General features: G+C 48.2%; 1 protein-coding gene across 1 annotated transcript; it reads right to left on the bottom strand.

Annotated features, from left to right (window-relative positions):
- Positions 1-18,263: 18,263 nt before the first annotated feature.
- SPOCD1 (SPOC domain containing 1) lies at positions 18,264-40,022 on the bottom strand. Its single transcript, XM_054691491.1, has 16 exons — positions 40,015-40,022; positions 38,768-39,025; positions 29,312-29,353; positions 28,115-28,291; positions 27,683-27,724; positions 27,508-27,559; positions 27,112-27,202; positions 26,246-26,405; positions 26,041-26,157; positions 24,216-24,341; positions 21,957-22,071; positions 21,579-21,729; positions 21,125-21,260; positions 20,488-20,577; positions 20,044-20,230; positions 18,264-19,149 (listed from the first exon to the last, which is right to left on the bottom strand). The coding sequence occupies exons 3-16, from the start codon at positions 29,345-29,347 to the stop codon at positions 18,455-18,457; spliced, it is 2,175 nt and encodes a 724-aa protein (XP_054547466.1). The 5' UTR covers positions 29,348-29,353; positions 38,768-39,025; positions 40,015-40,022; the 3' UTR covers positions 18,264-18,454.
- Between the last annotated feature and the right edge of the window lie 31,481 nt (positions 40,023-71,503).

Here is a 71,503-nt window from a genome sequence, read left to right on the forward strand (position 1 = left end):
GTGTGTATATGTCTGTGTAGGGCAAAGTGTTTTCAGGACTTGTATGTGTGTGTGATTGTGTGTGTATCTTTGGGTAGGGTGTGAGTCAGGGTGCATCTGCAGGTCTCTGTGTGGCTGCATCCCTGTGTGCCAGTGTTTGGTGTGTGTCCTTGTGTGTACTTTGGGGTGTTGGTGACCTTCGAGTGGGGCTGGGCTATGTGTGATACTGTCTGGTGTGCCTGTGGGTGGCTGTGAGTCTGGTGCTGTCTCTGCGTGCTTGGATGAGAGAGTGTGGACCAGTGTGTGGTGTGTCTGCAGATCTGCACCTGTGACACTATGTTGCTAGTCTTTGGGGACCTTGTGAACTATTGCTCCTAAGCAAGCCCCACACCACCCCTACTCCTAGGCTGAAACCTTGGCATTCTCAACCAGCTTAGCCAGCTCTGTGGAGGCCTCCAGGGGGAACCCAGAGTTTGCCAGGGTCAAGGTCACATAGCAGGAGGGGCAGGAGTGCCTTTCTCCTAAGGGCACCGCATACCCTTCCCTTCTCACAACGGGCCCTACCACCCAGGCAGCCCACGTGTGGCCCCCTGTGCCCTACCCAGGTCTGCCCTGAAATGAATTTTAATTTCTGCTTCGGGCAGTCTGGCAGTCTGGCGTAATGAGTCCAGAGCCAGCAGCCGGGTGACGGGGGTACCAGGCCGCCGGGCCACTGTGGTAGAAGGGAGCGCGGATTTGAATTTCAAAGGCAGCTGGGGCCCGAGTGCGTCTGCGTTGTGTGATTGTGTGCAGCACTGGCGTGTCTGCTAACGCGCGCCTGCGTGTGTGGCGTGTCTGGGTGAACGCGTTTGTGACCGCCTCAGTGGGCCACGTGCAAGCTCCTGCATGGGTGCGAGCATTGAGCTCAGGGGTCCCTGTCACTGCGTGACGGCCCTCTGTGAGAGCGGGTGGCATGTCTGCGCACCGCGGGCAAGCCTTTCCATCTGCCAGGGTGGGATTTTAGGACGAGTCTGAATGAGTGTCTGTGTCTGCGTGTCATGTCACGGCCCTGCATGTGTCTGCAAGTGTGTCGGTGCACGTGGGTGCTCGCTGTGTGTCACTAGTGGCCGTCGGGGCAGCAGAGGGTGTGTCTGTGTGTCTGCATGCACACGTAGGCGAGCATCTGCATCTGCGAGTCTGTGTGGGTGGATGTTTGTAAGAACGAGTCTGTGTCTTGTGTGTCCGCGCCCCAGTGCCCGCATGCGCCTATGAGTGTGTCCTTGTGTTTGTGTGCTTGAGGTCTGTCCTTGTGTCTCCTCAAGTGTTTGCACCTGTGAGTGTTGGCGTGTCTGTGCCCATGTGCAGCTGTCAGAATGGGTGTGCCCAACCGTGTGGAGGGGGCACAAAGCGCTGGGGTGGGGTGGGGGCTGGAGGAGCAGGCCAGCACCCAGCTGCTCCATGGTGCGATGTGCTGGCGCAGCCCCTGGCCCCCTCTGGGCCCCACAGGGCCCCTGGCCAGGTAGGCTTTGCGGGGCAAGCAAGTCAGCTGCCAGGCCCCAGGAATCTCCCCCAGAGCCAGAGGCCCCGCTCACCTGACCTGCCCACAGGCCCTCAGTGGGCCCTCAATGGGCCCTGGGGAGGCAATGGCCAGAGAGGATGGGCCCTTTGCCAGAGGAGAGGCTCCACTTTCACGCTCCTGCTCTACTGAGGACATGAGGGCAGCCTATCCCTCTTAGACAATGGGCCTGTCCACTCTGAGATCTTTGCTGTCCTTTGGCTGCACCTGAGACTTAAAATGGAGCAGAGGAAGGACCACTGGAGCCCCCGGGGAGCATAACAGGCACATGCTCACACAAGCCCTAATTCAGACCCCCATTCCCAAGCACACCTGCACCAGGAGCCTGGAACAAACCCTGACACCAAGCTCAGGGCAGGCCGCTGTGCACACACAGGAATGCGCACACATGTGAATCCAGAGACACAGGCAAGCTTTTATGCACATGGCATACTCACTGGAACAATTTCTTTCCTCCCAGGGTTTGGGCCCCTGTGGGGTGGAGAGGGTTGCAGTTCAGAAGTCCCAGCAAATAGGGGCGGCTTGAGACCCTCCCTGTCCCCTCTACTCTGTCAGGTGCCAGCCTGGGCCAGGGGTTGCCTCCTTATGGGGGTCTCCCAGCGGCCTGAGTGGCACAGAAAGATGCTATCAGATGGTCAAAGGACAATACAAGAGGAACAGGGATAGGATGATGGTTTCAACTCCCCTTTCCCTGCCAAACTGAGTGCATTTTTCAAGAAAGGACAAGAACTGACTCCTCCCAGGAAGCTTCAGCAAGGGGCCTGGCATCAGGGGCTGCTTTCAAAACACTTACGGACTGAATGAAGAAAAGAAAGAAATGAGTCAGAGAATGCAGAGGACCACCTAAGGGCCGAGGGCACATCATTATACAGAGGCAGAAAGAGTGTGTCCAGGCTCCGTGTATGCCCTGTGCTGTGTCTGTGCACGTGCGTGCTTGAGTGTGTGTGCGTGCATCCGTGCATGTGTGTGTTTGGAGGAGAATGTGTGAAGCCAGAGGTTAGGCTGGAAATACATCACTAAGAGGCTTGTAAGCTAAACCAAAGGTAGATTTTTTTCTAAAAGCAACAGAAATGTTGGAAGGATTTTGGATAGGAAAGACTGACAATCATGTTTAAGGAACAAGGAGCAACAGGAAGGTGGAGCTGAGGAGTCAGGGCTAGAGAAGGGGCTGGATAAAGGCTCATTTGTTATTCATTCATCATATTCACTGAGCACTTACTAAAAGTGTCCGGCCCTGAACGAGTGAAATAGATACAATCCAGGACTTCAAGGAACTTGTAGAGCCTGACTACATAACTGCTGTGCTGGTGTGAATTATCCTTCCAGGCAGATACAGACACATAAATACGTGGAATGTTAAGTGTTGGTATGTCCGAAGAAGGATAGTTGTGTTGGGTAAGGAGGCAAGAGGGATAGAGGAGCCCGGGAGCTAGTTTTGAAAGGTGAACAGGAAAAGTACCTTCCAGAAGGTGACATCTGAGCAGAGACACGGAGGAGGAGAGGGATCTTTAGAGGAGGAGCTGTCCAAATAGGGGAAAATGGTAGTGCAAAGGCCCTGAGGGGGAGCATGCCATTTACTCAGACGGGAAAGACGTGTGAGGAGTCGATGATTTCTATTTTGGACGTGCTGCATTGAGGTGCCTTCGGGACATCCAGGGACAGTGACCAGGAAACAGGATAGATCTGGGTAAAGATAGGGATTAGAGAGAATAGAACTCTGGGAACTGATGCAGTAGGAGAGATTAGGGGTAGACTGCAGGGAGCAGAATGGGGAGCAACTTGAGTTGTGAAAGTCAATTTCAGGGAGACTAGCTGCTGCAGAAGGAGAGTGGGGACTTTGTGACTAAAATGACACCCCCAGAATGGTCCTGGTAGTGCTCCTCCTCCTCCCCATCCTGCCTGCACACAGCCTCCCCTCACCTGCCAAATTATCCTGCTGCCCGGGCAGACCGGGAACTGCTAGGCTGTTGACAGGAGCCCCTTTACACACGACCTCCTATGGTGCCCTAGGTCTGCTCTACTCCCTCCTGGTCATCAGAGCCAATGTGTCCACCGTGCTTCCTTCCTCGAGCCTGAGGCTGAATCCTCAAGCAACCCTGCAGCCTTCAGCTGTTATCACTCCTGGAACTGAGTCTAGAGGACCACAGACTTCCTAGATGACTCTGGGCCTCAGTTTCCCCTTGTGTTGGGATTTGGAGGGACAACATCTAAGCAGAACTTTCCAGCCAAATGTGATCAGAATGTCTGGGGCTCTTTCGTCACATTTCAGGTGGTGTAAGTGGTGTGCTGGGAACCTTCAACAACAGGCTCTGGGCAGGGAGCAGGGAGGCATAGCTTGATTTGCAGCATTTGCCAATTTCCATGTGTAAACCCTCCCATGATGGCTGGTTTAAACTAGCAATGTGAAGTCAGCTGGCTGGCAAAATTCCTAAAAATTTAACCATCGACTCTCCCAGGTTAGTATAAGCTGGTTCCAGCATCTTAGCTAGAGCCTAGTCAGAGATGTGAGAGAGGCAAAAAAGCCTGGGGTGGGCGTTGGGGAATCTGCTGTAGGTAAGGAAAGCCCCTTGTTCTAGTCTCCGCATCTTCCTTCTCAACGCCCAAGTCATTCCCAGGGAGAGGTTGAAAGCCTCTTGTCCATCCCTGTGGCTCCTTCAACTTTAACCACTTGACATCCTTCCTAGACCCTTTACCAACTGCATTTCCTACTCAAAAGTTGATCTGGTACCCACAGCCTCACCCGCTTGCCTGACTGCCCCAGAGGGTTGCCTTGATTTGGAGACAGAGGCCAGGCAGCCATGACTGTGCCATCCTGACCCACAGTCAGACAGCAGCTCTGGTCAGTGTAGACAGGTGACCTGGATATCTGGCCTCAGCTGCCACCAGCTGTCCCGGTATGTCCTCAGCAGCAGGAGGTGCTGTCCCTGTATGTCCTCAGTTTCCCCATCTGTAGGAGAGCAGGCAAGTGCCAGCCTCTCCAAAAGCCCTTTCAAATGTGAGCTTCTGAGATTTCCACAACTCCTTGTCTCAGCCCTGATGGCAGCTCAAGGCCTCCTCTTTCAGACACATTTCCCCAGTCTCCTAGACCCTCCCTGCTCCATTGGCCCCCCACCGCCTCCGGCTCCCCAGGCTCCCCGATAAGGGGCCCAACTAATTACATTAGGATTTCATGCCAATTAGCAAACAATTACACGGGCAAATTGGTGCCTAATTTGGAGCAATAACGACATCTCCATTGGCCGAGGAGGCAAGATAGCTACAGATGAGACTGCTCACCCTGCCGGGCTCTCTCAGAGCCCCTGAGGACTGGAGCCAGCTCTGCGCCGTGACCCAGGGCCCCCAAGTCTGTACTTTTCCTTTAAGGATCTTTAAGCAACTGTTTATGCTGATGACAAGGTCAGCCTGGACCTTTGCTAAGTGAAAGGTAGAGAGGAAAGGGAAGGAAGGAGGAAATCCAGGACAGAGGGGAGCAGAGGCAGGCAGGGCTGGTCTCAAGGAAGAGGTGGGGACAGCTGGGAGGAGCCAGGGAGGAGGAGAGCCATGGAGGGGTACAGTCATTAATGTGAACAAAGTCATGGCTGTCAGAATGGGTCATGTGTGTGCAGGACTAATGGAGAAACCAGTTAAGAGCGTGGGACCTGGACTGTAGGGGAAGCTGAGGCCTCAGAGGTAGGTAGGGTCAGGCTGGGAATTCCAGGGATTATAAACATCCTCCTGGAGACCCAGGAACCTCTAGGGCTCTGGCTGGGAGGAAGAGATGGACTCCTGACCTTGCTCACCAGCAAACACCCATCCCACTACAGCAGCCTTGGGGCCCCATCTGGTCTCCCATCTTACCATCTCTGGAACCCACCTCCCTCAGAAACCATAGCTGTCAGCCCTGCCTCCCATCCCTGGTCCATATTTCCCCTAAATCATCATCCTAAGGAGCAAATCCAGCCCCATTCCTCCTTTTGTCAGACCTTCAATGACTCCCCAGTGCTCTCAGGATAAAGTTCAAACTCCTTGCCTTTCCATTCATTGTCTTTTACCCCCTGACCCCTCCATACCTGCCAACTTTCCCCCTCTCCTGCTTCCATAGCTTCTTTGTGCCTGGGGAATTAGACCCATTTCCTGTGGTGCCAGTGGGCTCTTTCTTGCCTCCCAGCTTTTGCCTATGCTGGTCCCTCTGCCGGGATTGCTCTCCCAATGCGCCCCCTTAGTTACCAAAATGCATTTCAGATTACTCCAAAGTCTTGCCTCTGGGTTCCTTGGGAGCCTCCTCTTGTGAGATTGTTCACTGTGCAGGAAGTTGTTGGTATCAGTGTCTGTCTGTCCTGCTGGACTCAGAGCCACTCATGGCAAGCCCTGGAGGAAGGCATCTGAGTACCCTTCTTCCATCACTGAGTGAGTAGTGGGATGGGCTAGAAGATACAGAGACGGGATGAAAAAAAACAGTGTCCACTGAGGATACTGGGGAAACTGAGGCCAGATGCCCCACCTAGAAAGGAAAACTGGGCCAGCTATCAGCCCTCTGTGCACTGGAGTCAAGCCCTGCCCCCATTCTTCCAGATTGCTTCCAGAACACCCTCACGAAGTTAGGAGTCCTTCACGTGAAGCCAGTGCGCCCCAGGTGTTATCACTTCTGCTTTCAACAAGTGAAATGAAGAAAGCCCCTACTTAGCTCAAGATACTCAAAAAATGAAAGGCAGCTTTCATGAGAGCAACGGCACAGTAACCTGCACTGCAGCATGAAGGACTGTGGGCAGACTCAAGAAGGAACGCCCTGAGCATCAGAGCTCAGCACCTTAAGTGATCCTTAAAGGGATGGCCAATGGGGAAGGGTGGGCGGGACACTCGGCCCATCAAAGAGACGCCAAGCAGAAGCCAAGGATGGAGCACAGACCTTCCTGGAGGCTGGGGGATGACCTAGCTGACTTTCCTGGGAGTTTGGTTCTCAATTGGGGGGCTGCCACTCCATCCTCAAGGCCTATCACTCACGTTAATTACCGAGAAAAAGCCGATTTCTCCTCATTTCCAGACTCCAAATGACAGTATCATTAGGCTGGTAATGTGCAGAGAAATTGTGCATATCTGTCTTGGAACATGTCCTGAGCCAGAGTGGGTTAGGGGCCCGCCAGGGTTTGTCTCCAACATGCTTCCTGTGGCCGCGGGCCGCTCTTGGGAGGAAATGCTGCGCTGCCAGAGCCGGGTGCTCTCCCTCTCTGTTCAGCGATCTGGGTAACAGCACCCAATACACAACCCTGACAGGTGTGAAGAGTCAGCACTTCCCCCTCAGATCTAAACAAGGACACAACACCCCATCTCAGCTAGACTTGAGCTAGCCCTCTGCACTGCCATGGTCCTTCCCAGTCCTACTCAGATCCCTGGCTCTGAGATCCAGCTCTCTGTTCCTCCTCTCTACCAAGGAGGTGCCCAAGTACTTTTCATCTCAGGAACGTGGTGGGGTTTGGGGTGGCGTTGACTCTTCCTGAACATTTCTTCCTCCCTCATCAAACCAACTTCCTGAAGGGTGATCCGATCCGCCCTCAAACAACAGCTACTGCCCACAGCTCTTCACATGACTTCACATTTAATCCCCACTCAGGCACGCTTAACACACGAGGAAACTGAGGCCCGGAAGGGCAAAGCGATTTGCTTCAGTTCAAGTCTCTGAGCTAAGCCTGACTCTGGGGCTGCCCAAGGTAAAAGCTGGGATGGAAGACAGAATGTCAGCTCCATCCAGCCACACTCGGAGCACATGCTCTGTCCCTGCTCTTGATATAGAGAATTGGATCCCAACAGGCTCTGTCCTCAAGAGCTGAGGTTGGCGAGGGATGTAAAAATATAATTATAGCTCAGTGTGATCTGTGTATAACACAAAAGAGGAGACACAAAGGTTTATCCTCACCAGTAATCAAAGACATGCAAATTAAAACAACAATACAATGCAGTTTTACCTACTGAAATTAATACAGGTTTTTTCTTCTTTTTTAAAACAGCACCAGTGTTGGTGAGAATTGAAATCTGGGAGTGCTCTCAGATTCCACTGATGGAAGAGTAAATTTGAACAATTTTTATGGAAGGCCATCGGTCACATGCCAAGAACTTTAAAAGTCGACAGATATGTTGGTCCTATTAACCTATACTTTGAGAAACTCACTTAAAGAAATAAACAAAGATGTTGAAAAAGAACCATGCATGGGATGCTTTATTGCTGCTGTTTAACTGTGAAAAATCACGACCAACACAAATGTCTGGCAATAGAGGGTTGGTTAAATAAAAAATGATATACCCACACATAAGAATATTATATAACCATTGAAAGTCATGTTCTTGAAGAATGTTTAATAACCTGGGCTAATACTCATTACCTAATGACCAGGGAAACAAAATTATATATACTGGATAGTCTTAATTTTATAAAGAAAATAATCAATTCATTTAAAGAAAAGTCAGGGGCCTCCCCTGGTAGCGCCAGCGGTTGAGCGCCATGCCGTGAAGCTGTCCGCAGCCTCTGCAGCACCAGTTCGATCCCGGTCAGCCAGCGAGGGTCCCACATGGCGTGGCAGACCTCTCCTGTCTTGCCCGCTGCTCCCCTCAGCAGTGTATTTCATCAGTCTGCCTGCTCTGTTCCCCGCTCTGTCTCTGGTGAATTCTCTCACCCTCCCTTGCATCTGGCCTACACCCCAGTTCTTGTATAAATAAATAAATAAATCCTTTTTTAAAAAATAAATAAATAAATAAAAGTCAGAAAGGGGACTCCCTGGTGGGGTTAAGACTCAGCGCTACCAGGCAGTCACCGCAATGGTCTGAGTTTAATCCCTGGCCAGGGAGATAACCCATATGGCGGACCTCTCCTGTTTCACCCGCTGCTCCTCTCAGCAGTGTATTTCAGTATATCTGCCCGTTCTGCTCCCTACTCTGTCTCTGGTGAATCCTCTCACACACCCCCCACACCACTGGCCTACACCCCAGTTCTTGTATGCATAAATAAATAAAAAATAAAGTTTAAAAAAAGTCAGAAAGGAAATAAACAGGGGATTAGGTGATTTTTTTTTTTCAATTACTATTTTCCATTTTTTTTCTAAATAGTCCACAAGTTTTGGGGGAAAATGTCATTAAAAATATACCCAATATGGGGTCTCCCTGGTGGCAGCCTACGAAGCTGTCTGCAGCCTCTGCAGCATGAGTTCGATCCCTGGCCAGGGAGATTACCAGGTGGCACAGCAGACCTCTCCTGCCTCGCCTGCTGCTCCCCTCAGCAGTGTATTTTGGTCAGTCTGCCTGTTCTGTTCCCTACTCTGTTCTCGTGAATCCTCTCACCCCCTGCACCTCTGGCCTATACTCCAGTTCTTATACATAAATAAATCAATCTTTAAAAATATATATACCCAATATGTGTGTGGGTGGGGGCAGCTGAGGGTGTCGTGAGAACACAGGTTCCCAACCCAGGCTGGGAAGGCTTCCTGGTGGAATTGATGGTTGTGCTGAATCCAGTAAATTTAATCCAACGGACGGAGGATTGGTTCTAGCCTAGGAAACAATATGTGTGAAGGCACAAAGACAAGAGGGGTCCTAATCTCTTCTGGAAACTCTTAGCAGTTGGTGTGGCTGGGGCAGCTGGTAAACCCAGGCCAGTGAACAAAGTCCAGAAGGGACTTGGAAGACCAGGCTGGCACTTTGCCCTGAGGACAAAGTAAGTGTGGTTGGCCCTAGGCAGGGGCGCAACAGGATCCAGGCTGTGTTTCAGGAGGACAACAGAGGCCTCAAATGGAGCAGGGATGGGATGTGGGAGACACAGAGAGGCAAGATGTGGAACCCAGAGACCAGCAGAGCCAGTAGGAGGCCCTTGCATCCTGAGGGTGAGAGAGAGAGTTGGCTTGGGCTGGGCAGTGAGGCTGAGAGGGAAAGAGGAGGGGTTGGCTAGAGAAGTGATTACCAGGAGATTTGACAGGACTTGGTGATTAAGTGGAGGGGGAGGCCGGGCGGAGCAGGGGAGCTCTGCTCTCACGGTGACTAGAGCACACGTGGGCACACACACATGTGCACGTACACCACTCAGGTTTAGTCTGCTCAGTTTTGGGAGTGGTTTTCAAACCCATTTCCTCCAAAGGGGCAGATTTGGAGCTTATCGAATATTTGGTTGCAGACCCAGGAAGAAGCTGATCCTGGCGCCATCACCACAACTGACTTCTGGCTACTGGGCAGCCCCCTGCCTCTGTACTCCCAGATTATAGCCTGGGTAGGCCGTTGGGAGGGAGGAGACAGAAAGACCGCAATTAAGTCATCTCTGATGACACAGACACACTGTCATGACACGGGCCTGGACCCACAGGGAGGAGCACAGCACCCATGGGATTGAGTCGAGTCACAGGCAGAGACGTACACAGAACAGCCTGATGCAGGCTGTCAGACACAGGCCTGTTGCACACACAGTCACACACCCACAGACAGTCCCTGACACCGTCAGTCCAGGCAGGTCTCACACTCAGGCCATTGTGCTCAGCAGAGGCCCCAAGGTGCTCTGATGGCTCCACCCCCAGTCCCACACCCCCTCCCCCTCCCCAGGCAGACAGGACAGAGGGGCCAGCAGAGGGGACTGGCACAGGGACCGGCAGCCAAATGGGGCAGCCAGGAGGGAGGCCTCTGAGAAGGGGTTGCCAAGGCAACAGGCTCCCGCAGAACCAACCAGGGGCTGAGATTCTCGACTCTTATTTTTAGAAGTTGGACCCAGGCTGCATGGGCCAGCCAGTGGGCCAGGCTCCCCCACCCCCATTCACTGACCCCCCTTACCAGCCCTCCCCCCATGTCCGAGGGCATAGACACCAGCCTCAGTCTCCCTGGGTGGGGCGGGGGGGGCATTCCAGGGGCACTGCCCATGCCAAGGCTTCTTTGCGCTCAGCCTCCTTCCCCAGGGTCCTGTCCTGGGCAGGATCTTCCACTCCCTGTGTGTGTACACAGAGTCCTTCTACCACAGTATCCTCCACCCTCCACTCCAGGCCCCAGGAACAGGGACACGGCCTGCCCTCCCTCTGAAGCCTGTGGTGTGTATGGTTTAATTTATGGTGCATCAGGGGAAGAAGGGGTGGGGGACTTGGGCAGATTTGTATGGTTCTGTGTGCGAGGTTTGTGTCTTAATGAGCATATGGGTACACATCTCAGGGGCTAATCTCACCCTCAGTTCTGTGCCTGTGTGTGAAATTCCTCTTCTACAGGGGTAAAACAGAGGTTCCCCTTCTCCCAGATCCACTCATCACCCCCACACTTGCCTGAATCTCTTAAAAGTGAGGCAGGGCAGAGATCTCAAGCTGAAAGGATGTTAGAGGGTCTCGATGTCACCCCCACTTGTCCAGACCCTCCCTTAGCTGAGCAGATAACTCCTGAGGGAGGCAGAAAACTGGTGGCAGGACAGAGAGGGATTAGACAGACCCAGGTGGACAGACTGGCAGAGGGGGGCTGAGGGGAAGCTTGAGTGAGCTGACTTTATGGTGACTCCTCCAGCTGCTGGGGATTTCTCTGTTAATCTGGGACTGTTCGTTTGCATCTCATTTGCCTACATTTGCATAACAAGGGCCTGGCTGGCACCAGAGATGAAATTCCCGGCCTGGTAATTGTGTGAAAAAGCCTCTGGAGACAAAGCTGGAATCCTGAAGCCTGGGAAAACAGAGTCAGGGGACCGCATGTATTGACATTGCCAGTCCCCATCCAATACCAGGAACCTCCACTTTCCTTAATCCCTGGTGCAGAAGGGGTGGGAATGTAATAGGAATGGGGTGGGAGGGGTGACAAGATTGAGAATCAAGTCATCTTGAGAGCCCCTCCTCCCCCTATCCCCACACTCAAAATGACCTGGACATAGAGCACTTCCATTTATAGGGATGGCCTAAATCAAGTAAGAGCAGAGTGGGGGAGTGAGCGGGACAGGGATGAAGTAAAACTCAGTCCCTCCTGTCAGCCACGTGACTCCTTTAGCCCCCACTGGTCCTCTCCTGGATGTCCCCTGCCCTGGGTCCCCACTTGAAACAACCCCACTTTGACCCTCTTCTGCAAGGAATGAAGAATTTGAAGGTTCATGGACCCACAGGGTTGTGCCCACCTAGATTTCCAATCTCCTTCTAGATCATATCCGAACCCCGGGTCCCAGAATTCCCTGTCCCAACAGCCCTAAACCAGCTGCCAGGGCCTGAGTGGCCTCTTCCCCACATCCTTTCTCCTCTAGCCCAAAGGGTGGCAGAAGGGTGGCCATTTGCCAGGAGTGTGGACCAAGCAGGGCCTCAAGTGTTGAGGCATCTACGGGCTTGCAGACAAGGTCCCTCATGCTGCCAGATGGAGCCCAGGGATCTAGTAGAAGGGAGATGGGTGGAAAGCTAGGGACCTCCTTTTATATTCTTGCCCGAGGCTCTTTAAACATTGGGGTGGCTCTGACAAGCTGTTTGACCCTGGGCAAGTCACTTAACCTCCCTGAGCTCCTAAGTGGGGTTAATAATAGCACCTGCCTCACAGAGTTGTTACAAGGATGAACTGAGTTAATTCATGTAAAGCACTTAGAACAGTGCCTGGCACAGAGTAAGCGCATGTAAGTGTTAGCTATTATTATCTATTATCCTGGGATTTGGCTTTTTTCCTTCCAGCTGCAGAAGCACCTTTTCTTTCACTTTGAAAGATAGAGGAAGAAGGAAGGGATGGGAAAACCCCTTCACCCCCTCCCAGCTCCCTCAGAGCCCAGACTCTCTTTTCTCCCTCTCCAGCTACTATACTCCCAGGTCAGAATGCCCAGATGCCAGGAGGGCAGCCAGGTCACTAGCCTGAATATACTGCTTTGGTTAATGTCCTCATTGGTTATATGAATGAGGAAACAAACAAATGAATGAAAAACAAAGATGGAATAAAGAGAAGGCAAACAGAGCCTGGATTGACTGATTGATAGAGGGACAGACTGACAGCCAGATGCATTGGTTTTGTGGGTCCCTCAGATCTGTTTCCCTGAACCTCATGGCTGTTGTCTGTTTTCATGAGATGGTGGGAGGTGGAGGTGGGTGGGGGGTCTGACCAGGCCCTCTCTGCAAGGCGAGTCCTGGCTTGGGTCAGTGGGTCATGCCTGTGGAGAGGGCACCTGGGCCCACCCATGTCTCGGTCCTTCAGAAGTCTGAGTGTCTGTGGGTGTACCCTGTGAATCTGTCTGTGTGTGTCTGCTCAGAACCTCCTCTCTGCCCGACAAATGGAGGGCCTGGGGCAGGTTTCATCTCAGTCCAGGGTGGAGGGACATTGGTGAGCCTCATTGCCTCCTTATTTACACCCTTGCGCCCTCTGACAAAGCCTGGCCTCACTGCTCCCGCTTGTCAGCTGGCGGGTTAGCGGTGATGGAGAGCTCTCCTGGGGCCTGAAGGCCTCCGCCATCTGGTCCAACTAGTGTTGGGGGAGGTGAGGGGACCTGTCGCAAGGCTCCACTCTGGACCCTCAGGCTTGGCACTTCTTGGTGATGGGTGTGTGGGCCTGTGGGAGTGCAGGGATGTGCACAAGAAATGGTATATACATGATTTTGTGTGTGTGGTGGGGCCATATGTGGGCAGCTAGGTCTGGGTGTGACTATGAGTAGGATTATAATGTCTATATTCATAACCGTCTATGTTTGTGTGTCTGCGTGATTGTATCCTTGTGGCCTGGGGTTTCTCTGCAAGACGGGAATTCCTCAGACTGTGGCTACATGCGTAGGTCTTGAGTCTGGGTGTTTCCATGGGAATTTCAGCGTTGGAGGCAGAAGCAGGAGGGCTCAGGTCCAGGGGAAACTGGAGTTGCAGTCTTGAGAGGAAGGTGCCCTTTCTCAGCAAATTCCTGGCTAGCTTTCCAACAGGAGAAATTAACCTCCAGGTCCATTTCTTAAGAAACTGCTGTTTCTCTCCTACCTGGGTGAGGCCTGGGCAAGCCTGAGTTCTATTAGAGGGAAGACCCTTTGGGGGACACCAAGTCAGTCCTAGAGGGCCCGCCACTGTCCTGGAGCCCTGTTCCCTAGTTTCAGGCATCATCAGAACTTCCAGGCTCTCCAAGAAGCATCCCAGACAGACTCCCTTCATCTGCAGTGGACCAGAGAGAGCACACACATAAAGCCACTCTGAAGTACAGACACACAACCCCAACACTGGCACAGCACCCCACATGAACCAGAAACCCACATGTGGCATCACAGGTCCTCTGGACACAAGTACATGGACCCATACCCAGCAGACATAATGATGTGTGAATGCGTACATGCCTGACATGTGAGAAGGCACACAGATGCATGTAAACATGTGTTTGTACACAGGGACATGCTCACAAATCGGTAAAATACATTCTTGCAAGGACACACATGCTTAGATGCACATGCATGCAGTTTGCAGCGTATGTGTTCATACATTCTGTCCCTTCCCACCCTCACTCCAGTTCCAATCCAACACGCTGCACTGACTCCCGCCCACGATGGACCACCCTTTGCAAGGTAGGCACCAAATGAGGCCGATGCCATAAGCATAAGGGATGCTGTGATGATGTAGCTGTGTGTCTACATGTCCAAATGTGTCCAGTGTGAGTGTCGACGTGGCCCTGGCAGTCTGTGACATAAAACAGGGAAGAGAGCCTTTAATATTGTGTATATTTTTCCATGTGTTTGTGTATTTCTGGCAAGACCTATGTGTAGCTGTGTATACCCATTTGTGTGAATGTGAGATTGGATGATAGTGGGGGATTTGTGTATCTGTGTGACTCCCTTCTGTAGACCGTTGCTCTGAGAATGTCTGTATATGTCTATGTGTATATTTACACATATTTGCATCAGTGGTGTGGCTATGGCTTGGTGGTCCTGAATCCACAGCCTGACTGGGCTGGCTTCCCTCCTGGCAGAGGCTGTGGCCCTGGGTGGGGCCAGGCGGGACTGGACTAAATCTCCAGCCACTGACAGTCGTATTTACAGAGCTCCAAGTAGGATGTAATTGCTTCTATTAATCTTTCTCCGGTTGTTAATTGCTCACTTATCGGGTTGTGTATTATGCCGACTGTTGCTCTTAATTCGCCTCCATAGCTGCAGGTGTTTGCTGCCTTATTAACTGTTAATCGGCATGGCTAGGACTGGAGACTTAATTGGCCCCCAGAGTAGGACATAGGCAGGCCAGCCGGGCGCTGCCAGACTCTCAGCCTGTCCCCGGAACCCTTACCTGTGGAGCACAGGTGGCTAGCAGGAAGGAGTTGGCCAGCCGCCATCCCGGGAAGACAGCAGTCCTGCATACAGCGGTCAGAGTGACAACTGCAGGGTATGGCCCCCACATAATCCTACCTCTCCAGAAAGTCAACCAACCAATCAGAATCTAGCTCCCACACTCCCTTCTCCGTCACCAACAACCTTCCTCTACCCAGGACAGAATCCAACCTCATTTATTTTAATTCTCTGGAGCTAATTGAGACTAAGATACCAACACAGAGTAGAACTGCTTCTCTTCCTTGGGTACCTGCTCTGCCTCCCCTCCAGCCCATGCTCTGAAGATTGTTAAAGTTGCAGACTCACCTAGAGAGAGAAGGGCAAGGAGAAGGTGCTTCTGCCAGAGCAGGAAGATGAAGTGAGGCCCAGGAAGGGCTTTCCAGCTTTTGAAGAGGCTATTTGGAACTGGACAAGAGCAAGAACTCTCAGGAGGAGTCCTGGTGCTCCATCCCTGCCACCTCCAAGGTGTTTCCGTGTCAGCCTCTAATTACACAGCCCTGACAACAGGGCACCCAAGTCCCCCGGGCACTGCTACACGGCAGTGGGAACATACTGAGCTGATTTTGCCTCCCCCTCCCCAAGTCACAGCAGAGGAGCCCTAATTGTCCACGATGGAGACACTGAAGCCTACAAGGGGGTACTACCAGGGTCTCCCAGTCCTCTCTGGCAAAGGTTCAGAAATGTGGCTGTCCAGGGAGTTCCTGCCCTCAGCCTCCTGCTGGACCCTGCTCCATCTAGGCATCTCAGTCCTGGAGGGTAATTTCTTGGTCACCTCCTTCTTAGTTCTGGTCTTTACATGCCCCAGCCTCAGCCAGTGCTGCTGCAGCCACCTCAAGTTCCAGTGCCTCTGAGACAGAAACGCAAGGTTTCTGAAAAGACCTGAGAAAAACCTGGATAAAAGGATGTGCTCGGGGGCTGAAGTGGGGGTGTCCTGGGGGTAGGGTCCATGCTTCACCAACCTGGCCTCCAAGCTCCAACAAAGAAAAACAGGCACAGTTCTGACTCTGTGCCTCCCATCCATGTGCCCCAAGACCTGAAGTTATAGCTGGTGTTTAGTTGTCATGTCATGCTGCAAAATAAGTGAATTTGCTTTGGTTAATTCTTGAGAGAAACTGATCTGGGGAGTGGGGAGGGCTGCGTCCATTGAGTGTGAACTGTGAGCCAGAAGCAGCAATAAATATATGTAAAGTGGCATCTCACTGAACCCTCCCATAACCTGAAGAATTAGGGGTGACTATCCCTATTCACAGAGAAGGTAACCGAGCCATAGAGAGGGGAACTAAATGTACCCAAGGCCACACAGCCAAGGGAAGGTGTCTTTGGTCAGAGATACCTGGAGGAGTCATGCTCTGATCCAACAAGCCCACTAGGGAACCAATGGTCCCTATTACAGTTCACCCACCCACCCCCGAGCTGGGACTATCGATCAGCAGAACCTCACGCATGCGCAGCCCACGTGCCCAGCAGCGGGAGGAGCAGCTCCGGGAACTGTCCAGGGAGAGTTGCCCAAACAAGTTCCGGCCCAGCCTCTATGTTAATGACATGTAGATATATGTAAATTTCTACAAGCAAGCACTCAAACCTTTGGGAGCAAAGGGGTGACACGGGACGGTTGCCATGGAAACCCCAGGGCGACCCCCTCCCCTCCCACCGCGGAAGCTCACAGACACGTGTACAAAGGCCCAGGGTTCCTGGCTCCGGAACCCACAGGATCTCCGGGTCGCCCCGGCTGCCAACCTAGAGGCCCCCCGAGACTGCGTCCAGCCCGGGGGCAGCTGAGACCCGGAGAAAGTCGCGGGGAGACCAACGTCGTGGGGCGCAATCCACTAAAACCGAGGGGAGCTCCGAAGCCTTCGGGTTCCTGGAGACTCCGCCTCCGGCGATGCGAGCCCCGCCCAGCGTTGCTTAGCAACGTCCCTCCAGACTAGCAACCGCCAGTCACGCCCCCTAGCAACAGCTCGGCTAATCCACGCCGCTCGCCGCCTCTGCCAAAGAGGCCAAAAGGGGCGGTGGAGAACCGCCAGAGGTGGGTGGAGGTGGTGTCCAGCCTCGAACCTGAAAGCAGGCTGCATGATTTCGGGGTCCCTCCCTACCCTCAGAGACAAGATGACCGAAGGCCGCACACAGAGGGGAGGTTTACCGAGGAGAAAAGTGGAGCTCTGAAAGGAAGTCGCAGCCCAGAGCAGAGCGCCTGCTCTTGCCTGCGTTCCCCGGGAGGCAGCAAGCGCGCTCTGGTTTCCCAGGGAGGGAGCTTGGGCCTGGAGGCAGGGGTGCTCAGCCATGCCCCCACATCCACCCCAACTGCGTTAGGAAAACCAGCGAAGTCGCCGGGTCAAGAATGCAGCTGTAGGCTTGCAGGGTAATTTGCGTTATTTACATATAGCACGGAGCCCGTGGCACTCACAAGCCCCTTGCGGCCAGAAACATTCCCAAAAGGAGTCTCCCCTCCCCTGGTTCATCTGTCCAGTCCTCTGTCCACCTCTGCTCGGCTAAATTCCCACACCTCGTCCGGCTCCCAGCTCAGCCTCCAGCCCCGACCTCCATCCCAAGGCCGAGGGCCCCCTCTGCTGTCGGCAGCGGGTAGGGCAGCAGCAGCGCTTATGGGAGAAGACGGACTCCCCCAAACCACCAGCGGCCCACCCTTCCCAGTGCAGTAGAATCCAGGGTGCCTTCGGTCAAAGTAGACTTTGAGAAGGGGGACACAGGATACACGCAAAGGAGGGGACCTGGCTAGAAGTTCCCTCCTCCAAGCCAGGCCCTGCTTCCCTGTGCTGGGTTATTGCCACAGAGCAGCTAATTCCTGGGTCAGTCCCCTACTCAGTTCTCCTGAAGTACACCCTAAGCTGAGATGCACTTAGGAGCTCATCCTGACGTCAGGAAAAGCTGCACCATCTGCCCTAACACCAGCCTCCAACCCCACCCTGAATGCCTACCCCCAAGGTGAGGATCCTTGGCTTTCTCCAGCTCCAGTCTCTGAATGCTGGCAAGAGGCACATAAAGAAGTTCTATTATATGACACGCCCAACTTCCTCAACAGTGTTGCACACACAGACATGCAATCAGACACACACATGCTCATAGATACATGACATAGAGACCCTCACAGATGTGTGCACACGCGCACACACACAGAGAGAATTTGGAGTATACCCCACTGTCCAAAGGAATAAATCTTGGTAATTGAAAAATGTATTGCAACTTGTTCTCCTCTTTCTCCCCAACAATCTCTAGGTGTCTATAAATAAATCTCTCCCCACTTCGCCGCAAGCCCAGTACTGCCTTCTCTCCCATCACCCCCTCCTCTTAGTTTAGAATACTTGCAAAACGCTCCCAGAAGCCATCATGGCAATGGCCCTGGGCACAGGGATGGCTCAGGACCTCAGGCAAGCAACTGACAAGGTTGCTCCCTCCATCTCTTTAGCTCTGCCACCTCTGTGCCCAGAAACTCAGACACACCCACCCCAACCCACACCTGATAGGTTCAGGGTCTCTCCAGACTAGCCAGAAGCAGTCTCCAACTTCACCAAATTCTTTATTAAACCAAAATCAACACCAAGCAGACCACAGAACAGGAAACTCAAACAGCACAAACAGCACTCAACAGGTGGGGTGAGGTAATCTTTCTCTTCCTCTGCCCCTCTGTCCCTGGAACAGCTCAGGGTTCAGGACTTGTGAGGGCACTGAAACCCTCTCTTGTTGGGTAAAGAGAGTCAGGTATCTCTAGGAAGAGGACAGTCGGAGCCAGCTCCATCTGTAGGGCCCAAGAAAGAGTAAAGGTCTTGGCTGGAGGGCTCTGGAGCTGTACGGGGCTGGGAGAGGAAGCCAAGAATTCCAGGGTCTATAGGGGTCTGGGGTTGAACAGATGCTGCAGATGGTAGAGGAATGAGCTCTTGGCCTGGGGACCTCAGTGAGGCTTGGAGCTGGTGACTCAGGGCCACCAGGGACTCAAGATGCTGGAGGAGGGCTTGGTGGGGACAGAAAGCCCTGTGGAGGTGCTGGCCATGGCTTTGGGGATGGCCAGGTGATGCTCCTGAATAGGGATGCCAGGACTGACACCCGCCTTGTTTGTGGGACCACTGCCCTCTCCCAGGACCCTGCCATGTCTGAGGCTCTCCCCACAGACTCCCCCTGCCTCTGGGGGGCCTCTGCCATGTACAAATTCCCCTTGGAGCCAGGCTGCCTTTGTCCTGACCCTGCTGCAGGGCACCCTCTGGGGGAAGGGCACCCTTCAGGGTCACAGCTGGCCTCCTGGCCTCCGGCTGGTAGCATCTCATCTCCACTTTCTTGTTGAAGGAAACCGTCTTGCGAACCTTCCCCTGCAAGGAGCTGAACTCTGCTGTGCCTGGAAGCCCCGCCTTGGGGAGCAGCACAGCCAGCAACAAGCTCGAGTGAGTGACATCCAGACCTGGGGAAAAGGGGGGAGAGACCGAAGGCCTGGCAGGAGAGAACAGAGAGCCCCCCAGAAGCCACATTCTGCCTGCAGCAGGAGATTAGACTGCAAGAGCTTTCTAGCAGTAAGATGGGGGCCCATGTGATGCTGGGAAAGGCAAAGGAAGCTGAACCTGCTTGAAATAGTTGCTCTCAGTGCAGGAAAGAGTTCACAGGCATAGATGGCTTAACCTCAGGACTACAGATTCAGAGTCTAGTCCCCAGAACATAGAGGCATGGAAGGTCCAGAGCTCTGCTTGAGAATGGGTACCGACCACCACCAGAATCCCCCCAAACCCAGCCCACTCCCAGGTGCTTTCCTGGAGCCATGCACCAAGGGCGTGACCATGTGCAAAGGCCAAGCCTGGCCCGGCAGAACTGTGCTGGAAACACTCCTTCCTCTCCTCAGAGATGCTGCCAGTCAAGTGTTTGTGGGTCCTTCTCTCCTGCTACGTCTGGGTCAAATATGGCTGTCCCTAGAGTTTCCCTCAGTGTGCCTAATTGGAGAGCGAGCACAGTGTGATGGTGAGGAGGCCAGTGTCTGGGGCCTTGTGGCCTGGGTATGAAACCTGGCTCTGCAACTGTCTGGCTGTGTGACTTTGGACAAGCCACTACCTTCTTCCTGCCTCAGTTTCCTTATCGATGAAAGGAAAAAACTTACAGTACCATTCTGCGGGGTTATTTCAAGGACTACATGAATGGACACCACAAAGTAATGTATGAGTATGAGCTATGACTGTCACATTTGCCCACCTCAAGTGTTCGCTTCTGAGACAGCCTGCCTACACTGAGACACAGGTCAACTGTGTCAACAATGCCCAGTCTGGTCACTGACCGAGGGCAGGGTCAGGGGTGGGCACTGGACACTCACCTGGACCTCCAAGAGGGCGCAGTCTGCTGGGCAGGGGCTGAAAGGCAGGCAGGGGCAGCAGCACCACCCCAACCTGCTGCACAGCTGCCAGGCCATGGCACTGCTTGTTGTTGAGGTAGGAGTAGAGCAGGCGGCAGTTCTGGGTATCCCGAGGTCCCTGTGGGCACAGCCTGAGCACACACACATCCTGCAGGTACAAGAAGGGGGAAGCTTTAGAAGCTGCCATGCTTTGCTCCTGCCAACACTTGCTGGTCACATCTAAATTGCGGAGAATCATGTGAGGAAGTATCTCCCCATTTTCAAAGGAGGAAACAGTGACTTCACAGTGGGAACCAGACCCTGATATCCCACACCAGGCCTCTGCTCCAAAGGTGGAGCGAGGGGGAGCAAAGAACTGAGAGTCAGTGCTGGGAGAAAAGGTGGAGCCCAAACACAGCTGGTTACCTTGACCTGGGCTGGGCAGATGCTGGCCAGAAGCTCCCAGACAGTGTTGGAGGGGATGCAGCCTGCTGAGCGGATCACCTCCGGCAGGGCCTGCGGGCAGGGAGGATACCAGTCAGCCCCAGAGCTGTCCACCCACCTAGGGGAGACTCAGCACCAGACCCCTAGAAAGCCCTGGGATAGGCTACAGCCAAAAGGATGGGCAGACAGGACCTCAGAAATGTCAATGGCTCCTCAGGAGCCCGCACTGCCCCTGGAGGCCTATAGTATCTCCCACCCAATCTCCTATAACTCCTCAGAAGCCCATGCCCCCTCCTCTAACCTTCCACCTATATCCAACACTTTAGCTGATCATTCAGTCACTCAACAATCACTCCTAAACCCCTCCTCTGGGCTATGTAGGCACAAGCTCCTCTCTTAGGTCCTTCCTGTTTTATGTCTTGGATTATAAGAGTCCTTTACCCATGTGTGTCTCTGCAGGAGTGGGGTTGGCATTTCATTTGCCCATATGCCCCCACAGGGCCAGGCACAGAGGGGGTGCCAATGACTTGTTTTAGAACGAGTAAAAGAATAATGAGGGTTGAGTAGCTGCCTGGACTGGTCAGTGCGTGAGGGAGCCCCTGCAACAGATCAGGGATACCATTATGAGCTGACAGCTGTGTCCTGAGACCAGCTGGGCCTTGGCCCGGAACCTCTTGATGGAGAACATGTCCACAGCCCCTTCCCAGGGTGGCTGGCTAGGGAGGGCCTTGGTACGTCCAGTGAGCATCTGGAGCCTAGAGGGAGGGGCAGGGAAACAGGTAGATCGGGTCATTAGGGTGGCCCGCAGCATCTTCTCACTCCTCAGAGAAGGTTCTGTGACCCCACTTTGGTGGCTGGACCCCTGGCCCAAGCATGGTCTTGTGCAGCAGAGGTGACCAGCAGGCTGGGATCATTAGATCCACTGCACATATGGGGAAACAGAGGCACAAAGAAGTGGCAGAATTTGTGCAAAGCCACATTTAAAAAGTCTACATCACATCCACTGCCCCAGTGGGTAACCTCCCCCACCACCCTGCTGGGCTGCCCACCTCCCTGGCCCACATCCCCCACACCTGTCTGGGGGCTCTGTGGGAGGTTTCTCACTGATTTGGGGCCCTTCTGGAGTTGACACAGGGGTTGGGCTTGGGACTCTCTGGAAGATGTTGTCCCCCATCCTGCTGGTGGCTTTGAAGGCGCCTGACTGTTTACGCACCGGCTTCCAGTCTGCAAAGAGCAGGAACAGGAGCTGAAACAGGTGCGGGCGGGTAGGCTGGGGCCAGCCTGGGGCTTTGGAGCCACAGTTTGAACCTGGTTCTTTTCAAGGTGACCTGGGGCACAGGAACCCCCACCCTACCACCTTCTTCCCAGGCCATGAATCTCCATTAAAGCTGAACCCCCACGCTCAGCCCCAGCCTGCCCACCACCAGCCCCCTCCCGTGTCTCCCTCCCACCCATGCAGATGTGACAGTTGGGGTCATGCTGCTCCGTGGTTTCCTCGTGCTCCGTGGTGGGCTTTGATGGGGCAGGCAGGGCCGGCGGGCTGCAGTCCATGGACACCATGAGTCCCTGAGGCACAGGAGAGAGGGGTGCAGTAGGAGGGCAGCTGGGAACGTCAGCAGCCTTCCATGAGAAGGAAGCCTCAGGGATGCAGGGATGTGGTTATATTTGCCCAAATAATCTATTCTTTTATTACAAAACTACAATGAACTCATTAAAGAAAATTTGTAAAATATAGAAAATTTGGAAATTAAAACATACCACCCCTCGCCCCACCACTGCTGATCTTCTGGGTGTTCTTTGAGGTAGTTTTTCTGCACACAGGGCTTGGGGAGGGGGGGTTCTTTACTAAAACAGCTGGGACCGAAAGGCCACCCTTCTAGCCTCATTTCACACACGAAGCATACGCAGCAGAGGCATCTGCCATGTTTCTAACACGGTCCCTGCAGACATTCCAGTCACGTGTCCCCTCATCGTGGGGATACCCTCCGAGGAATGTGGCATCAGGCAATTTTGTTGTTGTGAGTGCGTCACAGAATGAAATCACACGAACGTGGATGGGAGGGCCTACCGACACCCAGGCTGCACATGAGGACCGCCGCGGGCGGGCCGCCCCCTGGCCCAGCTGTCGCTACGGCGCGTGACTGCACGGAAGCAGCAGGCCTATCCCCTCTGCAGCGAGAGGCCGACTGTCCTGGGCTTCCACTAGTAACCAAGACCAAGGGCATCCTCCTGGTGCTCAACCATTCTCCTAAGCTTTCAGTTATTTCCCTCTGACAAGTTCTCAGAAGCAGAATCATGGAGAATGAACATCTTTAAGATTCCTGAGGTCCACTGTCGAATCACCTTCCCCCCTTAAAATAGAAATAGCTTCAGACACAAAACAAACATTGCCTCGGGAAGATTTAAGATTTGGGCACTCCTTTCTTGCCTCCAAAGCCCGACCAGGGCAGTGGCAAGGCACAGCTTCCATCAGACAGCTGGTTCAAATCCCAGCCCCCCTCGGCCAACTGAGCCACTGTGGCCTCAGATTCCTGCCAGGAAATGGGCCTCATGTTGTGGGGTCTGAAGGAGGCAGGGTTGGCACAGGGGCACACAGTAGGTGATCAGCACAGAGTGAAGGTTTGTCGTGTGCTAAACCCCCTCCTACTCTGCCTGCCACCCCTTCTCTCGTCCTCTTTTGGGCCAGGGCTTCCTCTAGGTCTTTACAGTTCTACCTGCTGCACTCACATTCAACTCTTCCAGGGAATACAGAGGCGTGCGGGATGAGAGGATTCACTAGAGTGGGGAGCAGAATAGGCAGATCTACTGAAATACACTGCTGAGGGGAGCAGCGGGTGAGACAGGAGAGGTCTGCTGCGCCATGTGGGTTGCTCCTTGGCTGCCTGGATATCAAACTCATGCTGAAAAAACTCATGCAGATTGCTTCATAGTGCTTAACCCTTTAGGCGCCACCAGGGAGGCCTAAGAGCAGCCATTCTCCTGTTTGTTGGCCTGGACATTGGTTGTGGGGGCAGCAAGGATTTTCTCAGGGAACATGGCTCCAGGGCCCGCCCCTGCTCTCCTGGACATACAGCTGATACCCAACGTGAGCGTAGCTGAGGGGGTTCCGAGGGGTGCAGGAGACAGCCAACCTGCCCCATGTGAGCCACATGCACAGTGGAGAAACCAACTGGGAGGAAAAGGTCAGAAGGACGTGATATCCCCGGCCTCTTGGCAGATCCCCTAGTGACAAGAGGAGACCTAGACTCTGGTCAGTCCTTCCAGGTCCCAGACAATTTCCAGAAGGCCTCTGCATGCTGCCCTAGGCTCCCCCAAGCCTTTCCAGGGAATAGAACAGATCTCTGCTTCTCACATCCAAAAAAGTCACCACCTGCAATGAGGTGACTTCCCAGCCAGAGACCTGGTCAGAAAGTCCGAGGTTGGGGGAAACTGAGGTGGCAGGACTCACTGCCACTCGCACGGGGCAGCTTGGGGCAGGCTAAGAGCAGGGGAGCAGCATGGAGATGGGCCTACAGGGGGGCTGTCGTCCCAGTCGTCAACCATGCCCTGTGCCCACCCCAACCCCGTGTGGTAACCATCATGACCCACTTTACAGTGAAGAGCATGGGACTCAGCATCATCATGCAACTCGCCCACAGCCACACAGCCAGTGAGGGGAGGAGCAGGACCCTGGCAGGGGCCTGTCGGCTCAGGGTCAGGCGCCCACTTACCACCAGGTTCTCCAGCGTCAGCGTCTGGTCCGTGTCCCGCAGGATCTCCACTTCACCCTTGTGGGTCAGTTTGGAAGCCGGGAGCTTGCATGCCTCCTTCTGTTGCTGCTCAATTATCTCCAGGCCCTGGCAGGGTGGAGCAGCCCCAATTCATCCAGGTCTGGGGCGCCCTGGACACCATGACCCCAAGAGCTCTTTCCTCTCATGAGGCTGCCCCATGCCCACAGGCCTCCACACTTCTGCTTTTGTCATTCCTCTCACCTGGAAAACCCTCAACCCCCAGCCCTACCTCCTCACATTCCACTCATTCCTCCAACGCAAGCTCTGCCTCCTCCAGGAAGCTGCCCTGAACTTCATTCACAAGTCAAACTTGCCTCTGACTGCATCCCAGCCTCTGTCCTGGAAAGAGCAAGGTGTAGTGGGAAGAGGGAAGGCTCTGGAGCGCTGGGCTGGCTGTTCCTAAAGACCCACGAAGCAGTGTGGTCTGGAGCAGCATGACCCTGCATGGAGGCTCGGTTTGTCTCTCCTCTCAGAATTAAGAGCCTCCATCAAACAGTCTGCCTGCAGCCTGGCTCATGGCAAATGCTATTTGTGACTCTTACGTCGATCAATATCATCCTATCCTAAATGTTTCCTGAAAACCCACCTCTCCCTTTCTAACGGACCCCGAGACCGCACTCCTATCCTTCCTGCAGGCCCAGCTGCATGGGCGGGGCTCTGTGTGCTGCAGAGGAGGGCTTGGAAGGCCCTGCTCACTGCTGTCTTATCTTGAAATTCTTAATAGTTGCTGAAAATTTTCATGCTGCACTGGCCCCACAAATGATGTAGCTGGTCCTGCTTCCTGGCCTGCACAAGTACTTGGCCAGTAGTGGATGGAGCCACCTAAGGAACTCTGAATTAAGTTATTAACACCAGCTGTTCTTCTAATCACCCCAGTATCTTCCAGAACAAGGGCCTTGGTGCCCCACCCCCTCCCATGGGCCCTACTCCCTCCCTCTCTGGGTCATCACCAACTACTAGGAAAATACCCCCAAAGCCCGCTCAGTGCCCACCTCCCCTGCCCCTGAGCAGTTGCCAGAAAGCAATTCCCAGGGAGAGGCCCACAGGCACAGGGATTCCTCACTCAGTCTTTTCCTGGGCTTCTGAAGTTGCGATGGGAACAGAGGCACCTCAGGGGTCTATCCCCCTTGGGTGGTGGATGGCACTCCTGGACTCTGGACTCTGGCCCAGCCTCCCTGCCCACTCCCCCTACACAGCCCAGTTCCATAGGAAAAAAAGCAGGTGGGGCCCTCCCTGGTGGCCTAGGGGTTAATTAAGTCTCAGCGCTATCACTGCTATGGCCTGAGTTCTCGAGTTCGATCCTTGGCCAGGCAGCTAGCCCACAGGTGCAGCAGACCTCTCCTGTCTCGCCCGCTGCTCCGCTCAGAGTGTATTTCAGTAGATCCACCTGTTCTGCTCCACACTCACTGCCCCCTCCCTGCATCTCTGGCCTAGACCCCAGTTCTTGCATGCATAAATGCATAAAATAAATGTTTTTTAAAAAAAGAAAAGCAGGTGGAAGACCAGTACCCCTCAGGGCTGCCTCCTCTCTGCCCAGCCTCCTCCCCATTGCCTTTCATTCTGCCTCTTTTCTTAGTTCTCTCTGGCGCTCCCTATTTGCCTGCTCTTTCTGTCTTGGTTTCTCTATCATCTGCTCCAGTGTACCTTCCCCACACTTTGCTCTCTGCTTGTGTGTGTGTCCCTGCTCTCTCCTCGGGCCACCCCCTCCACACTCCCTCTCCTGCACAGCCTGTCCCCTCTCCTGATTTTGCTGAGGAAAGCTCACCCTTTTCTCCTCCTGGTCCCGCCAGCGGGCCAGCTCCTGAGGGGCTAGCTGGATGGAGTTCATCCGCACCAGGCAGTAGGGGGTGACAGCTCCATGAACCACTTTGAGAAACAGGTCCTGCAGGGACAGGGCAGGGGCTGCACAACCAGAGCCCCCCACCCCAACAAGTGGGGGGGTGTCTGGCCCAGCCCAGAGCTCTACTCACTGGGTTTCTGGGGTCACGCAGGTTGAACAGCAGGCTGCGGTACTTGGTTTTGTAGCGGCCATTGGTAGTCTGTGTCAGGTCGAAGAGGGCTGCCTCGATGCCAGCAGCGATGCCCTCCACTGCCTCCTGGCTCAGCACCACGTCTGGGAGCTCCCGGAGGCTGCGGGCACAGAGGCAGAGCCAGGACCCAGCCTGTGAGGTCATCCAGGCAGTCAGCCTGAGCGGGAGAGATATGAATGGGGAGCAGAATCCAGGCCAACTCCAGTGTCTCTTTGGGTTATTTTTCTACATGGGCCTATTTCTTCTCACCCCAGCTCTGTGAGGAAGAAATGTTACTGCTCTCCATCTGCAGACGGAGAGGCTAGGGTTCAGAGGAGATAAGGGGCTTGCCCAAGGCCACACGACTGGTGACTAACTGTCCAGCCCATGCGCTGCCTGTAGCCAGTGGACAGGGGACGTGTGGAGTGGAGAAAGCCTGGCCTCAGAGTAGGGGATGGGCCCTCACCCTAGTGGTAACCCTGAATCTGTCACTGCCTTGTGCTGTGCGGCCTCTGCCAAGTCCTGCCCTCTCTGGGCTCAGATCTGAGATGGATCCAGCAGTCTCACTGTGTCCGGAAGCATTTGCTGTGGGAGAACCTGAGCAGAGGCCGAGGGCTGCAGCAGCTCAGTGGGCAAGCACAGCCTTGGAGCCGGAGACCTGAGTTCACGCTTCAGCGCTCCACTCTCTCCTGTGTGGGTGCGTGGCCGCCTCGCTAAGGAGTCAGTCATACACCCAGAGGCCCTCAGTACCGGCAGGGCCCTGGAGGTGGCGATCGGCGAGGACAGCCCATCAAGGTGTCCGAGAAGTTAGGGGAGCAAGGCCTTACCGACTCCACAGCACCTCCTGCATGGCACGGACCACAGTGCCCCGTACCCTGACATCCCAGGGTAGCTTCTCATGCTGGGGCCAAAGCTGAGCTGTGGGGAAAGAGAGTCCGGGTTTCCAGGGATGCCCAGAGGCAAGGGGAGGGGGCAAATCAATGCTGATGGGCTTAGGCAGACAGGGAGGGGTCCCGCCCTCAGGGCCTAGGCTGTCTGGACGTTGGTCTTTGAGCTGAGGCACAGTCAGCAGCCCCACCCCTTTGGGAAGGGGTTATAGGAAATTGGGGTGGGGGAGAAGAGTCCTAGTAGGCAGTGGGCCAGGAGCTGAACATGAACCCCTCTAGTCTCCAGCAGTCCCTGGAGCACGCAGCTGCTGAGAGGTCCCCCTCTATGGCCCTCACCTGTATCCTGGTCTTGTTCACCAGCCTCATCTTCAACCTCCTCTGGGTTGCACTGTGGGGGTTGGGGGGAGAACTGAAGCGGTGCATCTGGGTTCAGGACACTGCCTGCCCCTCACCTCCCCACCTCCACATTCCCCTTCACCCGGGCTCCAGCCAAGAAGGCCAAGGCTCTCACCCCTGGACACTCAGCGCCGGCCTCCTGAACAGACACCCCCTCCTGGAAGAGAAAGAGGATGTGGAGAAGATGGGGTCCTCCAGGGCAAGGAACAATTCAGATGGTAGAAAGGGTCAAGCGGCCCCCAGGGCCCCATGTTAGCCCTTCAGAAGGGAGCCCCTAGAGGACCTGGGGCAGGTGTCCTGCCCCTTTAAGAACAAAGGCTGAGGCTGCTTTTTCTCCAGATCCCCTGGGGGCCCAGCTGCACCCTCCTTCAGCCCAGCTCCAAAACTCAGGAGCTGGGAGAAAGAGCACACACAGAACCTGGCCAGCCACCCAGGCAGGGCTGTGACTTTTATATCACTCCACCTTTCTGGGTGCAGTGACATCTCTGAACGGGGTGTGAAGGCACCTCTCTCTGCAGGATTAGGCAAAACCATCTGTGTTCCGCACCTGGCACCCAGTGGGGCCCTGAGCCCTGGACCTTTTCTTCCTTCTGGGCCTCTTGGCAGGTGAGGTTGAGCTAACCTCCATCATGTCCTCCAGAGCCTCCAGTTTTGGAGGCTGGGGCCCGTTGGCCTGGCCGTGCAGGAGAGCCCCCAGGAGGTGGATCACTGGCCCAGAACCAAGCTGCAGGGAGAGAAGAACACTTCAGAACCAAGCGGGGTGGGGCCTCCAGAGTGCTCACCTCACTGCTTAATGTGTTTTTCCCCACTGGACTGTAAGCGCCATGAAGACAGGGAACAAGTATGTTTTGGTGCCCACTAGTTCCCCATTACCTAGAAAAGGCCTGCACATAGTAGGGGTCAATGAATGTTTGCTGACTGCCTGGGTTATGTCCCAGGAGAGGGGCTTATATTCATCTGCATCCTCACATCTATCCATTTCATTCCCGGTCATGTTCAGAATTTACTGGACCTTGTATTGAGAACTTTCTCCTTCATCCTCTTCACTATATATATATATTTCAACAGAGTGAACATATCCTGTTCTGAATTTACTTCCTCCACCCTGTCATGCCCCTTTTCTGGGCCCTTTACCCCTCTGCTGAAGTAGCTACATGGACAACATGTCTATTATGCCTTCTTAAAGGTTGCCCACCAACCCTCTATATTGCCAACTATATTGCCCCTGAAACCCTCTATATTGCCCCTGAAAGAAAGCCCTTCCTGCGGTTTTTGATTTTCTAATGAGATATAGTACAGATCTATCCTCCCCTTATTGCTATGGCTGCTAGGAAGCTCAATGTTAACTTAGAGCTTAACAGTCTTATCTTTCCAGGACTGGCAAAAGGGTGAGGGGGTATTATAAGACTTCCCTTTCTCCTTCTCTTTTGCTCATTTTCCTTAGGCTTTTATCTCCTATTAAGCATATTTTGATCCTTTTAATTAACTGTAAACCATGAGGAATGGTTTTGAAGAAGGTGGATATGAAAAGTAATTCTGGAACAAATTATCATGAAATGGTCAGGTACTAAGGTTTTAAGGAAACTGGGAGCCAGAGGTTCCATCTCATAGAGGAGGGAGTACTAGGTTGCTCTGAAGGAGGGCCATTGGGGGTGGGGCGGGATGGCCTCTGCTGTGGACCCCTCTCACCCCACCAGACCTGAAGGAAGGGAAGAAGAATGAAGAAATAAAAAGAAAAACCTACATAACACACATGCTTCACCCCAACGGGCATTTTCATTTTCTCCTTGGAAAGAAAGAGGATTAGAGATTAGAATCTAGAGGGCCCAGGAAGCCCACTGCAGGGACTTCACAGGGAGACACTCATACTAAGGTGAAAGACGCATGTTCAGTGTTCCCAAGGTTGGCATTTATAACAACAAACAAGAGAACAATCCCGTGTCCATCAAAGGGGGAGGGTTAATAAGCACTGGCACTGGTATACGGTCATTAAAAAGGGAGAGTCACAATAGAAACTGCCTCTCATCAGGGGCTTATAAAGTAGCTGGCCCTGGAGGAGACACATCACACGTGATTCACTATGGACAACACCATGAGGTACATACTATTTCTATCCCCACTTGTCAGATGGAGAAACTGAGGCTCAGAGAGGCTCATACTAAACATCAGAGTTAGGATTAGAACCTAAACATGCAGGCATTTAACTGCTGGGCCACGTGGAGAGCACTGACTGATGTGAAAAGATCCACGGAGAGATGTCAAGGCATACTATTTGGAGAAAAAGAAAAAAACAGGCTACACACGGCATCTCTGTTGCATAAGCTCGTTCATGTAAATACATATTTATAGACTTGAAACAGAGATTCTCTCTAGGGAATAAAATTCCAGGGGGACTTTCACTTTCTACTTGTAGACACAGATATTTATGTTATTCAAAAAGAGTGTATTTCTTTCATAATCAGAAATGATTTTTTAAATTAAAAAACAAGTTCAAGACAATGTAGTCTGCTACTGTTTGCATTAAAAAAAGAATTTTTAAATTTGTATTTGCTTGAATCTGCATAAAATATCTCTGGAAATATCCACAAGAATCTAAAGCTAAAATTGCCAGCAGGAAAGACACTGGGAGCTGGACTGGAGTGTGTTCACTCTTTTTATTTTTTTAAACCATGGGAATGAATTGGCCTTTTGGAAAAGTAAACTGAGAAAGAAGGTGGGGGGCACAGGGAACATCGGGGAAGGAGAGAGAGGAGGTATTAAGAATAACACTTTGCAGTTTAAAACCTCTGGGCTGGGCCCTGCCTCAGGGGTCCATACACCAGCATCATAAGGTTGTAAGACAACAAGCAGCAGAATCAGACAAGCAAAGACAGACGCTGGACTCCTCAGACCAGAATACAGGATATGTGCATATAATGTGTTTTAAGAAATTTAAAAAGCCTAACATGTGAAAACTCCCCCCACACACACACACACAGCAGGTGGATGGGAATCAAATACAACTTATGGAAATGAAAAATATAAAAAATTAGTAACTTAATGTATTGGTTTAATAACATATTAGACACAGCTGAAATAAGTTAATGACCTGAAAGACAGAGTTAAAGAAATTATCTAGAATGTTCACAGCACAGACTAGAATACAAAGAGACAGAACAGATAGAGTGAAGAGAACTCATCCATCTAACTGAAGTTCCAGAAGGAGAGGAAAGGGATTGGGGCATGGCAGTATTTGAAGATATATTGAGGATATATGGTTGAGAATTTTCCAGAATTGATAAAAGACAACAATTCACAGATTCAAAATGCTCAGTGAATTTCAAGCAGGATGAATAACACCCTGATACTTCATAGTGAAACTGTTCAACACCTATGATAAGGAGACTCTAAAAGCATCAAGAGAAAAAATAAGTTGAGCACTGAAACTGTGCATCCACTGTTCTGAATGCTTTACATGTTAGTTCATTTAATCCAAAGATATTTTATGCCAATTCAAGCAAATACAAATTTAAAAATTCTTTTGAGCCCTATAAGCTAGGTACTGCTATTATTACTGCCCCCATTTTACAAAAGAGGAAATGGAGTCACACAAACACAGAGAAGTGAATCATCTTATCCAGTGTCATACAAACAATACACCAAAAATCTGGGATTTAAATCCAGGTGGCCTAATTCCAGAGGACACACCTTTAATCACCACCCTCTACTGCCTCTCACCAAAAGGCACTTTACCCACAAAGGAATGGCAATTAGACTAACAGCTAATTCACAATAGTAACAGTGGAAAGCAAAACAGAGTAGAATAATATTTTCAGTGTGTTTAGAGAAAATAACTAGACCCAGACAAAAATAATTTTTGAGAATAAGAATAAAATAAAGATATAGAGAATGCCAAAAGAGTTATTACTCTTCCTGGTCGCTTAATTTTTCTCCATAAACAAAATATTAAAGGATCATCATGAGGAAGAAAGGAAAAAAATACCTCAGACAAAAAAGTTGAGAAGCAAGGGGGAATTTTAAGCAAAGAAAATGATAAGTATGTTGACAAAACTAAAAATGTACTGATGGTATGAAACTATAATAACAGTGTAAAATTTGTGGAATTAAAAAATAAGAGGACCAGGCCTCCCTGGTGGCACAAGGGGTTAAGCACCACACTATGAAGCAGTCTGCAGCCTCTGCAGCACGAGTTCGATCCGCGACCTTCAAGGAAGCAACCCACATGGCGCAGGAGAACTCTCCTGTCTTGCCTGCTGCTCCCCTCAGCAGTGCCTTTCAGTCAGTCTGCCTGTTCTGTTTCCCACTCTGTCTCTGGCGAATCCTGTCAACCCTCCCACACACACATCTTAGGCCTGTACCCCAGCTCTTGTATGCATAAATAAATAAATCTCTGAAAAAAAAAAAGAGGACCGATTTGCTGGATAATAATGACACATAAGTCGAGAAGGTACATGCTTGGGATTAAAGTATTCCAAGATCCTTACATCCTTTCAGAGAAAGATTAAAATAGTAACTGCCTTTATACTTTGACATGTTAGGTATTCATGTTACAATTTACAAGGTAGTCACCAAAAGAATATACACAGGGCACAGAAAACTTCCAAACTACAGAGGAATAAAGAGGAAAAAGAAAAAAGAATCAATCTAAAACAAAGTAATAAAAGGGAGACAAGCATAGAAAATGCAGAATATATACAAAACACAAAATTAGACAGCAGGAACAGATTCAAATAAATCAGTAAGTACAACAAACATAAATGGGTTAATTCTTCAGGTAAATACAAAAATTATCTGGTCTTAATAAAATCCAGTTTATAAGCTATTTATGAGACCCATTTCTAAAATACAAGACTACAACTAGGTTAAGATAAAACAATGGAATAATATGTGAAGGGCAAATATTAACCAAATAAAGCTTTGCATTATATTAACATCAGATAAAACAAACTTTAAGGCAAAAAACAGACAACCACTTTACAACATAATGATAAACAGTTTTACCAGGAAGCTATAGCAACTAAATGTATAAGTATCTAACAAGAATCTCAAAAAAATATCAAGCATCAACTGACAAAGCTACAAAAAAAAAGACAAATCCACCATTACAAGTAATTTTAATGTATCTATTGATAAATCTAGCTGACAAAATAATTTTTAAAAATCTAATGATAACAACAAGCTTCATCTACATACATGGAGAGACCACTATTCCTAACAAATGGAGAATACATATCTCTTTCAAGCACAGGTATCCCGTTTTTACAAAGTTCCCATTACACCACTTCATTTTTTAAGAAAGGCCTACATTAGCACCTGTTTTTACTGACGGAAAGAATCAGAAGAGGATTTTTGCTTTACCACTGAAGGCAAAAATGTAAAAATAGCCTCTGTGTTTGTTTTGCAGCAGCTGTTCGAGAGGCGGCATGGACCCCCAGCAGCAAGAGTGCCCCCCCAAGCTCCTTCCAGGGGAACCCTTTATACCGGCTGTTCATTTATCACATAATTCCTGCTTTTAGCACAGTTTAGGGTTTAAGTGTTATTTATTTGACATGATTTGGTAGGCTATTCTTTTGGATCACAAACAGTTCAAAATTTTTCCATATAAATTAGTAGTAATTGTTTCTTTATACCATTGTGACTGATGAAAGGTTTCAAAGAAACCTGCTACTTTCAGATGGGGCAGGGGGAACTGTACTCATAAAACAAATATGAAAATTAAGCATAGCCTGGGTCACAAACAAACCAAAACAAATCTCAAGAGACATTTTTTAGTATTTTTTAGACCAGCATTGCCTAACAGAAATATAAATGTGAGTCATAAGTACACTTTTAAGGTTTCAAACAGCCACATTCAAAAAGGTAAAAAAGAAACAGGTAAAATTTACTATATCTAAATTATGTATAAAAAGATATTATCGGGCCTCCCCTGGTGGCGCAGCAGTTGAGCACTGGGCTGCAGCGAAGCTGCCCGCAGCTTCTGCAGCGCTGGTTCGATCCCCAGCTGCCAGCAAGGGTCCCACATGGCACAGCACACCTCTCCTGCCGCGCCCACTACTCCCCTCAGCAGTGTATTTCGTCAGTCCACCTGTTCTGTTCCCTGCTCTGGCTCTGATGAATTCTCTCACCCTCCCGTGCTTCTGACTGTACCCAGTGCTTGTATAAATAAATAAATCTTTAAAAAATAATAATAATAAAAATAAAAAGATATTATCATAAAGTTGGGTTTATTCCAGCAATGCAAGACTGACTTAATATTTAAAAATACCCAACTCATTAAATTTACTACATTAATGCATAAGAAGATTAAAAATCATATTATTATCTGAAACAATGCAATAAATGTATTTGATAAAATGCACTGTCCATTTAGGATAATGAGCAAAACAGGAATGGAAGGGAGCTTCCTTAACACGACAAAGAGCATCTATATATAGACACAGCAAAAATCATACTCAAGGTGAAATGATGACCACATTTCCTTTAAAATCCAGAACAAGACAAGGGTCCCTGCTATCACCATTTCTTTCAACATTATGCTAAAGGTCTTAACTAGCTCAATAAGGAAAGGGGGCGGAGGGGATGTAAGAACCGGAAAGGAAATAACAAAACTGTCATTATTTGCAGGCAATATGATTATATATCAGCAACAGTTAGAAACTGCAATTTTTTAAGCTCCCATTTTATAATGGCATCAAAAAATATAAAGCAGTACAACCCGATATTAGATGCTTTTAGATAGAAAGAACACATCACCACCCATCAAGTAGTTTGGGTCAAAATCTTTAATTTTGAATCTAATCATAGCTCTAGATTCAACTACCAGTTCACAAGAACTACAGAAGACAGGGGAACATGTTTAACCATATCATGGGATGCAGTAAGCTACAGGACAAACAGGTTACAAGAAAAAACAATTTATGGAGAGGAATCTATAGACTAAAAGAGATTTAAAAGGCATGTCAACCAATTTCAGTGTGTTTAGATACTAACTTTAAAAGACAAGCCATAAAAATAAACCATCATCTTTATGAGACTACTGGAAATTTAGATATTGAATAAATGTTTGATGATTGAATGTTTGATGATCTTAAGGAATTATTATCAAACTTTTGAGGAATAATAACATGAACTATAAGACCCCCAGGGGAGCTACCCTGCTTACTGAACAAATTATAATAATAATAAAGTTCAATGAAAGTGAACTGGCTTCACTTTCAGCTGGCTCAGAACATGGACTCTGCAATCTAGGCCTGGGTTTCAAATTCTGTTTCCACCATTTCTTTGCTGTGTGACCTTGAGTGAATCACTTAATTTCTCTGTATCCCAGTTCAGTATAAGGGCAAATTAACACTGACTTTTAACATTACTGTAGGAATTAAATATGAGATGATGACACATGTGAAGTTCCTGGTATACAGAAAGCACTCAATAAAAAAAGCTACGCTTAGGGCCTCCCCGGTGGCGCAGCGGTTGAGCGCTGGGTTGCAAAGCTGCCCGCAGCCTCTGCAGCGTCGTTTCGATCCCCGGCGGCTCCCCGGCCACCAGAGGAGGGTCCCACATGGAGCGCAGACCTCTCCTGCCGCCCGCTGCTCCCCTCAGCAGTGTACTTGGGTCCTTCTGCCTGCTCTGCTCCCTGCTCTGGCTCTGGTGAATTCTCTCACCCTCCCGCGCTTCTGACTGTACCCAGTGCTTGTATAAATAAATAAATAAATAAATAAAATCTTTAAAAAAAAAAAAACAAGAGCTACGCTTAGACTGCCATTCTGTCGGAAAGACATCCTCCTCCCTCACATACTTTGCAGCTGCAAATGGGCACTTGAGCCTGGGTGGGGCCAGAGGAGCTGTGTGCCTCCCCATTTGTGATGGGCAGATCGGAGGGCACTGGCCTAAGTGCCTCCTTACATCACTGCTATCCCATCCACTGCTCACCATGGGACTTAGGACAGAAAAGAAAATGGTGTTCCAACCCACCTTCCCACACCTTTCCCTTCCAACAGTCTATTTCACATCTGAAGAATCCAACACAACCAATCTCTCCTCTCAGATTCTGGGGCCCAGCTAATTCCACCATTTCACAGAGTAGGCAACTAATATTCAAAGAAGAGACGTCTCTCATTTAAAGTCACTCTGCAGCAAAATGCAGAGCCTGACCTTGAACCCGTCTATCCATCCCTGGCCCAACCCAGGCTCCCTAGAGAAGAAGGAGGGCCCTGAAAGGGCTCTAGACCAGTTGGGTACCTAAGCTTCCCCACACCCCGCTCAGCCCTGGCCTCAACCACCCACCCGTCCCTGTCATAACCCAGCCTCAATTCTTCTCCTGCAGCTGGCACAAGTTGCCATGGCAACAGGTTGTTTGGGAAGTTGAGGGGTGATGGGCTGTGCCGCAGAGTCAAGGAGGGGACCTGGGGGACAGAGCAGCCATGGGCTGCTTTCAGTCCAGGCAAGCAGGCGCTTGGCTCAGCTACAGAGCTCAAACAAGCCCCTCAATATGCAGCAGACTGGGGGACCCCAATGCTGGGCATCAGGCCCGAATACATAATCGGAAATGGGGAGAAGCCGAGTGCATGGAACTGTTCACCCCCAGCATGATTTAGAGCAGGACAAAACTATGTATGTCAATAACAGGTAGCACTTTTGAATGCGTGTCCTGTTCCCAGTACTATGCTAAATGCGTAACATGCGTCATCTCCTTCATGCCTGGTCACCACCCTATGAGGTAAGTACTTTTAATACTCCCATTTTGCAGATGAGGAAATTACGCTCGAAAGGTGAAAACGCTTGCCCAGATCATTTAGATAGTGATAGAGCCTGGACTGAATGCCGCCCTGTTGGCCTCCAGACCTGGTGCTCTTAACTACACATGGTCGGAAATGAGAAAAGGAAGTCCCAGCCCATCCTCTCCTGCTGGCAGAGCTGATGGCTGCGACAAATACAAATACGGCTGTAGACAGCTGGGTTGCAGGGTTGGGGGAAGCGCAGATGGGCAGAACAGTATGTACCAACTTGGAAAGAGCTTCAAATACTACAGTGTTTAAAAAATAAACAAAGTGTACATCCCAGACAATGATGCATAGTATCATATGATGATATAATATAAATAAAAAGGTTCAATGCGTAGAAATCCATATAGCATACAAGAATGGACTTCTATAAAGAATCATAAAGATTCTTGTAGAAAGAACCATAAAAAGAACAGCGGACGCTTACTGTTAACAGCGGTTATCCCCAGATAAAGGTCTATGGGGCGAGCAGACATCACAAGGGATTTCCTTATTTTGTCTTAACAAATTATTTGTAAATTTTTTAAAATGTCAAAAACATCAAGTTATAAAAGTTGACACATGATTGATCCCATCTCTAGGCAAAGAAAAGATATATATATATGCGTAGGACAAAAATGGAAGGAAGAATATATACCAAAATGTCAGCAGGAAATAGCTCTGAATGTTGGCATTATGGAGATTTTGTCTTTATTTCCTATGATAGACACATATCCATTTTTTTTGTTAAAATAATATTTTTCAAACCAAAACAAACCCTTGAAATCTGACTATAGATTATTGTGGGTGCCAGCGGGGAGGCGAGGGGGTAGGAAGGAAAGCGAAAGAGAGCCCGGCAGGCTATGGGGGGGGATTAGTGTGACTTTGGGGGTGAGCATGGTGTGGGAACAAACATTTGTGGAGGTGTGAAGCTACCTACAACCCTAAAACAAATACAGTGTTGTAAACTGACATTACCTTGATAAACATTAATAAAAATGAATGTCTTGGAGTGATGTTTATGAAAACAATGCAATGGCATTCAAAGGTAGCTATGGTGCCAAATAGTGATGAAATTACAGAGGCAGGGCCTCCCTGGTGGCGCAAGGGGTTGAGCACAGCACTGTAAAGCTATCAGCAGCCTCTGCAACATGAGTTCGATCCCCGGCGGGCCAGGAAGCTACCCACATGACGCAGCAGACCTCTCCTGTCTTGCCCGCTGCTCCCCTCAGCAGTGTGTTTCAGTCAATCTGCCTGTTCTGTTCCCCACTCTGTCTCTGGTGAATCCTCTCACCGCCCCCCCCCCACACACCTCTGGCCTGCACCTCAGTTCTTTTTATGCATAAAAAAAAATCTTTAAGAAAAAAAATGAAATTACACAGGCAGCTCAACATCTCAGTTCCACTGGTTTGCTGTTTGGCCTTGAGCTGTGTGGCCCCTTACTGTTTGGTATTTTAGCTCTCCGAGCCTCCGTGTGCCCATCAGTAAAATGGGTCTGAACCAACAGTGTCCAGCTGACAGGGTGGTTAGAGAGACCCAAGCTCTGTCTCAGCACACAGAAGGCAGGTTACATGCCAGACGGGAAGACCAGTGAGCACGCAATGCAGCAAAGACAGGCTGCGGGGCCAGAGTCGTAGGTCTGACATTTACTGGCTGTGTGGATCTTGGGCCTATACCTGACCTCTCCAGGCTTCATGTGAAAGTGAAATCAAAAGCAGCTAGCACATAATACATAGTCAATAAATGTGACCAAAATTCAACTCTGTAAGAAATGTACACCATTTCTTCATTCAAAAAATATGACTTCTTCTGCCTTTGTATATAAACGCAGTAGCTATGATTCTTAATAAAATGATAATTGCTATTACTGTAAGTAAAAGAACAATGGAAAAGAAAGTGTGGCTGGGCACTGCTTCTCTTGCTGTGTGAGCTTGGAGAGCTTTCCTGAGCCTCAGTTTCCCCATATAGATCTATAAGGCTAAAGTCTGTATCATATAGGGCTATTGTTAACACTCAAATTTAAAATAACATAAGCAATGTTCCTTGTGCCTTACACTGTGAGAGGCACAGTATTTACATCTTCTCATTTAATCTTCAAAATGATCTCAATAAATTGGAATTAACATTCATTCCTTTTTCCAGATGAAGAAATAAAGTTAAAAAATGTCCCCAGGTTGCTCAGTCAGGAGTGGGCACAGGTAAGATTTGAACCCAGAACCCATCGACTTGAAAAGGTAGAGACACTCACAAGAAGTCAGTAATTGTAATGTATTTTCTTCTTCCTGACTTGGTGGGCCTCAGTTTACTCATACATAAAATGGGTTGAGGGATGATGTTTGCAAAGAGCCCGTCAAACTGAGCTGTATTAAATTCCTCCACCAAGTATGGTGTTGAGAGCGCAGCCTGGCCCTTCCCTATCCCGACCTTCAGACTCAACTTACCAGTTTGGGGTAGACGCGTGGGCCCAATTCCTCTGGCTGGCCCTGGGATTTGTCGTCCTGGCTTCTGTCTGTGCCCTGGTCCCGGGGGTGGGATACCAGGCCCCTTCTCAACTTCTTAGCACCTGGGGATTTTCTCTGCCCCCTGCTTGGGGCTGAGGGAGCCTTGCTGGCTACAGGTTCCAGGGAGCTGATGGGAGCAACAAGCCCTTGCCCCAGACTCCCTGAGGACACTGGCTGAGCCTTCACCTTCAGCTTGTCCTGGTTTTGTGAGGGGACAGGGCCGTCGTCACTGCCAGCCCCTATGCTGCGCCCAGCTTCTTGCTGCTCTGTGGAAGCCTCTCCAGACACTTCAAGGCACAGTGTCTGGCTGTGAGGAGAAGCCTGGGCAGCTGGCATGATGAACTCTCCTCCTTCAAGCAATGGGAGCTCAACAGGCTCACAGGGGCTGCCTGGTTGAGCCCTGTTGCCTGCACTGGGCAAATATTCCAACTTCTCAGCCTCAGAGGCACATCCCACACAACTTCCACTTGGCTCTCCAGGCCCAAACCCAGGGCCCTTAGGGGAGGGAGGCCTGCACAGGCCTCCCAAGAACTCCAGGTCAGGCCCCAGTGGGGGGCCTGCAAACAAGGGGCTGTCCCCCCCAGGGTTCTGACCAAGCCACAAGAGGCTGCCAGCCCCCTCCTCACTCTCTGAACAGGCCACACACTTCCTTTTTTTCTTTATTGTCCCCACAGGGGCTGGGCTCCGTGAGGATGGCAGACCCCTTTGTGAGACCTCTTTGCTGAGGCTTCTTCCATCACACCCTGGAGAACTCCTCCCACCTTCTCTGGCCTGTCTGGGCCTCAGGCAGTACACCTTCCTGTCCCTTGCCAGACCCTCCCTGCCCATCGAAGCTCTCTCTGGGAGACTCACAGGCATGCCACACTCATTCGTGGGCCAACCTTCAGCTAGAATGTCGTGCATGGCAATGTGGAGCCTTCTGAAAGCTGGAGCCCTCCCCTGGGTGACCTCTTTGGGCAGCTGGATGTGGCCCTTGGGGTCAGGCGCTGAATCCTGGCTCTGTCCCAGAGTTTGCACCTCCTGCAATACCAAGTGGGCCTGGGGCTTGGGCTCCATTTTGGCTGCAGCCGTGCCTTGATGGACCTCTTCCCTAAGGACCCTCTTCCTGTTGCCAGGCCAAACTGGGACCCCAGGCCCTGTGCCCGGAAGAGCCAGGCCTGACCCCAAGCTGATTTTCCCCACGTCACCCTGGAAAAGTTCACAGCTCTGTCGGGACATGAGAACAGGGTCCTCTGTGCTGGCGTCCTCTGCAGTCCCCTCCTGAGACATGCCTGTCCACCTACGGGGGCCTGTGAGTAAGCAGAGAGGCAATGTCACCACAGGGTGTCCCACGGGCCAGTCCACGCCACAAACCAGGCCAGTGAGGACCTGGACAGCAGCATCCGTCCCAGGTAGCACCCTTAGGCCCTGCCCATTCCTCAGACTAGGGGCCCCAGAGAGACAGCAACCAGTGATGTAAGCACCCCAGCAGGCCCCGGCACCTCCTGGCCAGGTAAAGGAGCTACAAACAAGACTGAGCTACAACTATTCTTAAGGTCATGCCATGTCGGAGAATTCACACTTCCCTTGGATGGGGTATAATAACAATGACCATGACTTGTGTGTGTTATTTCATTTCATCCTGGCAGCCGCAGGTGAAGAACCTGAGAGTCAGAGGTGTGAGAGACTCGCCCAGGACACCACACATGCGCGGAAGAGCCGGGATGCTCTCCCCAAACTAAAGCAGCGCTCTGGAACACGCCACACGCCCACCAAACACCGAAGGGGGTAATTCCCACACCCTACGCGCCCCCTCACATAGGTCCCATTCTAACAGACACCCCAATCATATTCCCGGACCAGACAAGAGAGTACCTCACTGCTCAGGGAGCTCGGCCTCTGCCGCCCGCCGGTCCACCGGCCGCCCCTGGGGTCCCGGGTCTGGAGAGGGGCTGGGTTCGCTTCACGCTCAGCAGCCTGAGAGGGGTGGGCGGAGGTGGGCGGAGGTGGGCGGAGGTGGGCGGAGGTGGGCGGAGTCTCGACGGCGTGCAGAGGGCCGCAGGCGTCCTGGCGCGCAGCCCCTGGCAGAGGGCGCCCTCTCGCTCCCGAGGGCTTCCTGGAGGAGGTGCCTGTAGCTCCTGCTCCTAAGCAGGAGTTGGTGGGTGCCTGGGGCTAGTTATCCAAGCGCCTTGAAAGCCTACCTGAGAATTCAAACTTTTGATTGGAGTGTAATGAAGAGTTATTAAAAGTGCCCGAAAACCAAAAGGGATTCTCATTCTCAGCATTAGGTCTAGATTTTTGCCTGATTACTTATTATTTATTATCGCAAATATAAAATTGTAACTCATCTAGATCAAAATACACATCCAAGTCCAAAAGAAAGGTTTAAAATGAAGTTTAAAACATCTGTTACTTTCCAACTCTTAAAAGCAACCTTTTCTTTTTTTAACCATGTCTTTGTGGTTTGCTACTTTTTTTTTTAAGATTTATTTATATATATATACAAGAGCTGGGGTGCAGACCAGAGGTGTGGGGAGTAAGAGGATTCACCAGAGACAGAGTCGGGAGCAGAACAGGCAGATCCACTGAAATACACTGCTGAGGGGAGAAGCTGGCGAGACAGGAGAGGTCTGCTGCACAGTGTGGGTAGTTCCCTGGCTGGGGCTGGAACTCCTGCTGCAGTGACTGTGGATAGCTCCATCGTGCTGTGACTTAACCCCTTGTGCCACCAAGAGGCCTGAATTTATGTTACATTCATAAGGGTGACTAACACACTCATACTCTACTTGATTTCTTAATTTTATGTTATCTCTTGATTCCCTGCTGTGTAATTTCATTAACTATCTGTCCCCCCTCCTCCCAATTTTTCTTTTTTATATTTATATTTGTTGTTTTTCTATTCCTTACCGTAGCACTTTGTTTTTTTTTTTTTTTTTTTTTTAAAGAGTAGAGACATTTTTTTTTTTTTTTTTTTTTTTTTTTTTTTTATTTATTTATTTATTTGTTTGTTTTGTTTTTGTTTTATACATGCACTGGGTACAGTCAGAAGCGTGGGAGGGTGAGAGAATCCACCAGAGCCAGAGCGGGGAGCAGAGCAGGCAGGAGGACCGAAGTACACTGCTGAGGGGAGCAGTGGGCGGCAGGAGAGGTCTGCACGCCATGTGGGACCCTCCTCTGGTGGCTGGGGAGCAGCCCGGGATCGAACCGGCGCCGCAGAGGCCGCGGGCAGCTTCGCAACCCAGCGCTCAACCACTGCGCCACCGGGGAGGCCCTCCTTACCGTAGCACTTTGAATGTTAGTCTTAACTGTCTGTTTTTTCTTTGAATTGAAATGTTTGACTCTTCTCTGTGTGAAACAAATAGTTTCCCTTGATCTCCCCTCCCACTGTTGCCTTCTTGCATCAGCTAAACTTTTGCTTTTGCTTTGTCAAGGTTTGTGGCATGTACAATCTTTCCTGTAAAGATAATTCAGTTTGCCATCCTTTGCTTGTAGATTGATTCTTAGCACTGAAATCTGGATGACATTTACAACATTACCACTATGTAAATACTTGCTCTGCAGAACCAGGGATTTGTAGAACACACTGGGAGGAGAGGGAATTCCTTGCCACTGAGCCTGGGCCCGGTGAGGCCATAGGGAGCTTCCGGGCCAGTGGAATATTATAGTTAAAGTGGATCTACATCTCAGCGTGGATGTACCCTAAAAACACCATGTTGAGTTTATTTTTTTTTAATTAGTTATTTATTCATACAAGAAGTGGGTGCAGGCCAGAGGTGCAGGGGGTGAGCAGATTCACCAGAGATAGATTGGGGAACAGAACAGGCAGATGTACTGAAATACACTGCTGAGGGGAGTAGCAGGTGCGTAAGGAGAGGTCTGCTGCGCCATATGGGTAGCTCCCTGGCGGGGGATCGAACTCGTGATACAGAGGCTGTGGATCACTTCACAGTGCTGTGCTTAACTCCAGGGAGGCCCACACCATGTTGAATTTAAAAAGCAAGATAATGGGCCTCCCCAGTGGCACAGCTGTTGAGCACTGGGTTGCAAAGCTGCTAGCAGCCTCTGTAGCACCGGTTCGATCCCCCGGTGCTACCCCTCAGCAGTGTATTTCAGTCCTTCTGCCTGTTCTGCTCCCTGCTCTGGCTCTGGTGAATTCTCTCACCCTCCTGTGCTTCTGACTGTACCCAGTGCTTGTATAAATAAATAAATAAATAAATCTTTAAAAAAAAAAAAAAAAGGCAAGATAATGTTAATAAAATTGGACCCAGTACAGGGCATATGAGAACCCTCTCTCCCAATCTTCTCTATTTTTTCTATAAAGTTTTTCTCAAAGATAAACTTTACCATTAAAAAAAAACAAACAATAAAAGAATGTGACCCACATGTGACCCACACTGAAGCTGTCATGGTCTGGCTGTTAGGGTCAAAAAGGAGGTACGAGTTGATATTGGATGTCACCAAGGACCACAATTACTCCTCTAAGGAAATAATATTTTAAAAGAAGAAGAATACCTCCCACTAGGGAATGCTCTGATCATGGTGGCAGAGACTTGACCACGTCCCCTAAGACCAAGTGGGCTGTTGTTCTGGTTCATTTTGGGTAATGGAAGTTTCCCACCCTTGGGCAGGGAAAGGGGGAGCAGAGATGCTAGCAGTACCACATAGCATCAGGGATAAACTGACATTATAAATTAACACTTCTATACTGCTACTTTGAGCCAGCAACTGGTCTAAATACTTTACCTATGTTCATTCTATATTTATCTGCTCTCCTTTTCCTATACTAATCCTTACACCAAGACTATGAGTAAGCACTATTATTTTACAGATGAAATAGGCACAGAGAGGTTAAGTAACATAATCAAAGCCAGTAATTGGGTAGAGTTGGTTTAGGGTCCCAAACAGTCTCTATCTCTTGATATTCTAAACTGTCTCATTGTCATAGAAAAATAATTGAAGTAAGGTTTTCTCGGGTTTTGGTCCAGTGCCCAAACTGAATTCAGTTTCCTTCAGGGATTCATTAACAGCACCTCTGATGCACACCTGCTTCTCCTTTCAGCTTCTGCGCTCTCTCTTCTGTTCCACTGATCAATTTGTCTATTCCTGGCCAAAATATCATTGCTTTAATTCTATGTTTTTGTGATAACATCTTGATATCAGGTAAGGAAGCCTGACTCACCCAACTTGGTTCCCATCTTTATGGTTGTCTTAGCTATCTGCTTTCGGTCTTCCATATGAACTGTAGAATTATTCTTTTCAAGTCCCCTGAACAATTCTGTTGGGGTTTAAAAATCTCATTGAACTTACAGATTAGAGTTATTAAATATTTATAGTAATAGTTTTCTTATCCATAAATGTGATATATTTCTCTTGTTCTTTCAGGTCTTCATTTTTGTGATTTTTTCCAGGTCTTCATTTTTGTGATTTTTTCCCCCCATCAAAATCACATTTTGGGCCTCCCCGGTGGCGCAGCGGGTGAGTGCTGGGTTGCAAAGCTGCCCGCCGCAGCCTCTGCAGCGCTGGTTCAATCCCGGCTGCTCCCCGGCCACCTGAGGAGGGTCCCACATGGCGCGCAGACCTCTCCTGCCGCCCGCTGCTCCCCTCAGCAGTGTACTTAGGTCCTTCTGCCTGCTCTGCTCCCTGCTCTGGCTCTGGTGAATTCTCTCACCCTCCCGCGCTTCTGACTGTACCCAGTGCTTGTATAAATAAATAAATAAATAAATCTTTTAAAAAAATCACATTTTGATGTACATTTTAATTAAATGATTCTGTAATTTATAATTTTGTTGCTTTTTTACTTATTATCTTTCCACTTGTTTTTTGCCAATGAAAAAGAATACTGTGTATTTAGACATTTTGCTGAACTTTCTAATAACTTTTATATTGATTACTTTGTAAGTATGCGTAAGTTTATGATGATATGGTTTGAAAATAAAGGCAATTCCACCTTGTATCATAGTTCTATTTCTCTCATTTATGTCTTTCTCATAGGTTGAATCATCGATAGATTATACCCCACTACTTATATGTCATATTTCTTTTTCTTATCTTAGTGCATTGTTTGGGCCTTCTATAACAACATTGAATAGATGCATAGGAATCCTGTTTTGCTTTTTATCTAAGCAAAAATTTCTAAAATTTCACAATTTTTGCTAGTATACATTAAATTAAGGGAGCTCCCTATTACTAAGTTACTAAATTTTTTTCATTAATGGGTCTTGAATTTTATAATATGCTTTCCCCATATCTTTTGATAGTTTCCTACTTAAAACAGTTAACGTGATGAAATACATTGATAGAATTGTCTAATATTGAGTCTTTTTTGCATTTTTAATACAATCCCTGCTTAGTTGTGATGTATTGTATTAAAACACTGCTATATCTGATCTGATGTATTTTAGTCAGAATTTAGCATCAATGTCTGTAGGAAGATCGGCTAGTAATTTTATTATTTAGGCCTTTTCTAGTTTTAACGTCAAGGTTATGCTATTCTTATACTATGAATTAGATAGATATCATCTGTTTCTGTTCTCTGGAATAGTATATGTGTGTTTTCTATTGCTTGAATGTTTGATTAAATTCTTTGGAAAACTCTCAGGTGCTTTTTGATGAGTAACTTTTCTTACTACTACCTCATTAAAAGTCTATTGTCCCACCTTGCAGAGGCCACCACCGCCCGACATCCCTCCTGGTACAGTCGTGGTCAACCCTACCATGTTCTTCGACAATGCAACCAGTGGGGAGCCCTTGGGTGGCATCTCCTTCCAGCTGTTGACAGACAAAACTCCCAAAACAGCAGAAGACTTTCATGCCCTGAGCACTGGGGAGAAAGGATGTGTTTATAGAGCTTCTTGTTCTCACTTCTCACTTATTCCAGGATTTACGTGCCAGAGTGGTGACTTCACACACCATGATGACATCGGTGACACGTCCATCCATGGGGAGATTTTGATGATGAGACTTTCATCCTGAAGCGTACAGGGCCTGGAATCTTGTCCATGGCAAATACTGAGCCATGGTGGTTAGATGGCAAGCGTGTGGCCACTGGCCAGGAAGAGAAGAGCATGGATACTGTGGAAGCCATGGGGCACTTTGGTCCCGGAATGGCAAGACCAGCAAGAAGATCACCATTGCTGAGTGTGGACAAATGTAATCAATTCGACTTGTGTTTTGTCTTAACCACCAGACCATCTGCTACTCGAAATCTCCCATAATTACTATGCTCTCCCTACAGTTCTTTGGGTTCCATGTTTACCTCATCTTCTTCCAAGTCTAACTAGATTGCAGAGTTAAGTCTATGGTCATAAACAATCAACAATAACAAGAGATTTCTGTTCTGTTCTATTTTTTTAAAGCAATTTTTAATAATTTTATTTTTCTAGAATGTGTTCATTTCATCTAAGTTTTTAAAATTTGATAGCATAAAGTTGTTCATAGTTTTCTCATAATTCAAACTATCCCTACTGTATCAAAGTTATACTCCCCATTTCATTCCTATTAATTTCATTTTCTTCATTCCTAATGCTATTTATTTGCGCCTGCTCTCGCTCTCAATCCATCAATCTTTCTAGTTTTTTTCAAAGAATTAGATTTTTTTATTTTTTGTTAGCTCTACTTATTAGGTTGTCCTATTTCCTATCTTCTGCTCTTTAATTATCTAATTTCTTCAACATTCTTTGGTTTACACTTGTTTTTCTAATTCCTTATAACCTGAACCCTCAGCTAATTTATAAAAAATCTTTTTCACTGATAATTAATTCATTGAGTGTTATACATTTTTCTCCAAGTACCTCTTTAGCTGTGATCTACAAGCCCTGATAGGTTATGGTGATGTTTTTGTTGCCATCAACTATAAATATACTGCAATTCCCTTTATAATTTACACTCTAATTCATGGATAATTTAGAGGTGTATTGCACACTTAGCTTTCAAATAAATGAAGAAATTTAAAGCTACTTATTATTAAAAATAAATAGAATTTTGCTTCTTGTGCTGAGATAAAATGGTCAATATAATGTTGATTTTTTTTTTTTTTTTGAAAGACCTTTAAGGCTCCCTTTGTAATCTGGTAATTTGTCAGTCATTGTTAAAGTTTCTTGTGTGCTTAAAAAAATGGAAATTCTCAGTTTAATGGTGTAAGATTTTTCTTCTAAAATGCAAGCTTTTTAATCAGGTGGTTCAAGTCCAGAGTAACCTAGAGTAACTTGACTCTACAGAAAGCAGTGTCCAAAGCAAAAGCAGATGCCACTCCGGGTCTTTTAAGCAGAATGAGGCCTTGTTTACAAAGTCCTGGGGAGGCTTGTGGGGGTGCTCTCCAGCTAAGTCTCTGAGATGCTGCACTAGAACCCAGTTTACAAATGCACCACTGCGGTAACAAGGCAGAAACCCAGACACAAGCACCCCATCATTGCCACTACATCCAAAAATGGAGGCCAGGCTAGGAAGCTCCATCACTCCACAGATGTGCTTGTAATGCCCCAGGGAAAGGACCGTTGGGACCCCCTCTCATCCACTTTCCAGACCTTACACGTACAGTCCCATGTGGCACCTAACCCACATCTGGAGCAACAGCTCCACGTGGCACCTAACCCACATCTGGTACACCATCATAGGGAATCCAGAAAGTGCTTTTAGCTTTCCATCCTCTGAGGTATAGGAGGTGGGAACAGATGCTGAGTGAGTCAGTTCATTATCCTCTGGGATATTTTTACTTATGTTTCACCCACTTGATCTATCAATGTCTGAGAGGTGTGCTTTAAAATCTCACACTATTATTGTGGACTTGTCAAAGTTTTCCTTTATTTCAGTAAGTTCCTGCTTAATACACCCCAAGCATTTTTTAAAGTGCATACAAATGCATAGATTTCTGCGTCATCGGAGCCAGATGGTCCTCTCTTCCTGTTAGTATCCGTCAGCTTTAAAAAAAAAAAAAAAAGATTTATTTTTATTTATTTATGCAGACAAGAACAGGAGTGTAGGACAGAGGTGTGGGGGATGAGAGGATTCACCAGAGACAGAGTGGGGAGCAGAACAGGTGAACTGACCGAAATACATTGCTGAGGGGAGCAGCGGGCGAGGCAGGAGAGGTCTGCTGCGCCATGTGGGTTGCTCCCTGGCCCAGGACTGAACTCGTGCTGCAGTGGCTGGAGACAGCTCGATAGTGCTGAGACTTCAACCCCTGCACCACCAGGGAAGCCCTGTCCTTCAGCTTTAATTCCACTTTTCTGGTGTTAATATTAGCACACCGCTTCCTTTTGGTCAGTATTTACCTGGAATAATTTTTATGTCCTTTTCTTTTCAACCTTTTTGTGTAGTTTTGCTTTTCACTAGGCTTCTTGTAAATGGCATATAGTTCGATTTTAGAAATCCAATCAGCATTTCCGTCTCTCTCAGTGTGTTTAACCTATTTGTATGTGGTAACTACTGACGCTTTTGGTCTGATTTCTATCTTTGCCTTCTACACGTCTCTTCAGATGGCATGAGGAGCACCTGGGCCAGCAGGTGGTCAACACTGTCATTCTCTCCTTCCCTCCCTCCCCCAGTCTGAGCACCAAGGCCTTCGGTGACTGGGAATGATACGAGGATGAGTGGGCTGTGGTACCCCCAAAATTCTGTGAGTCTGTGGGAGGGAAAGCGGAGTTGGGATCCAGATGGAGAGAACCAAAGGGCATCCTGAGGCTCAGGGAGAGACCAGGGTATTGAAGTAGGAGACCCAGTGCCTGCGCGCATGGCAGGGAAACTGCTACTGACTAGGGGGTTGGGGCCGGGCCTTCCTGGCTGGGGGCCAGCCCAGTGAGTAGGTGTAGAGCCCCTGGCTGCCATGCCCCAGAGGAGTCAACTGCATTCTCATGCCCAGGGCCTGCTCCACCTGCACGCCTACCCCAATGTGCCCCCCCTGCCCCCTGGTTCATCCACTGAATCCTCACAGCCAGAAACCTGGGAGCCAGCCTACCTCCTCTCTCAAAGAACTTCAAGTCTGTGGGTGCCACCCCTGTCTGTGTGGTCCCTGGGGCTGGGGGTCTGTGTGGGGCACCAGGCATCTGTCATCTTCAGGAATCCTTTCAGTCCTTACCCAGGAGACTGGGCCTTAGTGTGCTAGTCCTCTGGCTACCACACTGGATTCCATCAAGAATTCAGCGAGGGCCTCCCTGGTGGTGCAAGGGGTTAAGCACCGCACTATGAAACAATCAGCAGCCTCTGCAGCAAGAGTTCAATCCCTGGCTGACCAGGGAGAAACCACATGGCGAAGCAGACCTCTCCTGACTCGCCTGCTGCTCCCCTCAGCAGTGTATTTCAATCAGTCTGCCTGTTCTGTTCCCTGCTCTGTCTCTGGTGAATCCTCTCACCCCCCACATCTCTAGACTGTACCCCAGTTCTTGTATGCATAAAGAAATAAATCTTGAAAAAAAAAAGAATTCAGTGAGGGGGAAGCTCTCGGTCTTGGATTGATTTTTGTTAGCTGGTTTCCCCAGCTGCTGGGGAGGGCTAGGGAGGACAAAAGTTTGTTGTTCATGGAGGGTTTTGTGTACAGTCTTCAACCTAGTTTTACTTGCCATGGAATCAAGGGAAAGAGGGGGCTGATAGGGACCACACTGAGCAGCAGGAGGCAAGCACAGGAGGGAGAACAGAAAGTCATGGGAACCACACTGCCCCAGAGGCACCCCTATGCTGCCAGCCCCATGCCCAGCTCAGCCTCTGCCAGTCAGCAATAGGCATCCCAGCCACACATTATGCACCCAAACCCTGCGCCCTTCTGCAGAAGGCAACAGGCTGCCAGGCCAGAGGTCACCACCTCTGCTCATGGCCCCTCCTGGACGTGCCCCTGTTCAGCGTCACTCTGTCTCCCAGGCCCCCTGATTTGCTAAAGGGCATGTTCCAGGTTATCAGCCTTCCCGCCCAGCCAGCGTAGCACCAAGGTCACTGGAGATCTGCCATCTCCCCATGAACTGGAAAGCCAGGAGCAGACCCTCCCAAACGGGAGGCTCCAGAACACAGATATAGGCCTGGCCCCTGTAAACGATGGACGCGGCTGCATCACAGCGCCACCGCCATCCGTGCTGAGGCTGCCAGCGCCACCCTCCCGCCTGCCCCAGGCCCTGAATCCTCCTTGAGGGCCTGTTGACCGTTTGAGCCCACATTCATACCTGCTATTCTGGACATGTGAAGCCTGTAACGGCAAACCCAGTCAAGTTTGCTGGGAACTGCGGGTCCTCCGGCAGAGCCCTCCAGACGCACTGGGCCTGTGCCTCTACACCGTGGGCTGCAGCTGAAGTAACCGGAGTGCCTCTGAGCTCCTAGCAACTGCGGTGACAGCCAGGAACTCCAGAGCTCCTGAATCCCATCCCAAGATGCAGGGACAGACACCTCCAGGGGCAAACCAGAGCTTTGGCTGCCACAGGTGGATCTGCTCACACTCATGATATAGAGAAGATTCTCCAAACCCACCAGGGGCTGATGTGCTCTGCCGGAGGCTGCTGATGGACAGGCATCGGGTCAACACCACGTAGCACTGTCGGGGTTGACCCGGCTCTCTAACTCAGGCAGTATTATCAGGTTTCTCCACAGAAAAGTTCACTCTTCCCCCTACACACACAAACACTCACACACACACACACCACTCTTAGAAAGTGGTCACTATGAGCAGCCCCCGCTTAAGCAGTGGGGAGTCATAGTTAGGCACTGCTTCCTTGAAGGCAGCATAGATATCTACATAAATTATTCAGAATTCCACACTGGAGATTTGTCTCAATCATTTATTTGTATCATTTATTCATATCTGTAAGAGCTCATGGATATTTATTTCATTACAACTTTGGGTTGTAATCGAATGCTACTTTATTTTGTTGCTCACACTGTTCCATCTCAGGCCATTAAAATGAGCTCTTTTAGTTGACTCCTGTGTCTGTTTGACATTTTGACATACTCTCACTGTGTGTGTGTGTGTGTGTGTGTGTGTGTGTGCAGGGGTTGTATTTCCTAATGCCTGGGAGACTTTTGACCTGACTGCTGTCATATGTCAGATACAGTCCCTCTTCCTCAACCCTACCATTACTACTAGGCCTCTGAACCCCGCGCCTCTAATCATGGGAGAATCTCAGAGCTGCTGGACACGCTGAACTTTAAACCCTGCCCTCTCCTCCTCCTGCCTGTCCCCTTGCCCTGCGGAAATGATGCCCTTGCCGCTGACTGAGTCTGTCTGCCAGTTCCAGCCCCAGAAAGGCTTTGTAAGCCATAATGACATAACCACTACTGTCCATTTGAGCATAAACATATTTTAAATAAAAAAAAAAAAACAGGACAAAAACGCTGCCTTACTATTGTCTCTGAAACCTATGTGACCTCTTCCATTCCTAGACTTCAGATAAATGTCCTCTTGCCTGAGAATTATTACATGTCTTCCCACCTGGCCAGCGTAGCGCCTAGGTCACTGGACACAGTAGGACTTGGGTTCTCATCCTAGTGGCTCTGGGCAACCATCTGATCCCTCAAAGTCCAATTTCCTTGTCAGTGAGAGAGGGATAATGATAGCCTCCAATTAGCTGCCACTGATTGAGCACCTGCTACATGTATTCAGTGGTAACTTAGGAAAAGCACCTAACATTTTCCCCAGCGCACATAGTAGATGCTCAAAAATTGGAAGTGATTCCCATTATTTACTGCAGAAATAAACATTTGTCCTCCTCTACCTTGTCTTGGGCTCAAACCCATCTTCTACACTAAAGCTCAGACATGAAAATTTCACTCTCCTACACAATCCTTCCAGAATCCAGAATTCAGAAAACCCCCTGGAATTCAAGATCCTTTGGAATCTTCCTTTACTCTATGCCCTGGGCCTCACCTTCCTTCTCAATCCAAATCCCAGACTATCCACTGTTCCCCAGACAGACCTCGTACACTACACCTCTTTGCCTTTGATTGTGCTGTTCCTCTACCCGCAGTGCTCTTCCAGCCTTTCTCCATCTGGCAACTCTCAGGTCCAAGTTTCTGTTCTCATGACAGAGACTGACCAGCCAGCCAAGCATGCAACTCCTTCCCACCTCATAGCGCCTCCCTAGCACTGGCTTTTTTCTTCCTGCTGACGTGTTAGCCTGGTCCCCACCCTCTTCACTGACCTGGCTGCCCAATAGTCAGGGTCATGTTTTATTAGACAGAGCGCTAATGAGGAAAGGGCATGGACTCAGAGTCCCACAACCTGGGCGTGACTTGTATTTGAATCCTGGCTCTGCAACTTATCAACTGTGTGGCCTCCAGCAAGTTCCCTAACCTCTTTTAGTCTCATTTTCCTTATTTATAAAATGATGATCATAATAGTAGTCATTTCATAGGAATGTTGTAAAGATTTAAGTAGATAATCCATGTGAAGCACTTTGCATAATGCCCAGCACACAGAAAGTGCTTAATAAATGGTTTCTTTCTCTCTTCTTATTAATATCAGGCAGCCAGAAGTTGCCTGCTCTGCCAGGCTCCATTTATTGATGGATTCAAGGCTAAAAATAGAGCTGCAGCCTTGGGGAGTAGGTCCTTCCAGGGCTGGGAATTGATGCCCTTGGTACTGTGGATGGGGAAGGAGCCTGCCTCTCCCTCCAGGGGCCTCTCAGAGAAACACAAATCTTGGTGCCTCTGGCCTTTCTCCAATCGATTTCCAGGGCAGGACTGCAGAGGCCAACTGGCCCAGGGGGATTAGCAACAAGCTCTGCAGACAAGCTGCTTTCTAACTCCAGCCCTGCCATTCCCGGTTATGTGACCTTGGGCAAGCAACTTTCCCTCTCTGAGGATCATTATTCCTCTCCAGCCCAGGGATACTGACACTGTAATCACATGATTTGCCATAACAAACAGCATACATGCACGGGAAATTGAAGCCAATAACAAGTTCTGGGTCTCTGGGTAATGACATCCTCTCTCTATGCCTCAGTTTCCGGATCTCTGAAATAGGCACAGTAGCCCTGACCTTACAAGACTGTTGCAAGGATCTAGAGAGGTCACGGACAGCAGTCATGGACAACGGTAACACCTGGTGGAAACCTGAAAGTGTGGGGAGCAAAGACAGAAATTTATTTTAGTTGTTTGTAGCTATTGATCCACCAACCTTGGAAAATGCAAAGAAATGCATCAAACAGAAAAACACCTTTTTTCTTGAGTTGGTAACAGGTTGATCCTGCCAGTGGATAAGCCGCTTCTGTGCGATCAACTTCCCCTGCCATCAGTTCAGCGCTCGTGGCAAGTTGTTTTGTCTCCCAGGACAAGACACTGATTTAATTAAAGCAGATCCTGAATGGGTAGGAGACCCCTTTTTCGCTTCTGCAACTAGTGTTAACAGAGAAGTCAAAGGGCATAAATGCAGCTTCTGGGGTAGCGAGCCAGCCTCCTTCACATAGACAGGCAAGGTCCAGATGGCCACAACCTCAAGGCCACACACCTGGATTGCTCCTCCCCATCCTCACCTCCTGGGCTAGATCCAGTCAGACTCCAGCCCCTTGGTTATTTCTGACCATGAGATAAATAAAGATTTGCATGCACAATACCATTAATAAAAATATACAGTACGGGCCTCCCTGGTGGCCTAGGGGTTAAGTCTCAGTGCTATCACCACGATGGCCTAAGTTCGATCTCCAGCCAGGGAGCTGACCCACATGGCGCAGCAGACCTCTCCAGTCTCGCCCACTGCTCCCCTTAGCAGTGTATTTCAGTCAGTCTGCCTGTTCTGCTCCCCACTCTGTCTCTGGTGAATCCTCTCACACCCCACACCCTGGCCTATACCCCAGCTCTTGTATGCATAAATAAAAAAATAAATCTTTTTTAAAAAAAGTATGTTTTAAAAAATTTTTTTAAATACACAATCCCATCACAGCGTGGTTCTCAACGAAGAAAGCTAGTATGGTGATCCCTCCAAGAGGTCAAGACCTTAGGAGTGGGGCAACAGCCTTGGGCTTGAGGCCTTTATCCTTCTGTTCTCAGCTTTGACTCTCCTCCTCCCGGAGGCCTTCCATGATGTACAACTCCATTGCTACCACCACCATTATCACTGGCTTAGTATGATGTTTAGAAGCAGGTTCTAAGGTCTAAGTGTCTTCAAATGCTGAATTTAGCTCTTACTAGCTGCTGGAGTTTGGGTAAATCATATAATCATTCTGAGGACCATTCTTGTTTATAAAATGGGGATGATAATAATATCTGACTCAAAGTTGTTGTGATATCTAAATGAGGTACTGTTTATAAGGTCTTAGAGCAGGGTCTGGCATGTAGGCAGACTGCTTGGTCTGCCTGCCCTGGCTGCAGTTGCAATCCCCATGGTTTAGTACTAATGGGATGACCTTGTGGTTGTTTTCATGTCTGTGTCCCCAATGTAACTGAGACTTTTTGGAAATTAGAAACTGGGTTGTCCATTATGTCCCTCCAAACCTCCCCACACACCTGTCATACAGACCAGGTGCATCGTACTCTGTTGGATAAATGATTACCTCAATCAAAGAAATCACAAATGCAACTTTAAAGTTTGTACATTATAAAAATAATGAAAATTAAATTAATCTCCCCACTGCAGGGAGTGGGAAAGTCACAAATGATTAATGTCTATATTATATAAATATTTCATACCCACCAATAAATATATCTAAGTTGCTAAGAGATATCTGGATGGAGGTTATGAGCAGGTAATTCACATGAGGAAACAAGAGTGATAAGTAAACACAGAATAATATTCAACCTGCAATAGAAGTAAAAATGACATAAAAAGGAAAGCAACAATAATATAGACTACAGAACTCAATACAGAATTATTTATAACACTAAAAAATGTCCAGTAGCAGAAGAATGGCTACATAAATAATGATACACTGATTAAATGGGGTGCTTTTCCACCATTTAATAATTATGAAAATGTTGAAACAAGCACTTATGATACGTAAGTTTAAAAGAGGGCTGCAAAATTAAATTTAAAGCATGATCACAGTGTGCAAAATGTTCATCTGGACCTGATAAAAACTTGGCAGAAAATATAAGAAAATGAAAACAGTTGCCTTGATTAAAAAAAAAAAACCAAACAGAAAAACTTTACAGAGTGCCCACCGTCCACCAGACCCACCAAGTGCTTGCGCATACACATCTCACTTAACTCCTCAATTATCCCCAATCCCCTAGACGTAGAAGTTGTCCCCCTTTACAGGTAAGGCAACTGAAGCATACAGAGGGGCAATAAACTGCTCGAGGTGGCACAGTCAGTAATTGGCAGAGACAGATGCCAACCCTGGACTCCACGTCTAGTCTGCTTTCCAACACATCAGCTGTGGAAGATGGATGGGGTCCAGTGGCTTTTCTTTCTTTTAAAATATTGCTTTTAGTGCTGTTTAAATGTCATTTGTGCAATCAAAACACAATTAAAAGAACAACCAAAGCTGTCTCTCCAGAGAGCTTCATGGACCAGAGCGCCACCCTGCTATTGACCCACACCCATGGCTTTATCCAAACAATACCAGGAAACAACCCTGCTGAATCTTCTGTCCCTTTCCTTGCATTAAAAAATGCCTGGGGAGGCACCTGATATTTCTTCCAACCTCCTCACTAAGCCCCTCGGGGCATTTCAGGGTACCCCAGAAACTCTGGGTACCTCTGCAATGGGAATCCTGATACTGTTGTCGAAAAGCCAAATGGAAAGTGTGCTTTCACCCTGAATCAGGCTCCGTGGGCTGATGAAGACCCCAGTGCCATTCCCTGGATGGACTTAGTGCAACAAGGGTGCAAAGATCACAAGATGTCCCGACAAGAGGAAAGGTGCAGAATCCTGGAGCATTTGTCAGAGCAATCAGGGAGGTCTTCTTGGGGAGGTGACTTTTTCAGCTGCAATCTGGAGTAAGCATAAGTTAGGCACAGAGCAGAAGGCTAAGGGAGAGGCAGGAGTACAAGCCCTGAGGCAGGACAGAACTGGAGTTTTCAAAGAAAAGGAATGGAAGAGGTCACTGTGGCCAGAGCGGAATGCATTGAAATTGAGGGTAGAGAGGTTGCCAGAGGCAGATCACACAGAGCTATTGCGCAAACATTAAAGCTCTTGTTCTTTAATTTATGTCCAATGGGAAGTCACAGAAGAAGAGAGAAGTAGATGCATTCATGACAGAGGTAGAACTTCCTGTTTGAGAATAATGGACATAGCAGAACTTCTTTCTCACTTCTCAGAAAGCAACAAGAAGGTGTGAGGGAAGATTAGATATAAAGTCCATCTTACAGGAGTCCAGGAGAAATCTGAAAGGGATGGGAGGACAAATAAAGGCAGAGAATTTCCAAGAGGAGTTTAGAAGGAAGTAGAAAATTCCTATCTTATAATGAAATGCTAAGGAGCACCCCACGAGGGAAATAGAAGACATGGGGAAGAGGCCAGTGGCAGGAACTTCCCTGGGCATTTTTCAATTTCATGAAACAAAGAAGTTGAAGTTAAGGCCTCCCTGGTGGCGCAAGGGGCTAAGCACAGCACTGTGAAGCTATCCACAGCCTCCGCAGCACGAGTTTGATCCCTGGCTGGCCAGGGAGCAGCCCACAAGGCGCAGCAGACCTCTCCTGACTCTCCTGCTGCTCCCCTCAGCAGTGTATTTCATTCACTCTGCCTGTTCCATTCCCCACTCTGTCTCTGGTGAATCCTCTCACCCCTGCACCTCTGGCCTGTACCCCAGCTCTTGTATGCATAAATAAATAAATATTTAGGGGAAAAAAAAGTTGAAGCTAAATCAATAATCACACATAGGCAAATGATGTTGGGGGACTGACCTGTGAAAAGCCCTATCACCATTAGCTATAGGAAAGTAAAGGCTCAAAGAATTCATGTACATCCTATTCATAAGAAATAACTTTGGGGCCTCGCGGGTGGCGCGGCGGTTGAGCGCTGGATTGCGAGGCTGCCCGCGGCCTCTGCAGCGCCGGTTCGATCCCCGGCTGCTCCCCGGCCACGAGAGGAGGGTTCCGCATGGCGCGCAGACCTCTCCTGCCGCCCGCTGCTCCCCTCAGCAGTGTACTTCGGTCCTTCTGCCTGCTCTGCTCCCAGCTCTGGCTCTGGTGAATTCTCTCACCCTCCCATGCTTCTGACTGTACCCAGTGCTTGTATAAACAAACAAACAAACAAATAAATAAAAATACATGCCTCTAAAAAAAAAGAAATAACTTTGGACACTGCACTGGCCCCTCCCCAACATGAACTTCTTACAGTGGATCCAGGGAAATTTGCATCAACAGTGAATGATCTCAAGAGCTGCACACAGACACAAGAAACAAACAAAAAAGATAAGAATTTAAAAATAAAAAGAAGAAGCAAATAAACACAGCAGACCCTCCTGTCTCGCCTGCTGCTTCTCTTAGCAGTGTGGTTCAATAAATCCGCCTTGTTCTGTTCTCAAAAAAATAAAAGCAAATGAACAAAATTCAAAGAACATTAACAAGAATAAAAATCTTCAATAAAGCATTTATTCCAACAAAACAAGAGTACAGAGAAGAGATGTAAGAGCTCGCGGAAATAATAGCAAGATGATGAAAGGAAATAAAATGAACTGTCAGGGTTCAGGAAAGAGCAGAAGGAAAACTAGAAAACCACATAAATAAAAGTAAAAGTGAAAGTAGCACAAAATGCAACAGACTCTGTGGAAACATAGCAGGGGTCAGAGAGGGCTGAAAATAAAAAAACCAAATGGAGAGTTTTTTTTTTAAGCGTAAATGATGAGGAGAAATGACCCAGAGAACCCACCATTTAAATAACAGAAGTAACCAAAATAAAGATACCAAACAAATGGTTTGAGATACAATTCTAGAAAATGTTTTAAAAAAAAATAAGACTTTGAAAATTTAATGAGGTTCAGGAAATTTGACCTAGAATGATCAATACCAAATACATTTCAATCAAGTTATTCAATTTCAAAATTAAGAAAGAATCCTTCTGACAACTCAACAAAAGGGAACTAGTGGCTCAGAAGGGGTGAGGTCTGCCACGCTGACCTCTGCCTTTTTTTTTTTTTAAGATTTATCTTATTTATTTATGCATACAAGGGCTGGGGTGTAGGCCAGAGATTGGGGGGGGGGAGTTGTGTGAGAGGATTCAACATAAACACAGTGGGGAGAAGAAAAGGCAGACTGACGGAAATACACTGCCGAGGGGAGCAGTGGGTGAGTCAGGACAGGTCTGCTGCGCCATGTGGGTCAACTCCCTGGCCAGGATAGAACTTGTGCTGCAGTGGCTGGCAATAGCTTCATAGTCATAGTACTGAGACTTAACCCCTTGTGCCACCAGGGAGGTCTGACCTCTGACTTCTCTTTTTTTTTTTTTAAAGATTTGTTTTTTTATACAAGAACCAGGGTACAGGACAGATGTGCGGGAGGGTGAGAGGATTCACCAGAGACAGAGCGTGGAACAGAACAGGCAGATTGACAGAAATACACTGCTGAGGGGAGCAGAGGGAGAGACAGGAGAGGTCTGCTGTGCCATGTGGGTTTCTCCTCAGCCAGCTTCTCAGTGCGGCGCTCAACCGCCTGCGCCACCAGGGAGGCCCTGACCTCTGGCTTCTTGATGGCAGTACCCAGAGTTAGAATTCAACAGAGTACCACCTAAAAGTCAACAAGAGAAAGAAAGTGTGAGTTGACTTGATTTTTGGTCAAAGTATAAAGGCAACAGACAACGCTCCAACACATGGGAGTTTAGAGGCAGAGGCAACACACAGTCTGAATATGTCAGAAGAACAGAATTTATTTCCAAACACTCATGGTGAGAGGCACACTTAACAGACACTTCAGACCCCAGTAGGTGCCGGACTGTAAATGAGTCTTATATCAAGTGCTAGACAGGGTGGCAGGAATGAGGATATGAGTTGGCCTTTGAAAAATGAGTAGGAGTTCATGAGACGAAGCATATTCCAGTCAAAGAGAAGAACCTATGCAAAGGCAGGTAGGCTTGAGGGTATGGAACCAATATTCCAAGATAGAATTCACGATAGCATCAGGGTATGTTCTAAAATGGCCGGACATTTGGAATGGGATAAATGGATGAATCCTGAAGACTTGGAATTAGAAAAAAATGAGAGGCCTTGAACACTGGGCTTTTAAAAGGCGTGCACTTTATTCCATAGGCAATGTGGCATCCTGGAATGGCTAAAGCATGAAAACAACTGCTAAGTTGCAAGAAAAAAGGATCAGGAGTTCTGTGTAGATTTCAGACTTCACCATTCCCACAGTTGCTTAAATTAGCATTCATCCTTAATGGTACATGTTTGAACCATTCCTTTTAAAGTCAGTAATAAGACAGGATTACTCATTATTCCTATTTTTACTCAACATTGTATTGGAAATTTCAGCCAGCATAGAATTGTTATAGGACAGGGAGTGGGGCAGCCCAAACCCCGCAAACCTGCCTATTCTAAATGGGTTCTGCCATCCGCCGCATCAACACAAAACATAGGAGACTTTAATGGGAAGGAACTTTAATTAAACTAGGAAACAATACAGGTAAGGCAAAGAGTCTAGTTTCTAAATGAAGCACCCAAAGTTACCCATCCCCTCGTGGGTAAAAGTCCATCCATATGGGATCGGCCCAGAACAAGGCCCCAAAGCCTGCTACAAGTATAAAGCATCTTCCAGTGGGGACCCACAGCAAAGGGTCACAAACAACCGGACAAGCCCGGAAGGAAAAGAGCAAAATCAACATCAAGATAAAAGCTGCCATTGTCACCTCCCCACGGGTCTCACCCACATCTGTGTCACCCAGTCCACGACCAAAAGACAAGCGCAGTTTCTTTACGTGTCTCTAGGCTCCATGCGCCTCCTCCAGGTCTCCTTGCTCCATCCTGCTTCCTTCCTCAGTCTCTTCTGCAGCTTCTCCTCTTCCTGCTCAGCTCCACCCTCCCTTGGGTGGGGCAGGGAACCTGGAACTTCCCCCTTTCCTGGGGACCACCCTGTTACAGAATGACAAGAAAAAGAAATTGAAAACTTAGGGATTACTGTACCCATCTAGAATTATTCATTGCTGAGTCAAGGACTATACTTTTATAGTTACTTCCTTTTGTCTTTATGTTTTTTCCTGGAGTTTTTTAATTGTCTTTCCTTTGTTCTTATACTATTTGTCTTTATTATTGAAGGAGAATCTCCTCAACAGCTTGGTAAGATAGGCATTCTTATCCCCCTCTTACAGATAGAGAAAGAGGCTATGAGGGCCGTAGTGGGTGACAAAGTCTACAGCCAATATACAGTGGAGCTGGGATTCTTATCTATCTGCATGGGATAGATGTCTGTCAACCTAGACTGGCCCTAAACAAAGAGATGAAGTATATGCTGGGAGATGGTGGTGTAGTGAGGCTCTGTTTTCTGGATTTCACAAAGATCACAAGGAGGAAGACAGTTGCAGTAGTTACTGCAAAGGGTACCTAATTAGTGAAGAGTCTATGAAATGATACATAGAAGGCCAGCGATTTTGTCTAATATCCCACAACCCGAAGGAGCCACGCAACCTCTCTCCAGCCTGGGGATGTTTGCACATTCTATCCCGTTGCCTAGAAAGCTCTGCTCGTCCATGTCTAGCTCCTCCCCATCCTTCAGAGCACCTCTTCTGCTCCCTCCTCAGAGGGCCTCCCCAGTTATTCTTCATCTCCACTTCCCTGGGATTGCTCAAGGCTTTCTTAGTGAGTCAGACTCCCACCTCTTCTGGGAAGGATGCTTCTTGGAGGCTCCCTTGAGTCCATGTGAAAAAGTTCTGGGGTTCACCTCACCAGGTTCCCAGACTGACCCACTTCTGAAGGGAGGTCCTAGCCTGGGTGCCAGCTGGACACTCCTCTAGCCTCTGCAGAAATACAGGATATGAAGCATTTTAAAAATTCCATGTTATTCTGCAGAAGACTTCTTTTTCAGCACAAATGAGAATCCCTAAGGGCTCCTTTATCTTCTCTCTAACCCTCCCCCACATCTAATCATCTATTTATTCAATAAATTTCCTGAGCACATCCCATGTACCAGGCCTGTGTTGAGTGAGGTCCAGGTATACACATCAGAACAGGTCACCCCGGCACAAGGGTACCCAGCTGAAGGGCCAGTGGGGGCCCAGATTTAGCTCCCAGATCAATCACTCAGCTGTGGGCTCACAGGGCTGTCTGCTCAAAAGGAGGCCTTCTTCTCATTCCTTCAAAAGCACTCTGGGCTGGCAGCAGCCTGGCACACTAATGAATTAAGCCCATATGCCCACGTGGAGTTACAGTGCAATGGAAGACAGACAATAATTAAACAGGTAAATATATCATTTAAATCAGCCTTATTTTGCTGGTGAGGACACTGTTTCTGAGAAGCTCAGTAAGGAAGTGATAGAGTCAGAGTTCAAACTCCTGGCTCAACAACTTGGTCTCCTGGTTCCAAAGCACCAGTCTGCTCTGCAGAGTGAAAGAGGAACTTTAACTATATCAGCATTAATCTTGGCATTGGCTCCACTTCCCAGCATCTCAGTTTATCCTCTTCCCTTCCCTACCTCTGGGGTGACAAACTCAGGTTTCTCTGACCCTCAAGATCTCCCACTTGCCCCTGCCAGCCCCTTCAGCTCAGCTTGCCCGGATTCACCTGCTGCAGAGGCTCTCTGGTGAAATCATTTGTGCAATTTGTACCTCCTGTCCCTTGTTCTTTTGTTTTTTGTTTGTTTTTTAAATTACATAATATATTTTATTTTTGTGGACTTCAAGGTTAGTACTGATTTTCTTTTTTCTTTTATTTTCTTTTATATATTTTTACATCATTTTTCATTTTTGCACAATGTATGCATTTTCATCTTGGTTATAATCCCCATACAAATCTCATCCCCCTTGTTTTGATCCTTCTGCCTTCTCCCTCCACCCCCGTAGTGTGTCTCTGGTTTATAGTTGCTTGTTGATTTTGATTTTCACTTTATTATAATTAGTCTTTTTCCTGGTCCCTTATTTGGGTTTTCTCAATTTCTGCTATGAGTGAGACCATCCAGTATTTTTCTTTTTCTTTCTGGCTTATTTCGCTGAGCATGATCCCTTCCAGCTTCACCCATGTTGCTGCAAATTGCATGAGTTTATCTTTTTTGATTGCTGAGTAATATTCCAGTGTGTATATGTACCACATCTTCTTGATCCAGTCATCTATTTTGGGGCATTTGGGTTGTTTCCATAGTTTATCTGCTGTAAATAGTGCTGCAATAAACATAGGGGTGCAGGTGCCCTTTGGAATTAATGTTTCTGTGTCCTTTGGGTAAATACCTAGGAGTGGAATTGCTGGATCATATGGAAGCTCCATTTTTAGCAGACTGAGGAATCTCCACACAGTTCTCTATAGTGGTTGGACCAGATTGCACTCCCACCAGCAGTGCGGGAGAATTCCTTTTTCTCCACATCCTTGCAAACATTTGTTGTTTTTTAATATGTGCCATTCTCACTGGTGTAAGATGGTATCTCATTGTAGTTTTGATTTGCATTTCCCTGATTACAAGAGATGTTGAACCTTTTTTCATATGCCTATTGGCCATTTGCATTTCCTCTTTAGAGAGTTTCTTTTTAGCTCTTCTGCCCATTTTTTGACTGGGTTATTTACTTTGTTTTTGTTGAGTCTCATCAGCTTTTTGTAGATTTTTGTGATCAGTCCTTTATCATTAGTGTTGTGTGCAAAAATGTTCTCCCAGTCGGTGGGGTGTCTCTTTGTTTTGGTTACTGTCTCTTTTGCTGTGCAGAAGCTCTTTAATTTGATGTAGTCCCAGCTGTTTATCTTTGCCTTCACTATCACTGCTTTGGGTGATGTGTCTGTAAAGATGTCTTTGAAGTGCATGTCATGTAGTGTTTCTCCTATATTTCCTTCTATATATTTTATAGTTTCAGGTCTAATGTCTAGTTCTTTAATCCATTTTGAGTTGGTTTTTGTGCATGGTGTGAGGTAGTAGTCAAGCTTCATTCTTTTGTATGTAGCCACCCAGTTTTCCCAGCACCATTTACCTTGTGTCTTTTGGACCCAGTCATTCATCCTGGGGGCTGGGTGGGGGCAGACCGGGGGTGGGGGGGGGGTGGGGGGGTGGGGGGGGGGTGGGGAGGGGTTACAGCCCCTGTGCTGTCCTCAGGATTCCATTCACCATGGCAACTAAAGCCATGATATATCTACAAATGAGCTGATGCGGATACAATTATAAAACTTTACTGAAGGACATAAAGGAGATACAAATTAATGGAGAGACACACCATGTCCCTGGATGGAAAGACTCAATATTATAAAGATGTCAGTTCTCCCCAAAGTAATCTATACATTTAATGTAATTTCAATCAAAATATCAAAGGTATTTTTGTGGACTATGACAGCTGATTCTCAAGTTCAACTGGGGAAAGTTCATTAAAAACACAGAAGAATAGAATATCCAAGAAAAAAATTTTAGAGTTTTTTTATTGTGGCAAAATATACCTATGCTCAATTTTCCATTTTAACCATTTTTAAGTGCAGTTCAACGCTATTGAGTACATTGTGCAAACACCACCACTATCCATCCCTAGAACATTCTCATCATCCCAAATTGAAATACTGTATCCTGATTGCTTAATAACTCCCCATTCCCTTTACACCATAAGAAAAGAATTTTAATGAATAAAAAAATGAGAGAAAACTCTCACACCAGAAATAAAAATACTTATAAAACCAGACAAATGTTACCAATCTGTCCATGTCTATCTATCCACCAAAGTGCAGCATTTCAAATCCACAAGAAAATATAGACTATTTAATCAATGGCATTAGGACAAATGACTCTACAATTTTAAAAGCATAAAATTTGAACTGTACCTCACTCCAAAGCACATAAAAGCAACTTTGATTTAAAGAACTGAATGTAAAAAACAAAAATTCCACATAAGCAGAAGAGTAAGAAAGGGCCACAGGGTTTGACTACATGAAAACGTTTAACTTCTGAGTGACAGAGGCCTCTGTGAGAGAAGTCAAAAGACACGTGCAGACAGGGGAGCAAAGCTGCCTGGACTTCCAGGAAAGGAGCAAGAACATATTTCAAAATAATAATTTTGCTTTTATTTTCCCCACTTCCTTGAGTCAATCAGAAGTTCCATTTTACCTCCAGGAGAATTAGTGCTTCTATAGCAGGAATACAAAGGAGAGAGAAACAGTCAACGTTCAGATGTCATTGTTTTTCAGCTTTCCAAATAGTCTGCTGCAGCCCACATCAGAAACCACACCTTTGAAAGGCAAAGCCTTTGATTTACAAAAGTCTACTTTCGCTAAAAGAAGAAATGCTCTTGAAAATCAAAAGGAAAGGTCCTGAAGAAACTGGAGATAGAGTTTATGCCTTAACTGTAGATTGAAAAGAGAACAAAGAACACCCAGACCATGTGCCACCTGGGAAAGTAAATGGGGTTACTGGGCTGGGAAAGAGAAAGGGGGTGTGATGAAGTATGACCTTGGAAGAGGTCAGGGAGAGTTGAGATGAGGGAACTGCCTGTGGGACCACCAGGAGAGAGGGGGAGTTGGTGTCCAGAGAGTCCCCAGCACCAGAGAGCTTCCCAGAGGCTGCACTGTCACTTGTCCATCCTCTGTGGCCACTTAAGCGAGCTGCCCCGGCCACCTGGCTGTCAGCTTTCAACTCTCCTTGTCCAGTCAGGACTGAGCCTGGACTGCTCAGCAGGAGTGAGGCCCACCCATGTCCAGAGACTTCGCTAAAGGGCCTATCCACACTTATCACTGCTAATGCGTCCCTTTTTTATTTTATTTTTTTCAAAGATTTATTTATTTATGCATACACGAACTGGAGTGTAGGCCAGAGGTATGGGGGGTGAGAGGATTCATCAGAGACAGAGTGGGAAACAGAACAGGCAGATTGAAATACACTGCTGAGGGGAGCAGCGGGCAAGACAGGAGAGGTCTGCTGCACGATGTGGGTGAGCTGTCTGGCCGGGGATCAAACCTGTGCTTCAGTGGCTGCAGATAGCATCATAGTGCTGCGACTTAACCCCTTGTGCCATCTGCATCCCCTTTTTAAATGGCTCAAGATAATCATCAGTCTCCCAGATCAGAGAGTGAGGTCTTTTGACACCCACAGATGAGGTGGTAGATGGAAGTGAAGACCCCTGCAACCTGTACTTGGCAAAAATCTACCCTGGTTAAATAGACCCACAATATATAAAGAACTCCCATTTAAAAAAAAGACCAATAATCCAATTTAAAAAATGGGTACAGTATATGAAAATTAAATTTATGAAAGAAACAGAAACATCTAAAGAGTATATAAAAAGACATCCAGTGTCAGTTCTAATGAGGAAAGTGCAATTTAAAAAAACAATAAAATTGGTTTCGTTTAGCAGATTGGCAAAAATTAGAAGGATGGGGAAAAACACTGTCATATGCCTTAATGGACATATTCATTGGTGAAGCATTAGCAAAGGGCACTTTGGTGATTCCATGAAAGATTTCAATGTGCATACCTTTAGTATATGTGCTGCCGAAGCGAGCACACAATGTGCATACCCTTAAACCCAGAAATTCCATTTCAACCAAAGTGACCCCTACAGGATAGTTGAGAAAATCGTGGGTAACTCCTCTGTCGGACTTGTGTGCAGTGGTGTTGTTTTGCAACATTGTTGTTATATTACATATGGATAACAAATTATGAGTGCACTTGGGCGGGGGTGTTGCCATTTAGGTTGGGTGGTGACTGTAAGCTTGGCTGAGTGAGTGAGTGACCCTCCCATAAGCTCGTTGGTGAGAAGTTGGTAAGCAAGTTGGTGAGAAGTGACAGATGCAAACTTGGGAGAAGATGGTCCAGGCAACTCAACCCCCTGTTCCCCCAAGCTCCCCTCAGCAGTGTATTTCTGTAGATCTGCCTGTTCTGCTCCCCCCTCTGTCTCTGGTGAATCCTCTACCCCCACACCTCTGGCCTGCACCCCAGCTCTTGTATGCATAAGTAAATAAATCCTTGAGAAAAAAAAAAAAAAAAAAGAAAGACAGCCCAGGTAGAGGGAAGTGAGAAGGCCCTGAGGCAGTAGCGCAGCAGGCACTTTTAGGAAAGGGAAAATGCCATTGTGACCAGAGCAGAAAGGGGGGGAGAAGGGAAGAGGTTGTCCGGAAGGAGGGGTGTCAGAGGAGTACCCAGAGGGCAGGTGGAGTAGGCAGACTGTAGAAGGCTTGAAGACCACTGTCAGGGTGATTTGGGTTTTTTGTTTGTTTGACATGAAACAATGCAGGTTTATTATCCCACATTTCTGTGGGTCAGAAGTCTGACTCAGTTCCCACTGGCTAACATCAAGGCAATGGCAAGTTCCAGTCCTCTGAAGGCTCGGAGGCGGGGGAGAGTTACGGAGCCTTGCCTTTCCCATTTTCGAGGGCTGCCTACATTCTTTGGCTCCTGGCTCCACCTGCAAAGCCAGCAAAGGCCCCTCTCTGACCATTCTCCCACAGTCTCATCTCCTTTAACTCTCTTATTCTTTTTTTTTTTTTTTTTAATAGAGGCATGTTTTATTTATTTATTTGTTTGTTTGTTTGTTTATACATGCACTGGGTACAGTCAGAAGCGCGGGAGGGTGAGAGAATTCACCAGAGCCAGAGCGGGGAGCAGAGCAGGCAGAAGGACCGAAGTACACTGCTGAGGGGAGCAGCGGGCGGCAGGAGAGGTCTGCGCGCCATGTGGGACCCTCCTCCGGTGGCCGGGGAGCAGCCGGGGATCGAACCGGCGCCGCAGAGGCCGCGGGGCAGCTTCGCAACCCAGCGCTCAACCGCTGCGCCACAGGGGAGGCCCAACTCTCTTATTCTTAAGGCACTTTGGTTATTGTGCACACTGAGACTGGAAACCACTGTCAGCATGTGTTATTAAGATTTTTTAAAGCAGAACATAAAATCAAAGTATAGGATATTTTAAAACTCATTTAATTATAATCATTATTAAATAGTGATTATTGTAGCTGATAACACTGCACTGTATATCTGGTAGTTACTAAAAGGGTAGATTTTAGAAGTTCTTAACACAAGAAAAAAATATTTTCTAACTGTGTAAGATAAGGTAGCAGATATTAACTAGACTTATTGTGGTGATAATTCTGCAATGTATACAAAAATCGAATCATGTTGTACACCTGAAATGAATATAATGTTATCTATAAAATATAGCTCAATTCTAAAAAAGCATTATAAAAAAACTCATTAAAAAAACTAAAAGGATATAATCAAAATTGACCACAGCTGCTTAGGTAGAGTGAAAAGATTGTTAATTTTTTTCCTATCCAAATTTCAATGTTTCTTAATATTATGTTCGGAATTCAAATTTGTTTATAAGTGTTTTTTAAACTGACTCCTAATGGGAAGGCAGGAAACTCTTCTGAAGGATGAAGGAGGACCCAGGAGCAACAGAGAGTTAGAAGCAGAGGCCGAGACAGAGGCAGAATTGGGCCTGTGGTAGGAAGTGGTGCTGAGGTGGGAGAGATGGAGGCAGAGAATGGGGAGAGAACCAGAGAGAGGAGGGATGCTGACAACAGGGGCAGGGTCTGGAGGCCCATCCTGCTCTCCCCCCACCAGGCCTCAATACCCCCATCAACCCACAGGCCTGGGTGCCCCACGTGGGCAGTCTGTCCTCCAGTCCCATTCCTGCTTCTCAGGATCTGCTACCTCAAAAACCCTCCTTGGTTGCTTGGAAGGTGTTGAACAGGGAAGTGACATGGTTGAACTTGAGTGTTTACAGAGCCCAGATCCCTGAGGAGGAAATGGGCTGGCCCCAGAACAAACTCTGAGAAGCACCTGGTACTTTAAGAGCAAAAGACAGGGGCTACAAAGCGCCTTCACAGCACACACACACACACACACACACACACACACACACACACACACACACACACACACTGTGCCCTTGGAGGCCTGCGCATCTGTTACAGCCTACAGAGAGAAGTTCTGGGCCTGCAGGCAGTACCCAGCAGGGCCACAACACCACCTGGCCTCAGAACCTGCTTACAGCTGCCAGTGGGGCCCCTCCCAACATCCTCCTGGGCCGCTAACTCCTGGCAGCTGGAGACGGTTTCCTGCACCTTGCCCCTCACCCCATTTCAGTGTGTTAGGGTGCCTTCCCCTGCTCTTGACTTTGCTGCCTCACAGCTATCTCTTCAGCTGGGCAAGCCCACTCAGCTTTGAGGGAATGAGGGGGGCTTAGAAATCCAGGAAGCCAAGGCCCTGGGGCAATCCTCCGCTGTGGGGAAGTGGAGTCCTGTGTGAATGCCCCAGCTGTCTGGCCTTGAGTGGAACAATTCTGCGACCCTCAGAGAGGCCTGGACAGGAATTGCACCCAGTTGCCCACACTGTTAACCAGTTCCAAGAATGCCCTTGTTGAAATGTTCACTTGTGTGTGGCATGTCCCACATTCTGGATTTGTCTACTTGCTTCTTTGTGTATCATCTACCTCATCCATCCATGCCGTGTATTTCCTGTAAACTAAAGCCAGTCCCACGTTCAGCTCTCCTGGCAGGGTGCCAGAGCATGTGCTTGGCCAGTCTTGGCAGCCACTGGCAGACTTGCTCTCCAAGACCCTGCTGAGTCTTGCAAACCGAGGACATTCTCTGGTCCAGGATAGAGCTGGGCAGTTAACCTGAGGCAGCCTTGACCAGAGCACCTGGGAGCTGGGGGCTCTAGACCCCAGTTCCTTGCCTGACAGAGTTGGTTTCTGATACACGTTCTGCACAGTATTTCAGAGGGACCCCAGAGGAACTGGGCCCCAGCTGTCTCAGTGGTGACCCCTCATTAATTCACTTCTAGTTGACTTTCTTCCTTCCCTGCCTCACATCCCACTCCCTTAAAGGTACATCCTGGGATCATCTCCAACTAAGTCATGTGCACCCAAATCCCTTTCTGAGGGTGTCCTCCCTGGGGAATCCAAACTAAGGCAGCTACTCCATAGAAGGGCTGTGTGAGTCAGATGTCGTCCCGCCAGGAGACATACATGACGGAGCTAAGCCTGATGGCGGGGGCCCGGGTGGTTTCAACCTGCTCCCTGATCATAAAATTCCCTGTCAACCTTTCATATAATCATGTCAGTCATTTCATCCATTGGTGATTATTGCCTGACTCTATTGTTTTATTAGGGGTTATAAAAAAAAAGGTGATTTTCTAATCCTATCAATCTTTCCACATTTATTAGTGGGAAGTTTTTATAAGGAAATTTCTCTCATAAATTAGGGCTTTGAAGTTGAGGTGAAATAGCAGAAGAATGACAGGCTTAAGGCCTAATTCCTTCCATTTCATTGCTAATTCTCAGCAGGAGAAGTTGTGCCCTGGTTACCTCCTATGGAATTAGATATCTGTTTGGTTTGAGGTTTCTCTCTAACATGGATGAATTTTTTCACATCCAGTATGTTTCCGTCATTGTCAACCATTAGTCTTTCTGATTCTCAGACTGTCCCATCTTTAACTAGTGGAACGCCTTCTTGTTGGCTCCTATAATCCTTTGGATGTGATCCCCATCCAATGTCCCCATCCAATTGTCAATGATTTGAAAATGTCCTTGGTTTCTGGCCAAATGAAATGCCCCAGACTCAAGTTTTCCATGTCCTGCCCCAGATCTGGAATCAGCCATTCCCCAAGGGCACCAGTCTGGGTACCAGCCCTGCTTGGGTCACCCTTGTTTCTACATTTTAAGTGGACAGAGCTGGACAGAAATACTTTTGAACGGGGAAAAAAAATTGTTGAGGACCTCCCCTGTGGTGCAGGGGTTAAGTCTCAATGCTATCATGCTATCAGCAGCCACTGCAGCACGATTTGGATCCCAGCCAGGGAGCTGACCCACATGGCACAGCAGACCTCTCCTGTCTTGCTCGATGCTCCCCTCAGCAGTGTATTTCAGTAGATCTGCCTGTTCTGCTCCCCACTCTGTCTCTGGTGAATCCTCTCACCCCCACGCCCCACACCTCTGACCTAGAACCCAGTTCTTGTATGCATAAATAAATAAATTTTTTAAAAAGAAAAATATTGTTGAGTTTCTGCCTGCATGACCAATTCAAATGTAACATTCAGAGCGTTTACTTGGTCTTACCCTCATCTCTCTTTTCTCACACACTGAACAGCCTGAATTCTAGTGTTAACATAATTGTTTGTTTGTATGCAACTGTGATTTATATAAAATAGTTTCAAACTAATGACAATATTTGTACTAGCAATAAGACTTCTACGTGAAGTTTTAAGATTTCTTGGTAGCATTTTTGTCCTTAGAAAATATTTCTGTAAACATGTACATGTACAGCTGATGTGATAATTATTTTCACTCACTGGTTATGTCACGAACTTAATATACATTGAAGGTCCTTCATTTCAGATTGTTTTCAAATTTCAGAGATTGCTTTTTTCCTCTTTTCTTATGATTTAGTGTTATTTTTGAATGTGTAAAATATTCATCTGATTTCAAAGTCAAAACAACAAAACAATATGCATTTAGAAATGTTCACGTCAGTCACTGGCCCTCCACCGTGTTCTTTCCTCCAAAAGCAACTACTTATATTGGTTTGGAGCTTTTTGTGTTGTTATTTATTCTTTCAGTGATTTTTTTTTTCAAATATAGACGATGTGTTTACATATTTATACCCTTCCCTGCCCCATTATTGCAAAAAAGATAGCATCCTAGATATTCAGTTCCACTCAGTGGTCTCCACTCAGCAATATATCCTGGGATCATCCCATTGCAAAGCACCTTCCACATTTGTTTTTATAGCCAGACAGTATTTCAATGTGGGAATGTACCACAGCTTATTCAGTCTCCTAATAATGGACATTCAGGCTATCTCCAATCTCTTGTTACCTCAAATAATGCCACAATGAATAACATGTGCCTTTTCTCAGTGTACCTTTAGGTTAGAATCATGAAAGTGAGATTGCCAGATCAAAGGGTAGGTGCATAAGTAATCATGCATTTTTTTCCAGATTTTTAAATTGTATTTTTATGCATACAAGAGCTGGGGTGTAGGCCAGAGGTGCAAGGGGTTGGGAGGATTCACCAGAAACAGTGAAGGGTGCAGAACAGGCAGATCCACTGACATACACTGCTGAGGGGCGCAGCAGGTGAGAAAGGAAAGATCTGCCGCGCCATGTGGTTTAGCTCCCTGGCAGGGGATCGAACTCATGCTGCAGTACTGGCAATAGCTTCATAGCACTGAGACTTAACCCCTTGTGCCACCAGGGAGGCCCAGTAATCATGCATTTTTTAAAAGATATTGCCAAGTTTCCCTCCCAAAGAGTTGTAATATTTGATTTCTCCCTAATAACCATTTCTTTAGTCATTCATTCAAGAAATACATATTGAAACCGTGCAACAGATAAACAAGGCACCTGTGCTCAGGAGCTTACAGTCTGGTGAGTGAGAATAAACAGATAATCACACAAATAATCATTCATAATGTGTGTTGAAAAGAAAAATATCAATTCTATGAAATTTTACAACTCTAATCTTTTGGGGAATCAAGAAAACTTCCCCAGTGAGTGATGCCTATACTGAAACCTGATGTAACCAGGAAAAACAGATGGAGGAAAATAACCAGGTGAAGAGGAAATAAAAACATAAATTACAGGGCCTCCCTGGTGGCGCAGCGGTTGAGCGCTGGGTTGCGAAACTGCCCGCAGCCTGTGCAGCGCCGGTTCGATCCCCGGCTGCTCCCCGGCCACCAGAGGAGGGTCCCACATGGCGCGCAGACCTCTCCTGCCGCCCGCTGCTCCCCTCAGCAGTGTACTTGGGTCCTT

Source organism: Talpa occidentalis, unplaced genomic scaffold (assembly GCF_014898055.3).
Source record: "Talpa occidentalis isolate TD23 unplaced genomic scaffold, MPIMG_talOcc4v2.1 talOcc4.9, whole genome shotgun sequence".
NCBI classification, from domain to species: Eukaryota; Metazoa; Chordata; class Mammalia; order Eulipotyphla; family Talpidae; genus Talpa; species Talpa occidentalis.

What these genes read in the sequence shown, in the direction of transcription:
- SPOCD1 (XM_054691491.1), bottom strand. Translation starts at nt 29,347, where the DNA reads ATGAAAATGCCCGTTGGGGTGAAGCATGTGTGTTAT. An exon ending in AGGGCCCCACTGGGTGCCAG is followed by an intron (nt 27,725 to 28,114) that starts GTGCGGAACACA and finishes TTTCTCTTCCAG; the next exon opens with GAGGGGGTGTCTGTTCAGGA. An exon ending in ACAGCTGTCAGCTCATAATG is followed by an intron (nt 20,578 to 21,124) that starts GTATCCCTGATC and finishes CCCTGCCCGCAG; the next exon opens with GCCCTGCCGGAGGTGATCCG.